Raw genomic sequence first — 72,089 nt, 5'->3', positions numbered from 1 at the left:
GCAGTATAATATTCAATAATGTGCCTTACCATGGTATGATGCAGCTATCAGCACCAGATCTATAATATAGAGTTCCTGTCTCACTTAAATCTTATCATGGCTGGGTGTCTTCCGTCATCCTCTCCATGGAATACTAGTGAGACAAGCTTTATTTAAAGGTCCCTTGGGAGGAGGATGTTCATTCTTAAGTGGAACAAAGCTGCGTTAATTTGCACAGATTAGCCTTCTCCAACCCATGCTCTCCACATGTTTGGACCACAGCTCCCAGCAGCCACTGCCAGATTCAGAGCGACCCAAATTCAATCTCCAGGTTAGGAGCTGATGATTATTCCAGTCTTTCCCAGGCCTATCTGAAATTGGTAGCAATTGAACCCAGGACTTTCTGTGTGGAAATCAGGTGCTCTGCCACTCAGCCCTCCCTGCCCCCCACAGTGGAATGTGTTGCACCCATAACTAAGGACAGAAAACAATTGGCCAAGTGCAGGAAGTCCCCGATTGTTATTTATATATATATATATATATATAACATACACACTGGACCTGTCAGCATGTTGAGCAAAGCAAGAAAATGACTATAATGAGTGGTTATATATGTTGCCCAAGGACCCTTTTAGAAGATGGCAAAAATGTATCTTTGGATCTCTGTACATCAGTGGTGGTTAACTTTGGTAGGACCACAGGTTAGCTACCCTTGCTCTGTCTATAGGCAGCACCCCTCTCCTTTGCCTGTTTCAGTGATGGTCTGCAGTGATTAAAAATGGGTCCATTTTCACAATAGGGTATTCCAACCAGAAGGCCCAGTTTTCACAAGAGCGGAGGTCGCATGAGGGTTGCTAGTCAAACCTTTGCAGAGCTGCAATTCCCAGCACCCTCAGTAAACTGCAGTTCCCAGAAATCTTTGGGGAAAGCCATGGTTTTTAAAGTGGTGTAAGAGTGCATTAAATGTATGGTATGCACTCTTATACCACTTTTTAAAAAAAGGGGTGTGACCCCCCTTCATGGATCACTGCCTTGCCGTGGCGAAGGGGCTTGAAGAACTCAGAGAAGCTATGAACTATGCCGAGCAGGGCACCCAAGATGAACAGGTCATAGTGGAGAGTTTTGACCAAACGTGATCCACCTGGAGGAGGAACCGGCAAGCCACTCCAGTATCCCTGCCAAGAAAACTCCATGGACAAAGACAACAGGCATATAAAAGTTATGACGCCAGAAGATGAGCCCCTCAGGTCGGAAGGCGTCCAACATGCTACTGGGGAAGAGCGGAGGGCAAGTACAAGTAGATCCAGAGCTGATGAAGCGGCTGGGCCAAAGCCGAAAGGACGCTCAGTTGCGGATATGCCTGGAAGCGAAAGGAAAGTCCAATGCTGTAAAGAAAAATATTGCATAGGAACCTGGAATGTAAGAACCATGAACATGGGTAAGTTGGAGGTGGTCAAAAATGAGATGGCAAGAATAAATATTGACATCCTGGGCATCAGTGAACTAAAATGGACGGGAATGGGTGAATTCAGTTCGGATGACCATCATATCTACTACTGTGGGCAAGAAACCCGTAAAAGAAATGGAGTGGCCCTCATAGTCAACAAAAGAGTGGCAAAAGCTGTACTGGGATGCAATCTCAAAAATGATAGAATGATCTCGATACGAATCCAAGGCAGACCTTTTAACATCACAGTAATCCAAGTTTATGCACCAACTACTGGTGCTGAAGAAACTGAAATTGACCAATTCTATGAAGACTTACAACACCTTATAGAAGTGACACCAAAGAAGGATGTTCTTCTCATTATAGGGGATTGGAATGCTAAAGTAGGGAGTCAAGAGATAAAAGGAACAACTGGCAAGTTTGGCCTTGGAGATCAAAACGAAGCAGGTCAAAGGCTAATAGAGTTCTGTCAAGAGAACAAGCTGGTCATCACAAACACGCTTTTCCAACAACACAAGAGACGACTCTACACATGGACATCACCAGATGGGCAGCATCGAAATCAGATTGATTATATTCTCTGCAGCCAAAGATGGAGAAGCTCTATACAGTCAGCAAAAACAAGACCTGGAGCTGACTGTGGCTCAGATCATCAGCTTCTTATAGCAAAATTCAAGCTTAAACTGAAGAAAGTAGGAAAAACCACTGGGCCGGTAAGATACAATCTAAGTCAAATCCCTTATGAATATACAGTGGAAGTGAGGAACAGGTTTAAGGATTTAGATTTGGTGGACAGAGTGCCTGAAGAACTATGGATGGAGGCTCGTAACATTATACAGGAGGCAGCAACGAAAACCATCCCAATGAAAAGGAAATGCAAGAAAGCAAAGTGGCTGTCCAATGAGGCCTTACAAATAGCGGGGGAGAGAAGGCAAGCAAAATGCAAGGGAGATCGTGAAACATACAGGAAATTGAATGCAGATTTCCAAAGAATAGCAAGGAGAGACAAGAAGACCTTCTTAAACAAGCAATGCAAAGAAATAGAGGAAAGCAATAGAATGGGAAGAACCAGAGATCTGTTCAAGAAAATTGGAGATATGAAAGGAACATTTCGTACAAAGATTTCCATAATAAAGGACAAAAGTGGAAAGAACCTAACAGAAGCAGAAGACATCAAGAAGAGGTGGCAAGAATACACAGAGGAATTATACCAGAAAGAAACGGATGTCTCATATACCCCAGGTAGTGTGGTTGCTGACCTTGAGCCAGACATCCTGGAGAGTGAAGTCAAATGGGCCTTAGAAAGCACTGCAAATAACAAGGCCAGTGGAAGTGATGGTATTCCAGCTGAACTATTTAAAATTTTAAAAGATGATGCTGTTAAGGTGCTACACTCAATATGCCAGCAAGTTTGGAAAACTCAGCAGTGGCCAGAAGATTGGAGAAGATCAGTCTACATCCCAATCCCAAAGAAGGGCAGTGCCAAAGAATGCTCCAACTATCGCACAATTGCACTAATTTCTCACGCTAGCAAGGTTATGCTTAAAATTCTACAAGGAAGGCTCAAGCAGTATGTGGACCGAGAACTCCCAGAAGTGCAAGCTGGATTTAGAAGAGGCAGAGGAACCAGAGACCAAATTGCAAACATGTGCTGGATTATGGAGAAAGCTAGAGAGTTCCAGAAAGACATTTACTTCTGCTTCATTGACTATGCAAAAGCCTTTGACTGTGTCGACCATGGCAAACTATGGCAAGTTCTTAAAGAAATGGGAGTGCCTGATCACCTCATCTGTCTCCTGAGAAATCTCTATGTGGGACAAGAAGCTACAGTTAGAACTGGATATGGAACAACTGACTGGTTCAAAATTGGGAAAGGAGTACGACAAGGCTGCATTTTGTCTCCCTGCTTATTTAACTTATATGCAGAATTCATCATGCGAAAGGCTGGGCTGGATGAATCCCTAGCCGGAATTAAGATTGCCGGAAGAAATATCAACAACCTCAGATATGCAGATGACACAACCTTGATGGCAGAAAGTGAGGAGGAATTAAAGAACCTTTTATTGAGGGTGAAAGAGGAGAGTGCAAAATATGGTCTGAAGCTCAACATCAAAAAAACGAAGATCATGGCTACTGGTCCCATCACCTCCTGGCAAATAGAAGGGGAAGAAATGGAGGCAGTGAGAGATTTTACTTTCTTGGGCTCCATGATCACTGCAGATGGTGACAGCAGCCACGAAATTAAAAGACGCCTGCTTCTTGGGAGAAGGGCAATGTCAGGCCTAGACAGCATCTTGAGAAGTAGAGACATCACCTTGCCAACAAAGGTCCGTATAGTTAAAGCTATGGTTTTCCCAGTAGTGATGTATGGAAGTGAGAGCTGGACCATAAAGAAGGCTGATCGCCGAAGAATTGATGCTTTTGAATTATGGTGCTGGAGGAGACTCTTGAGAGTCCCATGGACTGCAAGAAGATCAAACCTCTCCATTCTGAAGGAAATCAGCCCTGAGTGCTCACTGGAAGGACAGATTGTGAAGCTGAGGCTCCAGTACTTTGGCCACCTCATGAGAAGAGAAGACTCCCTGGAAAAGACCCTGATGTTGGGAAAGATGGAGGGCACAAGGAGAAGGGGACGACAGAGGACGAGATGGTTGGATAGTGTTTTCGAGGTTACCAGCATGAGTCTGACCAAGCTGCGGGGGGCAGTGGAGGACAGGAGTGCCTGGCGTTCTCTGGTCCATGGGGTCACGAAGAGTCGGACACGACTAAACGACTAAACAACAACAACATAGGTGTGACCAGTGACTTGGAACCACCCTGGCAGAATATATGAACAGGGGCACAGGCTTCCTGCCTCAGACGGTTGTTGTGCTGACAAAACTGCACAGCATTTCGTTATATTTGCTGCCCCCTAAAGGTAAAGGTAAAGGTACCCCTGCCCGTACGGGCCAGTCTTGCCAGACTCTGGGGTTGGTGCGCCCATCTCACTCAAGAGGCCGGGGGCCATCGCTGTCCGGAGACACTTCCGGGTCACGTGGCCAGCGTGACATCGCTGCTCTGGCCAGAGCCAGAGCCAGAGCCGCACACGGAAACGCCGTTTACCTTCCCGCTAGTAAGCGGTCCCTATTTATCTACTTGCACCCAGGGGTGCTTTCGAACTGCTAGGTTGGCAGGCGCTGGGACCGAACGACAGGAGCGCACCCCGCCGCAGGGATTCGAACCGCCGACCTTTCGATCGGCAAGCCCTAGGCGCTGAGGCTTTTACCCACAGCGCCACCTGCTGCCCCCTAGTGGCACTTAAAGGGTTATTTAATCTTCTACAGTAAAGAGTTCTTCCTTGAAAAAGATACAAAGATACAATGATGTGTGAAAGAAATAAAAACACAATGTCCACAAAAAGCTTAAGTTTTCTTAAAAAAAACCATACTGGGAGTAAGACTGATTACCAGTATCCAGTTATGTAGAACAGAGTTTTCTGTTGCTTGAAATTCAAGCGGCACACATGAAATGCCAAGTTCATTGACTTTTGGAAACCAATGATTATTTTAAAAGAAATTGGTTTATTTGGGCTTCAGATATACCACAAAATGTTTCATGAGCCTATTTTAGTCACTTCACATTTCCCCTTCCTCCCGTTGTTTCAAACTCCATGACGTCCGTCTTCTCTTTTATAGAAAAATAACACTGCCTAAAACTATGATTCTATGATCTTCCGAATATGAAATAAGGATCTGGTGATAATTCAGAGGTTTTCCACACCAGTGAAGGCTTTTGTTTTAACGAGAAAACTATTTATTTGGACTTCTGAAACTCCATAAGAAGTATCATGGGTCTATTTCAACCAGTTCATAACTCCCTCTTCCTTCCATCATTTCAAACTGCATGTGTTTCTCTGCATTTTATTAAATACATGCTTGCAGGCAAACGCATTTTTCAAAGCATCTTGGACCTGCCTGTTCCTCAGGCTGTACACAAAGGGGGTCATTAGAGGACAAACCACATTGTTAAGAATGGCCACAACCTTGTTGAAGTTTTGCCCACCATCTTGTTCAGGTATGATGTACATAGAGATGCAGCTTCCATAGGCGACAGTGACAATGGTGACGTGGGAAGCACAGGTGGAAAAGGCCTTCTGCCTCCCTGCAGCACTTGGGATGTGGAGAACAGTTGAGATTATATTCACATAGGACACAACGGTGATAGCAAAAGTCCCCAGTACTGTAAACACTGAAATAATAAAGTCGGAGAGCTCCAAGAAATGTGTGTCACCACAGAGAAGATGGAGTAATGGTTTGCTGTCGCAGAAGAAATGGTCAATGATGTTTGAACCACAAATAGGAAATTGAATATATAGCAAAGTTTGAGCCAAAATCACAGCAAGTGACCCAATCCAAGAGAAGAGCACCAAAAGTGTGCAGAATTTCTCATTCATGATGGTGGTATATCTTAGGGGGTTGCAGATGGCCATATATCGGTCAAAGGACATCACAGTCAGCAGGAAGAAATCTGTGGTGCCCAGGAAGAAATAGAAAAACGATTGGCTTAAACATCCAGCATACGAGATTGTTTTCCTGCCAGATGCAAGGTTGAACAATGCTTTTGGGATGGCAGCAGTGGTATATCCAATCTCCAAGATGGCATAATTCCGGAGGAAGAAATACATGGGTGTCCTGAGGCGGAAATCCATGAGAGTGATAGTGATAATGATCATGTTTCCCGTTACTGCCATCAGGTACATGATTAAGAAAAGGACAAAGAAAAATATCTCTAGTTTGCCATTCTCAGTGAATCCCAGCAGTAAAAACTCATTGATCTTTGTTTGGTTCTCCATAAAGTCTTGACTTTCATGAGTTATCTGCTGGCAAAAGATGAGTATAGATAAGTAGCATCATCCTCATCCTCATCATTATGAAGTTAAGCCAAGCCTCCCTGGATCAGACCAGGTAAGCATATAGTTCAGCCTCCTGTTTCATACATTGACTCAGAATCGGAGTCATAGAATCATGAAGTTAAAGGGACCACAACGGTCATCTAGTCAAAACACCTGCAATGCAAAAATCTTTTTGCCCAGTGTGGGACCTGAAGCCAAGACCATAAGATTAAGAGTCTCATGCTCTTCCAGCTGAGCTAAATAATCTGTGGAAATTCACACAACTGGATTCAACTGACCATACCTGCAAAGATAGAGGGAAAATGTCCATTTACAAGTGCCATTTTTATCCAAAGCACACATGCAAAGAGTCAAGCACACATGCAAACACTGAACTGATCACCTGCAAAGTCCTTGTCTGACAACTTATCTGCAAAGAAATTCATTGGGACCACCAATATTTATTGGTTATTGACATTCACACAAATGGTTAGTACTTCCACTTAATGAAGACTTAATAACAGTGTTTGTGAGATAGTGCATGAGGAAGACAGTTAGTGAATTTGCACATCACCATGGTCAGTCCTAACTTAGGCTGAGTGAGGCAGTTACCTTATGGAACAGATGCTGAACGGTATCAGTGCAATGTTGAGGATAGAGTTGTGGATACCACAAGCCCTGCCATATATTCCTTCAGCTAAAGTTTGGCAGAGGACTTCACTGTGTCACCAGTGTTGATGTAAGAGTCAGCTGCCACAGTATAGACAGTTTCTGTAGCTGGAGGGAAGGTGACATCATGCCCTTTGCCTCAGGCTCCATAATACCTCATCACACCATGTCCATTGTATTGTGACTGCCTCTGCCCTGAAAGAGAGTCTGACTTCACTGTGACAATGGTTGGATTACCAAAATCACAAGCTGAGCAAATGGGATTGTGGCAGGAAATTGCTACAACAACTTTGCTAACTGTCATGGAGCTCAGGTCAGAAAATTACCATGTACGGCATCTGTGGCCTGAAGTCAGAGTACATAGAAACCTTCCTGCCCAAAATGGTTGTGAGAGAGCTCTAAGATTTCAAAAAGTGTGTAATTGGAGTCCAGCCACAGTGCCTAAAGAAACACAGGTGGAAGGGAGGGAATACTATGAATATAATGGCAAAAGTGGTCAAATTCTGCTGTAAATAGTAATAGTAATAGTAATAACAACAACAACAACTATATATATATATATATATATATATATATATATATATATATATACACCCCACCCATCTGGCTGGGTTTCCCCAGCCACTCTGGGCCACTTACAGCATATATAAAAAATTGTAAAACATCAGACATTAAAAATTTCCTGATACAGGGCTGCCTTCAGCTGTCTTCCTTCAAAAGAGCATAGCTGGCATTCACCCCTCAGGTCTTTCCCCTTCAATCTGAGGGTGTTTTTTCGGGAGAGGGAGAGGGGAGTATTATAGATGTACTATATGTAATCAAAATAGGATTTTGGCTCACATCTCATTCACATGCCTTAATTCTGTTTCTACATCAATTTGATCCTTTAAAAATAATAGTCCTGCCAAACAGATAAACACATATATATAGATATGCTCTCACACACTGATAAATCCCTTATTATGCAGTGAAATGAGTGCTTTCCTGACATTTATACAGGGCTGGACACATACCTGTTCATGAGATCAGTTGTGCCCCAGAAAAGGCAGGATTTATGAGGGACATTTTAGGGTAGGTAAAGGCATGTTGGGTGGATGGCAGGTTTACCATTCCATTCCAAATTGCTAAGGATTTCTGCCATAAAATGTTTTTTTTTTTTTTTGGGGGGGGGGGGGTTGTAAAAGGAATAAGTTGAAAGGGGAGCGAGGGAATTTTTAGCCACCACTCTGCTTTCTGGGTGCTGCTGCACTCAGGTCCTACATACAGCTTTCCTGTAGGCATATAACAGGTTGTAGGTTGCCTTGATATTGCCAGTTGGAAGATGGGATCTGTATCTTTGTACCAAAGGAAAGGGCCTCAACCTACTACAAACATGTTGTTGTTGTTGTTGTTTAGTCGTTTAGTCGTGTCCGATTCTTCGTGACCCCATGGACCAGAGCACGCCAGGCACTCCTGTCTTCCACTGCCTCCCGCAGTTTGGTCAGACTCATGTTTGTAGCTTCGAGAACACTGTCCAACCATCTCGTCCTCTGTCGTCCCCTTCTCCTTGTGCCCTCCATCTTTCCCAACATCAGGGTCTTTTCCAGGGAGTCTTTTCTTCTCATGAGGTGGCCAAAGTATTGGAGCCTCAGCTTCATGATCTGTCCTTCCAGTGAGCACTCAGGGCTGATTTCCTTAAGAATGGAGAGGTTTGATCTTCTTGCAGTCCATGGGACTCTCAAGAGTCTCCTCCAGCACCATAATTCAAAAGCATCAATTCTTCGGTGATCAGCCTTTTTGATGGTCCAGCTACAAACTACAAACATTGCTGCCACAAACAACAGACATTGCTGCCACTAATTCACCACCCTAGAGCCTCCCTAATTTGCCAGCCACTTTGTAAAAAAGGACCACACGTGTTCAGATTTCCTCCTTTTCAGATAGTCTTTGAAGGCTTCATTGACCTTCTCATTCCTTAGACTATAAATAAAAGGGTTCAAAAATGGTGTAAACGCTCCAGTAAGGACTGCAACTCCCTTCTGGACATCCCCAGATCATCCCTGGCTGGGCAAGGAGTACATGAATATTGCACTGCCATAAAAGATGGATGTGGCTCTGCTGTGAGAAGCGCAGGTTGGAAACGTCTTTTGCTGACCTTTTATGGAGTACATGTGCAAGATGGTTGCAATGATGTAGACATCGGAGAGACCCATGACAGAAAAGGAGGTGACTAACACCGGTCCAGACAGAAAGTCCTCCAGAGCCAGAAGGAGCTGCACCTGATTTCAAGGAAGTTTTATCATTGGACCATAGTCACAGAAAAAATGGTCTATGACATTATCGCCACAGAAGGACAACCGACTCAGCAAAAGCGTGGGAGCAAAGTTGTTACGGAAAGCATCAACATTCTTCACATTACATTGTTGTTAAATGTGTGTTGTTGAAGGCTTTCAAAACAACTAATAACACATAAACGGGGGGGGGGGGTGTCCTTTTCAAAAATTTCAGTTCTCGAAATTTTGGAATGCTGTTCTCCAGCCAAGTAGTGGGTGCAGATGTGCATATACTAGGGTAGAAAGTCCATAAAAATGCACACATTGGTGACAATAACATGCCAAAGTTAATTATATTATAATAAATTGCTTTAAAAAAACATGTAGATTAGGAAGAAATGTGCACATTAAGAGAATATTTTTCATGAAGACTTAAAAAAATATGTAAATTCAAGCTGATTTGCCCAAATTTTGTACTAGTTAACTATTTAATCATATAGCTTGGCACTGATACTACCCTAGATATGTCTCTCTCAGAAAAAGGAATAATTGATGTGTTTGCCCATAATGAAAATAAGAAAACGCTGAATACCTTCATAAAGCAAAGCAGTATAATATGCAATAATATGCTTTACCATGGTATGATGCAGCTATCAGCACCAGATCTATAATATAGAGTTCCTGTCTCACTTAAATCTTATCATGGCTGGGTGTCTTCCATCATCCTCTCCATGGAATACTAGTGAGACAAGCTTTATTTAAAGGTCCCTTGGGAGGAGGATGTTCATTCTTAAGTGGAACAAAGCTGCGTTAATTTGCACAGATTAGCCTTCTCCAACCCATGTTCTCCACATGTTTGGACCACAGCTCCCAGCAGCCACTGCCAGATTCAGAGCGACCCAAATTCAATCTCCAGGTTAGGAGCTGATGATTATTCCAGTCTTTCCCAGGCCTATCTGAAATTGGTAGCAATTGAACCCAGGACTTTCTGTGTGGAAATCAGGTGCTCTGCCACTCAGCCCTCCCTGCCCCCCACAGTGGAATGTGTTGCACCCATAACTAAGGACAGAAAACAATTGGCCAAGTGCAGGAAGTCCCCGATTGTTTTATATATATATATATATATATATATATATATATATATATATATATAACATACACACTGGACCTGTCAGCATGTTGAGCAAAGCAAGAAAACGACTATAATGAGTGGTTATATATGTTGCCCAAGGACCCTTTTAGAAGATGGCAAAAATGTATCTTTGGATCTCTGTACATCAGTGGTGGTTAACTTTGGTAGGACCACAGGTTAGCTACCCTTGCTCTGTCTATAGGCAGCACCCCTCTCCTTTGCCTGTTTCAGTGATGGTCTGCAGTGATTAAAAATGGGTCCATTTTCACAATAGGGTATTCCAACCAGAAGGCCCAGTTTTCACAAGAGCGGAGGTCGCATGAGGGTTGCTAGTCAAACCTTTGCAGAGCTGCAATTCCCAGCACCCTCAGTAAACTGCAGTTCCCAGAAATCTTTGGGGAAAGCCATGGTTTTTAAAGTGGTATAAGAGTGCATTAAATGTATGGTATAGGTGTGACCAGTGACTTGGAACCACCCTGGCAGAATATATGAACAGGGGCACAGGCTTCCTGCCTCAGACGGTTGTTGTGCTGACAAAACTGCACAGCATTTCGTTATATTTGCTGCCCCCTAAAGGTAAAGGTAAAGGTACCCCTGCCCGTACGGGCCAGTCTTGCCAGACTCTGGGGTTGGTGCGCCCATCTCACTCAAGAGGCCGGGGGCCAGCGCTGTCCGGAGACACTTCCGGGTCACGTGGCCAGCGTGACATCGCTGCTCTGGCCAGAGCCAGAGCCAGAGCCAGAGCCGCACACGGAAACGCCGTTTACCTTCCCGCTAGTAAGCGGTCCCTATTTATCTACTTGCACCCAGGGGTGCTTTCGAACTGCTAGGTTGGCAGGCGCTGGGACCGAACGACGGGAGCGCACCCCGCCGCAGGGATTCGAACCGCCGACCTTTCGATCGGCAAGCCCTAGGCGCTGAGGCTTTTACCCACAGCGCCACCTGCTGCCCCTAGTGGCACTTAAAGGGTTACTTAATCTTCTACAGTAAAGAGTTCTTCCTTGAAAAAGATACAGTGATTGGTATGTGTGAAAGAAATAAAAACACAATGTCCACAAAAAGCTTAAGTTTTCTTAAAACAACCATACTGGGAGTAAGACTGATTACCAGTATCCAGTTATGTAGAACAGAGTTTTCTGTTGCTTGAAATTCAAGCGGCACACATGAAATGCCAAGTTCATTGACTTTTGGAAACCAATGCTTATTTTAAAAGAAATTGGTTTATTTGGGCTTCAGATATACCACAAAATGTTTCATGAGCCTATTTTAGTCACTTCACATTTCCCCTTCCTCCCATTGTTTCAAACTCCATGACGTCCGTCTTCTCTTTTATAGAAAAATAACACTGCCTAAAACTATGATTCTATGATCTTCCGAATATGAAATAAGGATCTGGTGATAATTCAGAGGTTTTCCACACCAGTGAAGGCTTTTGTTTTAACGAGAAAACTATTTATTTGGACTTCTGAAACTCCATAAGAAGTATCATGGGTCTATTTCAACCAGTTCATAACTCCCTCTTCCTTCCATCATTTCAAACTGCATGAGTTTCTCTGCATTTTATTAAATACATGCTTGCAGGCAAACGCATTTTTCAAAGCATCTTGGACCTGCCTGTTCCTCAGGCTGTACACAAAGGGGGTCATTAGAGGACAAACCACATTGTTAAGAATGGCCACAACCTTGTTGAAGTTTTGCCCACCATCTTGTTCAGGTATGATGTACATAGAGATGCAGCTTCCATAGGCGACAGTGACAATGGTGATGTGGGAAGCACAGGTGGAAAAGGCCTTCTGCCTCCCTGCAGCACTTGGGATGTGGAGAACAGTTGAGATTATATTCACATAGGACACAACGGTAATAACAAAAGTCCCCAGTACTGTAAACACCGAAATAATAAAGTCGGAGAGCTCCAAGAAATGTGTGTCACCACAGAGAAGATGGAGTAATGGTTTGCTGTCGCAGAAGAAATGGTCAATGATGTTTGAACCACAAATAGGAAATTGAATATATAGCAAAGTTTGAGCCAAAATCACAGCAAGTGATCCAATCCAGGAGAAGAGCACCAAAAGTGTGCAGAATTTCTCATTCATAATGGTGGTATATCTTAGGGGGTTGCAGATGGCCATATATCGGTCAAAGGACATCACAGTCAGCAGGAAGAAATCTGTGGTGCCCAGGAAGAAATAGAAAAACGATTGGCTTAAACATCCAGCATACGAGATTGTTTTCCTGCCAGATGCAAGGTTGAACAATGCTTTTGGGATGGCAGCAGTGGTATATCCAATCTCCAAGATGGCATAATTCCGGAGGAAGAAATACATGGGTGTCCTGAGGCGGAAATCCATGAGAGTGATAGTGATAATGATCATGTTTCCCGTTACTGCCATCAGGTACATGATTAAGAAAAGGACAAAGAAAAATATCTCTAGTTTGCCATTCTCAGTGAATCCCAGCAGTAAAAACTCATTGATCTTTGTTTGGTTCTCCATAAAGTCTTGACTTTCATGAGTTATCTGCTGGCAAAAGATGAGTATAGATAAGTAGCATCATCCTCATCCTCATCATTATGAAGTTAAGCCAAGCCTCCCTGGATCAGACCAGGTAAGCATATAGTTCAGCCTCCTGTTTCATACATTGACTCAGAATCGGAGTCATAGAATCATGAAGTTAAAGGGACCACAACGGTCATCTAGTCAAAACACCTGCAATGCAAAAATCTTTTTGCCCAGTGTGGGACCTGAAGCCAAGACCATAAGATTAAGAGTCTCATGCTCTTCCAGCTGAGCTAAATAATCTGTGGAAATTCACACAACTGGATTCAACTGACCATACCTGCAAAGATAGAGGGAAAATGTCCATTTACAAGTGCCATTTTTATCCAAAGCACACATGCAAAGAGTCAAGCACACATGCAAACACTGAACTGATCACCTGCAAAGTCCTTGTCTGACAACTTATCTGCAAAGAAATTCATTGGGACCACCAATATTTATTGGTTATTGACATTCACACAAATGGTTAGTACTTCCACTTAATGAAGACTTAATAACAGTGTTTGTGAGATAGTGCATGAGGAAGACAGTTAGTGAATTTGCACATCACCATGGTCAGTCCTAACTTAGGCTGAGTGAGGCAGTTACCTTATGGAACAGATGCTGAACGGTATCAGTGCAATGTTGAGGATAGAGTTGTGGATACCACAAGCCCTGCCATATATTCCTTCAGCTAAAGTTTGGCAGAGGACTTCACTGTGTCACCAGTGTTGATGTAAGAGTCAGCTGCCACAGTATAGACAGTTTCTGTAGCTGGAGGGAAGGTGACATCATGCCCTTTGCCTCAGGCTCCATAATACCTCATCACACCATGTCCATTGTATTGTGACTGCCTCTGCCCTGAAAGAGAGTCTGACTTCACTGTGACAATGGTTGGATTACCAAAATCACAAGCTGAGCAAATGGGATTGTGGCAGGAAATTGCTACAACAACTTTGCTAACTGTCATGGAGCTCAGGTCAGAAAATTACCATGTACGGCATCTGTGGCCTGAAGTCAGAGTACATAGAAACCTTCCTGCCCAAAATGGTTGTGAGAGAGCTCTAAGATTTCAAAAAGTGTGTAATTGGAGTCCAGCCACAGTGCCTAAAGAAACACAGGTGGAAGGGAGGGAATACTATGAATATAATGGCAAAAGTGGTCAAATTCTGCTGTAAATAGTAATAGTAATAGTAATAACAACAACAACAACTATATATATATATATATATATATATATATATATATATATATATACACCCCACCCATCTGGCTGGGTTTCCCCAGCCACTCTGGGCCACTTACAGCATATATAAAAAATTGTAAAACATCAGACATTAAAAATTTCCTGATACAGGGCTGCCTTCAGCTGTCTTCCTTCAAAAGAGCATAGCTGGCATTCACCCCTCAGGTCTTTCCCCTTCAATCTGAGGGTGTTTTTTCGGGAGAGGGAGAGGGGAGTATTATAGATGTACTATATGTAATCAAAATAGGATTTTGGCTCACATCTCATTCACATGCCTTAATTCTGTTTCTACATCAATTTGATCCTTTAAAAATAATAGTCCTGCCAAACAGATAAACACATATATATAGATATGCTCTCACACACTGATAAATCCCTTATTATGCAGTGAAATGAGTGCTTTCCTGACATTTATACAGGGCTGGACACATACCTGTTCATGAGATCAGTTGTGCCCCAGAAAAGGCAGGATTTATGAGGGACATTTTAGGGTAGGTAAAGGCATGTTGGGTGGATGGCAGGTTTACCATTCCATTCCAAATTGCTAAGGATTTCTGCCATAAAATGTTTTTTTTTTTTTTGGGGGGGGGGGGGGTTGTAAAAGGAATAAGTTGAAAGGGGAGCGAGGGAATTTTTAGCCACCACTCTGCTTTCTGGGTGCTGCTGCACTCAGGTCCTACATACAGCTTTCCTGTAGGCATATAACAGGTTGTAGGTTGCCTTGATATTGCCAGTTGGAAGATGGGATCTGTATCTTTGTACCAAAGGAAAGGGCCTCAACCTACTACAAACATGTTGTTGTTGTTGTTGTTTAGTCGTTTAGTCGTGTCCGATTCTTCGTGACCCCATGGACCAGAGCACGCCAGGCACTCCTGTCTTCCACTGCCTCCCGCAGTTTGGTCAGACTCATGTTTGTAGCTTCGAGAACACTGTCCAACCATCTCGTCCTCTGTCGTCCCCTTCTCCTTGTGCCCTCCATCTTTCCCAACATCAGGGTCTTTTCCAGGGAGTCTTTTCTTCTCATGAGGTGGCCAAAGTATTGGAGCCTCAGCTTCATGATCTGTCCTTCCAGTGAGCACTCAGGGCTGATTTCCTTAAGAATGGAGAGGTTTGATCTTCTTGCAGTCCATGGGACTCTCAAGAGTCTCCTCCAGCACCATAATTCAAAAGCATCAATTCTTCGGTGATCAGCCTTTTTGATGGTCCAGCTACAAACTACAAACATTGCTGCCACAAACAACAGACATTGCTGCCACTAATTCACCACCCTAGAGCCTCCCTAATTTGCCAGCCACTTTGTAAAAAAGGACCACACGTGTTCAGATTTCCTCCTTTTCAGATAGTCTTTGAAGGCTTCATTGACCTTCTCATTCCTTAGACTATAAATAAAAGGGTTCAAAAATGGTGTAAACGCTCCAGTAAGGACTGCAACTCCCTTCTGGACATCCCCAGATCATCCCTGGCTGGGCAAGGAGTACATGAATATTGCACTGCCATAAAAGATGGATGTGGCTCTGCTGTGAGAAGCGCAGGTTGGAAACGTCTTTTGCTGACCTTTTATGGAGTACATGTGCAAGATGGTTGCAATGATGTAGACATCGGAGAGACCCATGACAGAAAAGGAGGTGACTAACACCGGTCCAGACAGAAAGTCCTCCAGAGCCAGAAGGAGCTGCACCTGATTTCAAGGAAGTTTTATCATTGGACCATAGTCACAGAAAAAATGGTCTATGACATTATCGCCACAGAAGGACAACCGACTCAGCAAAAGCGTGGGAGCAAAGTTGTTACGGAAAGCATCAACATTCTTCACATTACATTGTTGTTAAATGTGTGTTGTTGAAGGCTTTCAAAACAACTAATAACACATAAACGGGGGGGGGGGGGTGTCCTTTTCAAAAATTTCAGTTCTCGAAATTTTGGAATGCTGTTCTCCAGCCAAGTAGTGGGTGCAGATGTGCATATACTAGGGTAGAAAGTCCATAAAAATGCACACATTGGTGACAATAACATGCCAAAGTTAATTATATTATAATAAATTGCTTTAAAAAAACATGTAGATTAGGAAGAAATGTGCACATTAAGAGAATATTTTTCATGAAGACTTAAAAAAATATGTAAATTCAAGCTGATTTGCCCAAATTTTGTACTAGTTAACTATTTAATCATATAGCTTGGCACTGATACTACCCTAGATATGTCTCTCTCAGAAAAAGGAATAATTGATGTGTTTGCCCATAATGAAAATAAGAAAACGCTGAATACCTTCATAAAGCAAAGCAGTATAATATGCAATAATATGCTTTACCATGGTATGATGCAGCTATCAGCACCAGATCTATAATATAGAGTTCCTGTCTCACTTAAATCTTATCATGGCTGGGTGTCTTCCATCATCCTCTCCATGGAATACTAGTGAGACAAGCTTTATTTAAAGGTCCCTTGGGAGGAGGATGTTCATTCTTAAGTGGAACAAAGCTGCGTTAATTTGCACAGATTAGCCTTCTCCAACCCATGTTCTCCACATGTTTGGACCACAGCTCCCAGCAGCCACTGCCAGATTCAGAGCGACCCAAATTCAATCTCCAGGTTAGGAGCTGATGATTATTCCAGTCTTTCCCAGGCCTATCTGAAATTGGTAGCAATTGAACCCAGGACTTTCTGTGTGGAAATCAGGTGCTCTGCCACTCAGCCCTCCCTGCCCCCCACAGTGGAATGTGTTGCACCCATAACTAAGGACAGAAAACAATTGGCCAAGTGCAGGAAGTCCCCGATTGTTTTATATATATATATATATATATATATATATATATATATATATATATAACATACACACTGGACCTGTCAGCATGTTGAGCAAAGCAAGAAAACGACTATAATGAGTGGTTATATATGTTGCCCAAGGACCCTTTTAGAAGATGGCAAAAATGTATCTTTGGATCTCTGTACATCAGTGGTGGTTAACTTTGGTAGGACCACAGGTTAGCTACCCTTGCTCTGTCTATAGGCAGCACCCCTCTCCTTTGCCTGTTTCAGTGATGGTCTGCAGTGATTAAAAATGGGTCCATTTTCACAATAGGGTATTCCAACCAGAAGGCCCAGTTTTCACAAGAGCGGAGGTCGCATGAGGGTTGCTAGTCAAACCTTTGCAGAGCTGCAATTCCCAGCACCCTCAGTAAACTGCAGTTCCCAGAAATCTTTGGGGAAAGCCATGGTTTTTAAAGTGGTATAAGAGTGCATTAAATGTATGGTATAGGTGTGACCAGTGACTTGGAACCACCCTGGCAGAATATATGAACAGGGGCACAGGCTTCCTGCCTCAGACGGTTGTTGTGCTGACAAAACTGCACAGCATTTCGTTATATTTGCTGCCCCCTAAAGGTAAAGGTAAAGGTACCCCTGCCCGTACGGGCCAGTCTTGCCAGACTCTGGGGTTGGTGCGCCCATCTCACTCAAGAGGCCGGGGGCCAGCGCTGTCCGGAGACACTTCCGGGTCACGTGGCCAGCGTGACATCGCTGCTCTGGCCAGAGCCAGAGCCAGAGCCAGAGCCGCACACGGAAACGCCGTTTACCTTCCCGCTAGTAAGCGGTCCCTATTTATCTACTTGCACCCAGGGGTGCTTTCGAACTGCTAGGTTGGCAGGCGCTGGGACCGAACGACGGGAGCGCACCCCGCCGCAGGGATTCGAACCGCCGACCTTTCGATCGGCAAGCCCTAGGCGCTGAGGCTTTTACCCACAGCGCCACCTGCTGCCCCTAGTGGCACTTAAAGGGTTACTTAATCTTCTACAGTAAAGAGTTCTTCCTTGAAAAAGATACAGTGATTGGTATGTGTGAAAGAAATAAAAACACAATGTCCACAAAAAGCTTAAGTTTTCTTAAAACAACCATACTGGGAGTAAGACTGATTACCAGTATCCAGTTATGTAGAACAGAGTTTTCTGTTGCTTGAAATTCAAGCGGCACACATGAAATGCCAAGTTCATTGACTTTTGGAAACCAATGCTTATTTTAAAAGAAATTGGTTTATTTGGGCTTCAGATATACCACAAAATGTTTCATGAGCCTATTTTAGTCACTTCACATTTCCCCTTCCTCCCATTGTTTCAAACTCCATGACGTCCGTCTTCTCTTTTATAGAAAAATAACACTGCCTAAAACTATGATTCTATGATCTTCCGAATATGAAATAAGGATCTGGTGATAATTCAGAGGTTTTCCACACCAGTGAAGGCTTTTGTTTTAACGAGAAAACTATTTATTTGGACTTCTGAAACTCCATAAGAAGTATCATGGGTCTATTTCAACCAGTTCATAACTCCCTCTTCCTTCCATCATTTCAAACTGCATGAGTTTCTCTGCATTTTATTAAATACATGCTTGCAGGCAAACGCATTTTTCAAAGCATCTTGGACCTGCCTGTTCCTCAGGCTGTACACAAAGGGGGTCATTAGAGGACAAACCACATTGTTAAGAATGGCCACAACCTTGTTGAAGTTTTGCCCACCATCTTGTTCAGGTATGATGTACATAGAGATGCAGCTTCCATAGGCGACAGTGACAATGGTGATGTGGGAAGCACAGGTGGAAAAGGCCTTCTGCCTCCCTGCAGCACTTGGGATGTGGAGAACAGTTGAGATTATATTCACATAGGACACAACGGTAATAACAAAAGTCCCCAGTACTGTAAACACCGAAATAATAAAGTCGGAGAGCTCCAAGAAATGTGTGTCACCACAGAGAAGATGGAGTAATGGTTTGCTGTCGCAGAAGAAATGGTCAATGATGTTTGAACCACAAATAGGAAATTGAATATATAGCAAAGTTTGAGCCAAAATCACAGCAAGTGATCCAATCCAGGAGAAGAGCACCAAAAGTGTGCAGAATTTCTCATTCATAATGGTGGTATATCTTAGGGGGTTGCAGATGGCCATATATCGGTCAAAGGACATCACAGTCAGCAGGAAGAAATCTGTGGTGCCCAGGAAGAAATAGAAAAACGATTGGCTTAAACATCCAGCATACGAGATTGTTTTCCTGCCAGATGCAAGGTTGAACAATGCTTTTGGGATGGCAGCAGTGGTATATCCAATCTCCAAGATGGCATAATTCCGGAGGAAGAAATACATGGGTGTCCTGAGGCGGAAATCCATGAGAGTGATAGTGATAATGATCATGTTTCCCGTTACTGCCATCAGGTACATGATTAAGAAAAGGACAAAGAAAAATATCTCTAGTTTGGCGTTCTCAGTGAATCCCAGCAGTAAAAACTCATTGATCTTTGTTTGGTTCTCCATAAAGTCTTGACTTTCATGAGTTATCTGCTGGCAAAAGATTAGTATAGATAATTAGCATTATTATCATTATCATTATGAAATTAAGCCAAACCTGCCTGGATCAGACCACAGAATCATACAGTTCAGCCTCCTGTTTCATACATTGACTCAGAATCGGAGTCATAGAATCATAAAGTTAAAGGAACCACAAGGGTCATCTAGTCAAAACACCTGCAATGCAAAAATCCTTTTGCCCAGTGTTTGACCTGAACCCAAGACCCTAAGATTAAGAGTCTCATGCTCTTCCAGCTGAGCTAAATAATCTGTGGAAATTCACACAACTGGATTCAACTAACCATACTTGCAAAGATAGAGGGAAAATGTCCATTTACAAGTGCCATTTTTATCCAAAGCACACATGCAAAGAGTCAAGCACACATGCAAACACTGAACTGATCACCTGCAAAGTCCTTGTCTGACAACTTATCTGCAAAGAAATTCATTGGGACCACCAATATTTATTGGTTATTACATTAACACAAATGGTTAGTACTTCCACTTAATAAAGACTTAATAACAGTGTTTGTGAGATAGTGCGTGAGGAAGACAGTTAGTGAATTTGCACATCACCATGGTCGGTCCTAACTTAGGCTTAGTGAGACAGTTACCTTATGGAACAGAAGCTGAACGGTATCAGTGCAATGTTGAGGATAGAGTTGTGGATACCACAAACCCTGCCATATATTCCTTCAGCTAAAGTTTGGCAGAGGACTTTACTGTTTCACCAGTGTTGATGTAAGAGTCAGCTGCCACAGTATAGGCAGTTTCTGTAGCTGGAGGGAAGGTGGCATCCTGCCCTTTGCCTCATGCTCCGTAATACCTCATCTCACCATGTCCATTGTATTGTGACTGCCTCTGCCCTGAAAGAGAGTCTGACTTCACTGTGACAATGGTTGGATTACCAAAATCACAAGCTGAGCCAATGGGATTGTGGCAGGAAATTGCTACAACAGCTTTGCTAACTGTCATGGAGCTCAGGCCAGAAAATTACCATGTACGGCGTCTGTGGCTTGAAGTCAGAGTACACAGAAGCCTTCCTGCCCAAAATGGTTGTAAGAGAGCTCTAAGATTTCAAAAAGTGTGTAATTGGAGTCCAGCCACAGTGCCTAAAGGAACACAGGTGGAAGGGAGGGAATACTATGAATATAATGGCAAAAGTGGTCAAATTCTGCTATAAATAGTAATAGTAATAATAATAATGAGAAGCGTAGGTTGGAAACATCTTTTGCTGACCTTTTATGGAGTACATGTTCAAGATGGTTGCAATGATGTAGACATTAGAGACACCCATGACAGAAAAGGAGATGACTAACACCGGTCCATACAGAATGCCCTCCAGAGCCAGAAGGAGCTGAACCTGATTTCAAGGAAGTTTTATCATTGGAGCATAGTTGTAGATTTGACCAAACTGCGGGAGGCAGTGGAAGACAGAAGTGCCTGGCGTTCTCTGGTCCATGGGGTCACGTAGAGTCGGACACGACTAAACGACTAAACAACAACAACAACAACATAGTTGCAGAAAAAATGGTCTATGACATTATCACCACAGAAAGAGAACCAAGTCAGCAAAATGGTGGGAGCAAAGTTGTTAAAGAAAGCGTCAACATTCTTCACATTACATTGTTGTTAAATGTGTGTTGTTGAAGGCTTTCAAAACAACTAATAACACATAAACGGGGTGTGTGTGTGTGTCATTTTTCAAAAAATTTAGTTCTCGAAATTTTGGAATGCTGTTCTCCAGCCAAGTAGTGGGTGCAAATGTACATATACTAGGATAAAAAGTCCATATAAATGCACACATTGGTGACAATAACATGTCAAAGTTCATTATATTATAATAAATTGCTTTAAAAAACCATGTAGATTAGGAAGAAATGTGCACATTAGGGGAATTTTTTTCATGAAGACTTAAAAAAATATGTAAATACAAGCTGATTTGCCAAAATTTTGTACTAGTTAACTATTTAATCATATAGCTTGGCACTGATACTACCCTAGATATGTCTCTCTCAGAAAAAGGAATAATTGATGTGTTTGCCCATAATGAAAATAAGAAAACGCTGAATACCTTTATAAAGCAAAGCAGTATAATATGCAATAATGTGCCTTACCATGGTATGATGCAGCTATCAGCACCAGATCTATAATATAGAGTTCCTGTGTCACTTAAATCTTATCATGGCTGGGTGTCTTCCATTATCCTCTCCATAGAATACTAGTGAGACAAGCTTTATTCAAAGGTCCCTTGGGAGGAGGATGTTCATTCTTAAGTGGAGCAAAGAAGTTTTGATTTGCACAGATTAGCCTTCTCCAACCCGTGCTCTCCACATGTTTGGACCACAGCTGCCAGCAGCCACTGCCAGACTCAGAGGGTCCCAAATTCAATCTCCAGGTTAGGAGCTGATGATTATTCCAGTCTTTCCCAGGCCTATCTGAAGTTGGTAGCAATTGAACCCAGGACTTTCTGTGTGCAAATCAGACACTTTACCACTCAGCCCTCCCTGCCCCCCACAGTGGAATGTGTTGCACCCATAACTAAGGAGAGGAAACAATTGGCCGAGTGCAGGAAGTCCCCAATTGTTATTTATACATATAAAAACATACACACTAGACCTGTCAGCATGCTGAGCAAAGCAAGAAAACAACTAGAAGATGGCAAAAATGTATCTTTGGATCTCTGTACATCACTGGTGGTTAACTTTGGTAGGACCACAGGTTAGCTAACCTTGCTCTGTCTATAGGCATCACCCCTCTCCTTTGCCTGTTTAAGTGACGGTCTGCAGTGATTAAAATGGGTCCGTTTTCTACACACCTTCCTCCCAATGAAATGCTTTGCAGACATTTAATTTATTTAAATGAACTGTACACTCCCTTACAGTGGAGTTTACAGTTTTATGTTGAGTGTTTCAGTCTCCTGAAATAGCTGTTTGCCAGTTCTTCATGCTTGCAGTGGCCTGACCGCCATCAATGAATGCTAACTTTTCCTTGTAGCCCATCTCTCCTCTCATTCATTGAATGCTTTCCAAAAGTACTTTATAAGTATCTAAATGTGAACTCCCCCAGATATGGCTAGCTGGTATCACTGAGAGCAATAGTAGGGAACTGAGGGTGCTGACAAGTGGTGTTTAATTTTAATTTTACTTTTCTCCAGAATACTGAAAAGGTTGCCATAAAAGTGATTTTGTCAAAGTGGAAAGTGTTTGTTCATTTCTAAAGAGAGCTGATTTTTTCAGAAATGAATACAAATGACAACAGTTTTGCAAAGGAGTGCTGATTTAAAAGGTATATCATTTTACATTGATGTTTAAGTTAGGGGACTTGGTTTGTTAAAAAACCAACCATCCCAGTATTCATAGACTATCTAAAAGTACTGCAGGAAACTTTGCTATATAATAAACTTTAAACTTTATTATATATTTTCCTAAGCTCCAAGTCTACTCATTAACTTCTTAATAATAATAGTAGTAGTATCTATGCTGAAATACCTCTATGAATCAAGGTGTGCTTCTTATTCATTTTCTGGGTGGTAATTAATTCTCTAGGGATACGAATACAAGGAACAAATTTATTAAACTGTGACAGAATAATTTCTGACCTCCAGCAACCTTAGTTGATTCTAGCAGATCAGAGTCCCTTACAGCCACCCAGATTTGACTGGTTGGCATAACTGAGGGCAATTGTGAGGAACTGAGAGTGTGGGCAAGTGGTGGAAATTTAAACAAAAAAAAATTTTTTTTTAATTTTTTGTGCACAGAAAAAGTTGCCGTAAGAGTGATTTTGACAGAGCTGGAAGTGGTTGTGAAATGCCATGAGTAGTTTCACCTCAACTCTAATCATGACATTCTACCTGTCAGAAGGAGGACCTTTGTCAAAAGCATGTTGATTTTAAATATACAGTATGTCTTTTTACACTGATGTTAAATTACACTTTTACACAGGACTTTTAAAAATCTAGTTTTCATAGGCATTTTCATAGAGCATTCCTAGAAACTTGGCAGATAATTAATTTCAAAACTTTTTTAAACAGCTGATTAGTTCCCAAGCTCCAGTATACTTATTAACTTCTTAATAATTAAACCATCTAAGTTGAGATGCCTCCAAGGATCAAAACTTGCCTCTCACTTTAGGGTAATTAATTCTCTAGGGAATGATTTCTAGGAACAAACTTCTTAAACTTTTTAAAAAATAATGATGATGATGATGTTGACCTCTAGTAACCTTGGTTGATACCAGGAAATCAGAAAACAACTGAATGAATACCAGATCTCCTTCTCATAGACCAGCATGTAGACAGTGGTGAAGTGGTCAGTTCTAAAGTGCAGGAACCTATCAGGACAGCCCCCCCCCAACACGGGAGTCCACAAAAGTGGGCAGGTGTGGACTATATATATCAGTGGTAGCCAAAATGGTGCCCTCCACATGAAGTTGGACTGTTGATACTGCTGTCCCTGACCAATAGCTATACATGCTGAGGCTGATGGGATTTGTAGTCCAACAACTTCTGAGGGGCATCTTATTGGTAATCCATGATCTGCATACAGGCACATACACATGAGGCAAAGGACACAGAATATATTATCCAATGTATGAGGGTCAGAAAGACTGCAATTCAATGAGAGCCAGTGTGGTGTAGTGGTTAAGAGTAGTCTTGTAATCTGGGGAACCGGGTTCGCGTCTCCGCTCCTCCACATGCAGCTGCTGGGTGACCTTGGGCCAGTCACACTTCATTGAAGTCTCTCAGCCCCACTCACCTCACAGAGTGTTTGTTGTGGGGGAGGAAGGGAAAGGAGATTGTTAACCGCTTTGAGACTCCTTAAAGGGAGTGAAAGGTGGGATATCAAATCCAAATCCAATGCACGGTTTCCTGGAAAGGAGCCAGGAGTGGTTCATTCAGTGGGGCAGATTGCAACAGTGATATCACTGCCACATACCAGGAGGGAGGGCAGGTGATGATGGTGGGGCTGTGTGGCCCCACCATCAGGGTCAATACAGCTCTCCTGCCATTGCACACATGCAGCCTTGACCTGACTGCCACCTTGCTCTTCCTCTTCTGGTAAATGACAGAAAGGCTATGCTCAGCTCCACCTTACCAGGTCAGATGTTTGAGGAGTTAGCTCCATAGGAATAAGCAGTGCTTACTTCTGACAGCTGTGATTCAATGGTTCTGAAATGAAGGGAAAGAGGGGTAAGCAGCTAGGCCTTGGCCCACCAATGCCACAGAGGACCGTACTGTATGCTTCCATTGGTTCCGGGCTCTGATATGACTCCTAGAAACATGCCAGTTGACCCAATAAAGAAGGAAGCTGTTTATTGGACAGTAAACTAGTGTGATTTCATCTTCCTTCAGACTTATAAGTATGCAATGTACTTTTCATTTTTCTTTGACATTTTTTGGACTAGGATCTGGGAGATGAGGGCTCAAATCCTTGCTCAGTCTCGAGGCTCACTGGATGAAATTGAGCCATTCAAAATGTATCAGCTTTACCTACATCAGAGAATGGTTGTATGGATAAAATAGAGAAGGCAGAACTATATATGGCATCTTGGTTGGAGGACAAGTGGGATAGCCATTAAAGTAAAAATAAAATAAACCCAATGACATTCACAGGTATTCTGCCAATGCCTTCAGAATTGTGCCATCTTGGAAATTGGACACACCACTGCTGCCATCCCAAAAGTGTTGTTCAACTTTCCAACTGGCAGGAAAACAATCTCGTATGCTGGATGTATAAGTCAATTGTTTTTCTATTTCTTCCTGGGAACCACAGATTTCTTCCTGCTGACTGTGATGTCCTTTGACTGATATGTGGCCCTCTGCAATCCCCTAAGGTACACCACCATCATGAACGAGAAGTTCTGCAACTTTTGGTGCTGTTCTCTTGGATTGGGTCACTTGCTGTGATTTGGCCCCAACTATGCTATTCATTCAATTTCCTTTTTGCGACTCAAACATCATTGACTATTTCTTCTGCGACAGCAAACCATTACTCCATCTTCTCTGTGGTGACACACATTTTCTGGAGCTCTCTGCCTTTATTCTTTCAGTGTTTACACTACTGGGGACTTTACCTATCACTGTTGTGTCCTATGTGAATATAATCTCAACTGTTCTCCACATCCCAACTGCTGCAGGGAGGCAGAAGGCCTTTTCCACCTGTGCTTCCCACATCACCATTGTCACTGTCACCTATGGAAACTGCATCTCTATGTACATCATACCAGATCAGGGTGATAGGCATAATTTCAACAAAGTAGTGTCATTTCTTAACTATGTGTTGTGTCCTCTTATGATGCCCTTTGTGTACAGCCTGAGGAACAGGCAAGTTAAAGATGCTTTGAAAGGTGCTTTTTGACTGCAGACATTTATTTAATAAAGGACAAATAAACTGGTGTAGTTCAAAAGAAAGAGAGGAGGGATAAGTGTGAACCAACTCAAGTAGGCCTGTGATACTTCTTGTGGCATGTCAAAAGCTGTAACAAAAAGTTTTTAAAAAGGAAAAAGGGGAAAAAGAAAACCTTCCTTTGTTCGCAAAACCTCTCTTTATACCTTTTAGGCCAAATAATCCAAATCCTTGTTCAATTCAGGAAGTCCAGAGCAAGAGCATCTGAACCAACTCATGATGGGTGGCTTTCACAACACCTGTTTCCTTACCAAATTTGCAAATGAGAATAGGTATGTTCAAAACCATCAGCTTTGGGGTTGGTGGCAGGGAACAAGCACGTCAATTGGCATTGGCAGGTGTGGGAAATGTTACTTTCCTCAATCTCAAATTATGGAATTGCATGAAAAACCATCTCAACTACAGGATGCTGGAAAAGCCTAATTCAAAGTAGAGCTTGTGCTATATAACATAATATATAATACGTCTTCCAGAACAGTATGTAGGATATGGATATGTTTGTCTGTTTAATGAAATTAAATTAAATAATACATTTATTTAACAGAATTAAAGAACAATAATAGTAGCGATCAGTGTTTTTTTGTTCCTAAAAATGTTTAGGGGTACTCTTGTTTTGACTCAAGAAAATCACCATTTTATAGTTCAAATTGGGAAAAATAAATACAGCAAAAGTACAGTGGTACCTCAGGTTAAGTACTTAATTTGTTCTGGAGATCTGTTCTTAACCTGAAACTGCTCTTAACCTGAAGCACCACTTTAGCTAATGGGGCCTCCTGCTGCTGCTGCACTGCCGCTGCACAATTTCTGTTCTCATCCTGAAGCAAAGTCTTTAACCCAAGGTAATATTTCTGGGTTAGTGGAATCTGTAACCTGAAGTGTATGTAACCTGAAGCATATGTAACCCGAGGTACCACAGTACAAAGATTCACAAAATGATTACGGTTATGCGTAACCTTGTGTCCCCCCAGAAAAAAGAACTGGTAATGATGATGTTTCAAGATGGAGTGTAACACTAATTTTTCTAGGCAGAGCTTCTGCAAAGATGGATACTTCTGAAGAATACCACAATGCCCATTTCCTTTCCTTTTCAGATTATCTATTTTCACAGTTCCTTTTCAGATGGTCCCTGGTCCCTTAGCAATGGTTTTGAGTTGCCCAAACAAATTTATCAAGGCCTCCTGAACCTGTTTGTTCCTCAAGCTGTAGATGAAAGGGTTGAGCAAAGGGGACACAACAGTATTGAGGACGGCCACCATTTTGCCAAACTCCACTTTGCTGCTCTGTGTTGGTTTGATATAAAGGAAGATGCAGCTCCCGTAGGTGATGGACACCACAATGAAGTGAGAGGCACAAGTAGAAAAGGCCTTCTGTCTCCCTGTGGCAGTGGGGAAATGTAAGATGGTTTGGATTATCTTGACATATGACATTATTGTAATTGTCAAGCTTCCCAGCACAGAGAGCACAGCAGTGATGAACCCAAAGAATTCCAAAAGTGATGTGTCCCCACAAACGAGTTTGATCAACGGTGTATTGTCACAGAAGAAGTGGTCAAGGACGTTGGACTTGCATATTGGAAACTGTAGGAAAAGCACCCATGGACCAATGATCAGGAGAAAACTGCCAACCCAACAAAACACAACCAGCGTGATGCATAAATAATGGTTCATGATGGCTGGATATCGCAAGGGATTGCAGATGGCTACATATCGATCATAGGACATGACAGCTAAGAGGAAGAACTCGGTAGTTCCCAGTTGGAAATATAAGAAGGACTGTATCATGCAACCAATGTAAGTGATGTGTTTATTGCCGCTTGAAAGATGGACCAAGGTTTGGGGAATTATTGCTGTGGTGAAGCCAATTTCTAAGAAAGAGAAATTCTGGAGGAAGAAATACATAGGAGTGTGTAGCCGGTGATCTATTTGAGCAACCGTGATAATCACAGCATTGCCTAGGATGGCCAGAAGGTAGGAAAAGAGAAGAGTGGTGAATAACAGGAGCTGCAGTTTCCGGATGTCGGTGAAGCCCAGAAGGATAAACTCACTGACTGTTGTTTGGTTGTACTTCATGCCTTCTTTAGAACTGGAGATAGGGTGGGAGAAGAAAGTGATGGACAGAAATAAATAACATTGAAATAAATAAATAATGTTGTGAACCACCCTGTGATCTTTGGATGAATGGCGTGATAAATATAAGCAAACACATAAATGAATAAATGTCCATAATCATTTTAGTCACTACAGAGCTGTCGACAATTGCATGTGCAACCCCCAAGTTAAAATATGCCAATCGAAATTACTTAATGGTGTTGATGTTGAGGATTGAGTTCAGTCAAGATAACCATTATCTCTGCTGCTGGGCTATGGCCCCTACAAAACATGAGGAAAACACACAAAGTAGGAAAATTGATGCCGACCTTTACTATATTTAGATAGACAGACGGACAGACAAACAGACACACACACACACACACACACACACACACATGGCTAGAAGAGTAAAGCATAAGAAAGCCAGAGGTGGATGGAAGAGGAGAAAGGGAGGAATCTAAGCCTGTGTGTGCTTTTTATCTTGGTGGATAGGTATAAAATTCTAAGCTACTGAAAATCTTTTCTCCGCATCCTTGCAGTAACTCTAAAGTGTGTCACCTTTGGAAAAGAACCAGCATGGTGCAGTGTTTAGGGCCTGGGAAGCTTGAGTTCAAATCCTGACACAGTCATGAACCTTGGCCTAATCAACTTCTCAGGTTTGTTGTGATGAAGAATGGGAACGAGAGAACCATGTGCACCATTTTAAGCTCTTTGCAGGAACTATGAAGTCAGGCTGTCAGGTTCCAAATGGCATTCCTGCTATCAGGGAAAACTGCAGAAGCATTACAATGTGCATTGTATATCCAGATAATCGTGGGTAGAAAGATAGGGGTCCATTTTAAATTAAGATGGCTGGTGGACGTAAGTTTTTCCAGAGGTTGTTGGATTCCAGCTCCCACCAGCCCCAGCCAGCATGGCCAATGGTCAGGCAGTGTGGGAGTTGAAGTCCAAAAGGATCTCTTTTTTTTAAATAATTTTTATTCGTTTTTCAAACACATAATAAAAACAGAACAAAACAAACAAAAGAAAAACAAGAGAATCAAAACACAAACGAAAACATACAAAACAATTAAACCAATATAACTTCAAGATTATAATTTCATGCCCTTCTTTCTTTTGACTTCCCCATACCTCCCCATCCCTGCATCCTTGTTTAGTGATTCTTTAGCAACCCTTTAGTCAATTGTCTTAATTCCCTTTCATTAAATTTCCTTTAGTTTTTTAGTTACAGCTGCAATTCTCTGCTTCTTACCCCCTGACATCTTAACATTCCTCAATTTTACAATAGTTTTTGAGATATATTTTAAATTTCTTCCAGTCCTCTTCCACTGTCTCCTTCCCCTGGTCGCGGATTCTGCCCGTCATCTCAGCCAGTCCCATAAAGTCCATCACCTTTGTTTGCCATTCTTCCCGAGTAGGTAGTTCTTGCCTCTTCCAATACTTTGCCAGTAGAATTCTTGCTGCTGTGGTGGCATACATAAAGAAAATCCTATCCTTCTTTAACACCAATTGGCCAACCATGCCCAAGAGAAAAGCCTCTGGTTTCTTAGGAAAAGTCCACCTAAGGACCTTCTTAATTTCATTATAGATCATTTCCCAGAAAGCTTTAACCTTTGGGCAGGTCCACCAAAGGTGGTAAAAAGTGCCTTCAGTCTCATTACATTTCCAACACTTATTGTTAGGCAAGTGATAAATTTTTGCGAGCTTGACTGGGGTCATGTACCACCGATAGATCATTTTCATAATGTTTTCTTTTAAAGCATTACATGCAGTAAATTTAATACCGGTAGTCCATAACTGTTCCCAGTCAGCAAACATAATATCATGACCGATATCTTGTGCCCATTTAATCATAGCTGATTTCACCGTTTCATCCTGTGTATTCCATTTCAACAGCAAGTTATACATTTTTGATAAGTTCTTAGTATTGGGTTCCAACAATTCTGTTTCTAGTTTTGACCTCTCTTTCTGGAATCCTATTTTCCTGTCCTGTTTGAATGTCTCATTTATCTGATGATAATGCAACCAATCTCGAACCTTGGGCTTTAGTTTCTCATAACTCTGAAGTTTAACCCTTTCACCATCATATTCTAAAATTTCATAATATTTTGGCCATTTAGAGTCCATATTAAGCTTTTTTACTTCCCTCGCTTCCATTGGTGACACCCACCTGGGGGTTTTACTTTCCAACAGATCTTTATATCGAATCCAAACATTATACAATGCTTTCCTTACAATATGGTTTTTAAATCCTTTATACACCTTTACCTTGTCGTACCATAAATATGCATGCCAACCAAAACTATTGTCATACCCTTCCAGATCCAAAATGTCCGTGTTCTCAAGAAGTAGCCAGTGTTTCAACCAGCAAAAAGCTGCCGATTCATAATAAAGTCTTAAGTCCGGCAGGGCAAACCCCCCTCTATCTTTTGCATCAGTTAAAATCTTAAATTTAATTCTGGGCTTTTTGCCCTGCCAGACAAATTTTGATATGTCTTTCTGCCACTTCTTGAAACAGTCCATCTTGTCCAAAATCTGCAGCGTCTGAAATAAAAACAGCATTCTAGGCAATACATTCATCTTAATAGTAGCAATTCGGCCTAACAAGGAAAGTTTCAGCCTGAAGTCCAAAAGGATCTGCAGAGCCACAGCCTCCTCATTCCTGACAAAGGATATGAGCCACCTCTCCTTCCTAAAGCTTACCTTGCAAATTATTTCATGCCTTCAATATTGTGGCTGTGCCAACTGCAGTGTAAAGGACCATGGACAACATTTGTGAATGATTAGCCCCCTAATATCTCCTTTCTTTTTTATATTTGAAAGCTGTATAGAAATATTGATGAACGGAGATCTAGTTTTGTCAGATTTGTGGCTCATTATAGGTTCCCACAACATTATAGGTTCCCAGAAGATCTATGTATTCTGAGTAACAGATGACTAATTTAATCCTCTCTTGTTTTGATTCTACAGACTCCGTGCTTGAAATGAGGGAGTGAAATAAAGAGGCCATGTTGCATCTAGGGCAGGGCATGGTGAGCTTAAACCCAGGAGGGCAAGGTTCATATCCCCAGAGAACTCGGAAACTTTCCTTGGGCCAGGTACTCTCTCTCAGCTTAACATCCTTCACTGTTGTGAAGATAAAATGGGGGCAGGAACCATTCATGGAATGGTGAGATAAGAATGTAAGAATTAAATAGTAATGCTATAAAATTCATAACTGAGGTCTAAGTGATATACTTTTGATTACAATACTAAGAATTTATCAAGAATGTATAACTTGCTGTTGAAGTGGAATACATTAGAGGAGACAGTGAAGTCTGCTATGGTTAAATGGGCACAGGACATAGGTCATGACATTATGTTTGCTGACTGGGAGCAGTTATGGACCACAGGTATTAAATTCACGGCATGCAATGCCTTACGAGAAAACATTATGAAAATGATTTACAGGTGGTACATGACCCCAGTCAAGCTTGCGAAGATTTATCATTTGCCCAATAATGAATGTTGGAAATGTAAAGAGACTGAAGGTACCTTTTTCCACCTTTGGTGGACCTGCCCAAAGATTAAGGCCTTCTGGGAAATGATTTATAATGAAATTAAGAAAGTGCTTAAGTGCACCTTTAACAAGAAACCAGAGGCATTTCTCTTGGGTATGGTCGGCCAGTTGGTGCCGAAGAAGGATAAGAATTTCTTTTTGTATGCTACTACGGCAGCAAGGATTCTTCTAGCAAAGTATTGGAAGACACAAGAGCTACCCACGCTGGAGGAATGGCAGGCGAAAGTGATTGACTTTATGGGATTGGCAGAAATGACCGGCAGAATCCGCGACCAAGAGAAAGAGACTGTGGAAGAAGATTGGAAGAAATTTAAGATGTATCTTAAGAACTATTATAAAATTGAGGAGTGCTAAAATGCTGAGGGAAAAGAAGACGTAGAATTGCAGCGGGAAATTGTGTTTAATTTTAGGGTGGAATTGAAAAAGAGAATGAATTTATATTTAATTGGTTAAGAAGGGTTGCTGAATAATGGCTTATAATTAAGGATGCAAAAAGGGAAAGGTATGGGGAAGTCCGGGAAAAGAGGGCTATGGAAATAAGGTTAAGAAAATATGATTTTTTATGTTTGTTTTTATGTTGTTTTTGTTTATGTTAAAAAATTTGGAAATTAATAAAAATTTTATTTAAAAAAAAAAGATATACTTTTGATTAAAAAAAAATCAGGGTTAACATTGTTAATATTTTAAAAATATTAAAATACTTGCATCATAATGTGATGATGATGATTCAGCTCACAACTATGGTGGGAATGGAAGGTTTTTAACCATTTCCCTCCCAGCTATTTACCCAAATCTCTCTCCAGCCCCTTTCTTTGACTCAAATGGGAGCTTTCTTCTAAATGCCAATAGAGGCTGGCAGGTAGGGAAGAGGATTTTCATAGAATCATAGAATCATGGAATGGACCCTGAGTCATTGTGACCAAAGCCAGAAGGGAAAGGTTAGCACCCCACACCCCAACCTGATGTTTCCCTGACCTGTGGCTATCATTTCTGTTTTAAATGATTCCTGTAAACCTAGAGAGATACATTTAACTTCACATTTTGGATGACCTGTGTTGGTTTCTGAAATATACTCAGAGTCCTGTAGTGATTTCATGCTCTTTATTGCAGCTTGTAAAACAGTGATTGAATTGCCCCCCCCAAACCCTCAGGCTTTTATATACATTATTTACTCAATGAGTCCCGTCTGATTGGCTGATTCTGCTTCCCTCCTGGAGCCTGACTGGTCTTTTTCTGCAGACCAATCAGTTGTTGCATTCTACAATCCTATCAGCCTAATAGGCTGATTAACTTCCACCTGGAGCCTGATTGGTCTTTTCCTGCAAGCCAATCAGTTGTTGCATTCTAGGATCCTATTTGCCTATTGTTCTAGGATCCAAGCTTAGTACATAACAGTTTCTAAATAGCCCTTGAGAGACACCTATTGTCTGTAGCTAAGGTCTGAAAGTGAGTGTTGTGGGGGTGGACATAAATGAAAGCAGAGGAGGATGCTTTTGTGGCAGTTGAAGTGTGGAGATGTCAATGAGTTGGCCATGCCCTTTTCGCAAGATAGGTCATTCCATTACCCCTCCCATCGCATTTCCACCACTATCACCCTCAACAGTGAGTTAGCAGCATTTCATGGCTACGGAGCATGCTCACTGTACTTTTGGCTCTCTGGGCAATGAAAGTGAGATGAGAAGGACTTTACTTGAGACTTGGGTTCCCCTGACATTAGGTATGCAGCTGGGAACTTTTAGGACTCGGTAATAATCATCCCCAGGTAACTTCATATAAACTCTGTCTCAATGACAGCACATTCTGTAGAAAGAATGAAGACACGACACTAAGTCATGGTAAGATTAGGGGGCCAGTGAACCAACACTTTATTTCTTTATTATCTTGATTTGGCCGCTAGCTACATAAGAAAATTCAGAGGATGTAATAAATTTTGTCTGTGACTTTCTAATTCTTTGGAGTCTTACGGTACTGGAGTAGGAGAAGATACAGGTTTTTTGCCAATTTCCCCTTCCATCAGCACCACTTTCCATACTGCTCTGACCCCACCCCAGCAGCACCTTCTGAGTAAGATTTTAGGGTGCATATGAGTCTGCAATGTGGAAAGGGAATATGCCCCTTTCTCCAATCTACTGACTCAATGCTCTCCTGAAAAGAAGAGGGCTCAGTGGGAGCCACTGGATAAAACCAAATAATGTTGGCTGTTTATTTTAGATTATTCACTATACACATACATTGGGTTTTAAGAATAATGGGGATTCTTTAAAGAGGTATGTGAATTAAGTTAATAGAAGAACAATTGGTTCATCTTCCTCCTCACATCAGACAGCTCTAAACTGAATCATTCAAACATGCCTATTATACTACTGTTGCACACATTTGTTTCATGCATGGGGTGGTGATTTTTTCCAGTACAGATACAGTATTTTTCCATGTATAAGATGCCCCCTAATTTTAGGGACTCCAAATTGAGAAAACACCCCACAGCACTACCCATGTATAAGACAAGCCCCAATTTTATTTTATTTTTTTATTTTTTGTAAAAAAAACCCTAGTCTTATACACAGAAAAATACAGTAATTGACTTTTCTATCACCCACTTGTTAGGCATTGATCTGAGAAAAAGCCAACCTAGGACAATCTTATGGAACCTCTCATTGTTAGGACGAGAGGAATAATAAGAATAAGAATAATGTTCTGAATGTATGAAAAGGGAAGTATCGTAAAATTAAGAAGTAACTGGAATACAAGAGAAGACTTTTTAGGGTGGAGATAATGGTTATTTGTATATCTGAAATCTCAGAAGAGGGGGAAAGTGGCAACCTTGAATCACACAAACTCCAACGTGTGTAATTTGCATGTGTCTTCACTTGCCGATTTTGCAGCTCAAACTGTGGTTGAGGAATCAGAGCAGCGTGGAGCAGGTGTCTGAGTTCATCTTAATTGGTTTCCATCTTCCTAGGCCATTGGAGGTATTCTTTTCTGTGGTGTTGCTTCTTGTTTTCCTGTTAACGGTAGCTGGGAATTTCACCATCATCACACTGGTATGTCTGGACCAGCGCCTCCAAACCCCCATGTACTTTTTCCTTTGCAACCTCTCCCTCCTGGAGATCCTCTTTGTCTTGTCAATCACCCCCAAGATGCTGGTGAACCTCCTTTCCATGAACAAAGCCATCTCTTTCTTGGGCTGTGTGTCTCAGTGCTACTTCTACTTCTTTCTTGGAACCACGGAAACCATCCTTATTGCCGTGATGGCCTTTGATCGCTATGCTGCCATCTGCAAACCTCTTCGCTATACCATCATCATGAATGGTTGGGTCTGCATCAATTTGGTCTTGGGTTGCTGGATTGGTGGTTTCCTCTCTACACTTGGCCCCATCATTTTGCTCTTCAACCTATCCTTCTGTGGCTCTAACACTATAGACCATTTCTTCTGTGACTACGCCCCAATGATAAAGCTTTCTTGCAATGATGTCCATTTCCAATTGGCTCTGGAGAATGTCTTGTCCTCAGTGGTGCTCCTGAGCTCTTTGTTTGTCACAGTCGTCTCTTACATCTACGTCATTGTCACCATCTTGCGCATGCACTCTGCCAAAGGTCGACAAAAGACCTTTTCCACCTGTGCTGCTCACATCACTGTTGCCTCTATCTTTTTTGGCAGTGCAATTTTCATGTACTCTTTACCTAGGCAAGGATTTTCTCAGCAGGTACAGAAAGTAGTTGCAGTTTTTACTGCCATTGTAACACCATTACTAAACCCTTTTATTTATAGTCTAAGGAATGAGAAGGTCAAGGAGGCTTTCAAAGACTGTCTGAGGAAGTGGGCATTCTCACAATGAGTGGGAATCATCTGAGACATTTCTCCTATCTTTTCAGAGGGAAGTCAAAATGGCATCACCATTTATCAATCCCTAAATAAAATGGTGAAAGGAGGAGGCCCTTCCAGACCTTTTACAGTATAAGACTAGGTTGGTTGTTCTTTTTTTACCAAAAAATTAGGTTTAAAATTGGGACTCATCTTATACACACGTATTGCTGAGGGGTGTTTTCTTAATTTGGAGTCCCCCCAAATAGGTCTTATACATGGGGGCGTCTTATACACAGAAAAATACAGTAACTGTTAGGATCCATGATGGCCATTGCTTGCATTAAAAAAGGTATGGCAATTGTCATTAATCTTGGATTGTTTTGTAGACAGAACAGGATATGGGGAGAAATTTAATGAATAGGAAAATGGGGTAGGGGAAGGTTTTTATTGGTTTGTGCTTTTTAGTTCTTGCTTTTATTATGTATTTTGTGCTTTCATATTGCATACTTATGTTGTGAACTGCCCGGAGACATGCAGATGAAGGGCGGTATACAAATTTAATTGCTAAATAAAAATAGTCAACGACAATAAAGAAAGACTTTGAGAAATGATTTATGTAAAGATATGATATTATGAGGATGGCTGATCTGAAGACCCAAATGATCTCGATTGGTTCAGGCTGATGACATTGGGATGCAGCTATTAAGATTGCCTTGATCCTTTGAGTGGTGGGTAGAAATCGCGTGTAATCTGGAAGTGTATCAGAAACATTGATTTGGATGTGGTTCTTTGCAGCCTGTTTATTTTTGAGGGTGTCCCTATGCTCATTTGTATTTCAATAAAGGACTATATTTTCACCTGGAGCCTGCATCTTTTCTTTTGGGGATTCTGGGAGGGATACCACCAGTCTAGAAACCTCTTTTAAATTTATCCAAAATAAAAATATAGGAACTTGTCTTATACTGAGACAGGCCATTGGTCCAACCAGCTCGGTATAGGCTATATTGAGAGATATATAATCTCAACCATTTATTCCATGACAATAAACCATTGATCAAGTTCCTTTGTGATGACATGTGGCTTTTGGGATTTCTTGGGTTCATTATTACCATGCTTTCTTTGCATGGCAGCTTGAGCATTACCGTAGTGCCCTGCACCAATATAAACTGAAATGTCTTGCATATGCCTTCTGCCACTGGAAGACAGAGGGCCTATTCCACTGTAATTTCCATTGTGACCACAGCCAGGAAGGAAAGGGTTTGAAATATCTCTTATGTACTGAAGTTCTCACCCTGGGCCAGCAGGGGGATACTGTAGATAGTTATGCAAATGAAGGATCGAAAGTGACATTCAGTGATTGGATAGTTTTAGAAAGTTGTTACAGTAACGTGGTACTGGAGCTCTGTATAAGCAGGCTAACTGAGCCCTTCAGATCAGTTCTGTCCTGGCCTGTGAATAAACAAGAGCTGTTTATTCACTGTGTCGTCTGATATGTTCACCCACAACTTAACAATATCACTGTGTCCTACACTCCAAAATTTGATGCTCTCCTGTGGCTACTATTTCTTTTTAAAACAATTCCTGTAAGACTAAAGGTGTGTGTGCATTTTACTTCACATGTACTGTAGTCTCACCACTGATGATTAGAAACTGGCTTTTGAGAGACACCTACTGTCTGTAGCTAAAGTCCGATGGTGTGGGTCATCAGATGATAGTGGACATAAGTATATGCAGGGTGCAAATAGTCCCACGAAGTGTGGAAATGCCATGCCCTTTCTTCAAGAGGCACCATTCCACTGCTGCCGCCACGCAAACTGGTTTTCCTTCGACACTCACAACAGTTGGCAGCATTCTGTGGCCACTGAGGATGTTCATTGTATTTTTGGTTATCTGGGTAATGGCAGTGAGATCAGAAGGTCTTGGTATGAGACTTGGGTTCCCCTGGCATTAGGTATGAAGCTGAATCTTCTAGGCACTCGGTAATGATCATCCCCAAGTGCCTTCATATAAGCTTCATCTTACTGATAATTCATACTGTGTAAAGGAGAAAGACACTATACCAAGCCAAGGCAAGAACTGAAAGAACCAATTGCATTTCATTACCTTGATATGGCCAATAAATGTTAACACTGACTGCAGGAGAGAAAGCAGAGGCTGTAACGAATTGTGTTCATCAACCTACAGAAGGCTTTCTGAATCACTGGAGTATCTACACCTGACAAATATTTCAGGGATCCACATGTGGATGACAAGTGGAAGGGGAATTGAAAATATCTGTCCCTTTGTCCAGTCTGCTGTTTGAATGCTCTTCCAGATAAAATGGGGTTCTGTGAGTATAAACAAAGGAGATTGGTACAACCCAGCATGTTGTATGTTCAATTTGTTGTAGAGCATTCAGTACACATGGACATTTGATATGAAGACTAATGGGGATTCTTTAAAGGGGGATATTCAATTAAAATTAAAAGAAGAAAAATCCCCCCACATACACATCAGGTAGTTCTAAATTTAATCATTCATGTATACCTCTTATATTCCTGTAACGCATAGTGTGATGGTTCAATGCAATTAAACAATGTCTCCACCACCATGGGTGCCAAGTTGAAGAAAATATTGAGGGGGGTGGCAGGTCAGCCCCACCCCACATAATTGATCACATGACATGGTGCACACACACCATTTGAATGGCAATGTCCATCTTGGGGGGGTGCCCCCTCAATTATTTTATTGGGTGAGGCTCCTATGTCTGTGTCATGGGTCAGGAGTCAGCTTCACCTGCCTGAAGGAGCAGAAGGTGAAGTGACTCCACCTGCTGCTCATCTGCCTTCTTGCTCCTGAAGAGAACCAGCTGGCTCCAGCTTTCTTTAGGGTTTCCAGCCTCAATCAAGTGCTGGAAACAACAGACCTTGCTGCTTCTTGCAGCCTTGGACCCTCGGCTTTCTTGACCCCCTGGATCGTCTGGCTACATGAACTGAGATACTCCTGACCTTAGGACTGAATTGGACCTTCTATATGGACTCTGCCTCCAGGCACGTACCCCTCTGAGACTTGGCTGGTTGGCTGACTTCTCCCTCCATTGAACTCTGTCATGGCTGGCAGCACAGGACTACAAAAGTCCACAACTGATTTCTTAGGCAGTCTTCAGAGAAAGAGCTGAACTGGGACAATCTGCCTAGAATCTTTCAGTGCAAAAAGAGTGGGACCAACAAAAAATGTTTTATGAGAAGTGAAGTATTCTCATAATTGGGGGGGGGGGGGAATCACTGGCTTGCAGAAGATGACTTTATATGAATGTTTAAGGTGAAAATGAGAGGTGTTTGTATCCTTTTAACCCCAGGAAAGGGGGGAAGTGGCCTGCCTTGAATGCTACAAACTCTACCATTTTTTTAATTTGTGTGTGTGCCCACTTGATCATTTTGTAGCTCAATCTGGAGCCAAGAAATCATAGCAAACCGGAGCAGGTGACAGAGTTCATCTTGATTGGCTTCCAACTTCTTAGATGCTTGGAGCTCTTCATTTTTGTGGTGCTTCTTCTCAGTTTTCTGCTAACATTAGCTGGGAATATCGCCATCATCACACTGGTATGTCTGGACCAGCGTCTCCAAACCCCCATGTACTTTTTCCTCTGTAACCTCTCACTTACGGAGGTCTTCTTTGTCATATCTATCATCCCCAAGATGCTGGTGAACATGGTTTCTCTGAACAAAGCCATCTCTTTATTGGGCTGTGTGGCCCAGTGCTATTTCTACTTCTCCTTTGCTACCAGTGAAACCATCCTTATTGCCGTAATGGCCTTTTATCACTATGTTGTCATCTGCAGACCACTTCGCTATGCCATCATCATGAATTGATGGGTCTGCACCTGTTTGGTCCTGGGTTGCTGGATGGGTGGCTTCCTTTCTATCCTTGCCCCAATCATTTTGCTCTCTTACCTTTCCTACTGTGGCTCTAATATTATAGACCACTTCTTCTGTGACTATGCCCCAATGATAAAACTTTCCTGCAATGACGTGTATGCTCTCCTGGCTGTGGAGACTGCCCTGTCCTCAGTGGTGCTCCTTGGCTCTTTAACGGTCACTGTTGTCTCTTATGTCTACATCATCGCAACCATCTTATGCATGCATTCCACCAAAGGTTGGCAGAAGACATTTTCTACCTGTGCGTCTCACATCACTGTTGCCTCCATCTTTTATGGCAGTTCAATCTTTATGTACTCTTTGCCCAATCAGGGACGTTCTCAGTCTGTCCAGATGGCACTTGCTGTCCTTACCTCAGTGGTGACACCATTACTAAACCCATTTATTTATACTGTAATGAATCAGAAGGTCAAAGAGGCCTTAAAAGACTGTTTAAGGAGGTGGAATGAGTGGAAATAATTTGAGGCTCTTCTCCCCTCTGTGGCAGGGGGCAACTGCAGGGTCAATATAAAACAAGCAAAGTGAATGAGGTAGAAAATGAATGGGATGATGCAATATATATATATATATATATATATATATATATCTTTGTAAAGCCTTATGACATTGAAGTTCTTGATATTTCCCATTAGCAGAGAAAGCTACGATGAGATATGATCAGTGGCTGAAATCAGTTTGAAAAATGTGTGTGTGTAGAGAAAAATCTGTGAATGACATTTGGTTAATTTTGTTTGTCATTGAATGTATACCCCATCATTCCTTCAAGGAGCTCATTGTGGTGTACAGTGGTACCTTGGGTTACAAACAATTCAAGTTAAAAACACTTCAGTTTACAGACGCTGCTAACCCAGAAATAGTATCTCGGGTTAAGAACTTTGTCCCAGGATGAGAATAGAAATTGCGCTGCAGCAGCAGGAGGGCCCATGAGCTAAAGTGGTACCTCAGGTTAAGAAGGGTTTAAGGTTAAGAACGGACCTCCAGAACAAATTAAGTTCATAACCAGTGGCACCACTGTATATTGTTCTCTCCATTTTATCCTCACAGCAACCAGTGGCAGACCTTGGGGTCTCAAATATCAGTGGCTCTCTGCATAGCTGTCAGCTTTCAGATTTGAAAATAAGGGATCAGCAGTCTCACCTGTCCCAGGGACAGTCTACGGGATATCTAACAATCTGCGATAGCAGCAGGAAGCAGTGGGAAACGGCGCTGGAATAAGGGAATTTCCCACACAAAAAAGGGAAGGTTGACAGCTATGGCTCCCAGTGCGATGCCAGAATTCAGCGGCCCCTGTCTCTTGCCCTCCATTCTAAATCATAGTTGTGTTGCCTGCAGCAAAACTGAGTGAGGATTTGAGCCTTCGTCTCCCAGATCATAATACAGGGGATAAAAAAGTGCATTACACACAAATAAGTGTAAAAGGAAGAGGAAATCAAACCACTTTACTATTCAGCAAAGTGGGTACTGTCCTGTTTTCTTTGGGTAACTGACATGTTTCTAGGAGTCTTATCAGGGTCCAGAACCAATGGAAGGAACCAGCTTTGTAACTTCTTCACACTATGATCCTGTGTGGCATAGCCAGATCATGATCTAGTCCAGGCATAGACAAACTTGGCCCTCAAGATGTTTTGAGACTACAACTCCCATCATCCCTAGCTAAGAGGACCAGTGGTCAGGGATGGTCAGAACTGACCATCATACCACTGACTATGTGTTAGTCTATGAGGAGAAGCTCTAGAATTCATTATCTTGGACTCTGATCTTCTAGAATCAACTAAGATTACTAGAGGTCAAAATTATTTTGTCACAGTTTAATAAATTTGTTCCTTGAATTCATTCCCTAGAGAATTAATTACTTCCTGGAAAATGAATAAGAAGCACACCTTACTTCATAGAGGTACTTCAGCATAGATACTATTATTATTATTATTATTATTATTATTATTATTAGTTAATGAGTAGACTTGGAGCTTAGGAAAATATATAATAAAGTTTAAAGTCTATTATATAGCAACGTTTCCTGCAGTACTGTTAGATAGTGTATGAAAACTGTGGTGGTGTTTTTTTTTAAACAACAAGTCCCCTAACTTAAAAATCAGTGTAAAACAAGATACCTTTTAAATCAACACCCCTTCGCAAATCTGTTGTCCTTTGTATTCATTTCTGAAAAAAGCAGCTCTTTAGAAATGAAGTGAAGCTGCTCTCTGTATTTCACAAACACTTTCTACTCTGTCAAAATCACTTTTATGGCAACCTTTTCAGTATTCTGGGGAAAATTAAAATTAAAATTAAACACCACTTGTCAGTTCCCTACTTTTGCTCTCAGTGATACCAGCTAGCCATATCTGGGGGAGTGCACATTTAGATACTTATAAAGTACTTTTGGAAAGCATTCAAGGAATGAGAGGAGAGGAGAGATGGGCTACAAATAAAAGTTAGCATCCATTGATGGTGGTCAGGCCACTGCAAGCATGAAGAACTGGCAAACAGCTATTTCAGGAGACTGAAACACTCAACATAAAACTGTAAACTCCACTGTAAGGGAGTGTACAGTTCATTAAATAAATTAAATGTCTGCAAAGCATTTCTTTAGGAGGAAGGTGTGTAGAAAATGGACCCATTTTTAATCACTGCAGATCGTCACTGAAACAGGCAAAGGAGAGGGGTGATGCCTATAGACAGAGCAAGGGTAGCTAACCTGTGGTCCTACCAAAGTTAACCACCACTGATGTACAGAGATCCAAAGATACATTTTTGCCATCTTCTAGTTGTTTTCTTGCTTTGCTCAGCATGCTGACAGGTCTAGTGTGTATGTTTTTATATGTATAAATAACAATTGGGGGCTTCCTGCACTTGGCCAATTGCCTCCTGTGCTTTGTTATGGATGCAACACATTCCACTGTGGGGGGCAGGGAGGGCTGAGTGGTAAAGCATCTGATTTGCACACAGAAAGTCCTGGGTTCAATTGCTACCAATTTCAGATAGGCCTGGGAAAGACTGGAATAATCATCAGCTCCTAACATGGAGATTGAATTTGGGACCCTCTGAATCTGGCAGTGGCTGCTGGGAGCTGTGGTCCAAACATGTGGAGAGCATGGGTTGGAGAAGGCAAATTAAAACAGCTGTACAAATTAACACAGCTTTGTTCCACTTAAGAATGAACATCCTCCTCCCAAGGGACCTTTAAATAAAGCTTGTCTCACTAGTATTCTATGGAGAGGATGATGGAAGACACCCAGCCATGATAAGATTTAAGTGACACAGAAAATCTATATTATAGATCTGGTGCTGATAGCTGCATCATACCAAGGTAAGGCATATTATAGCATATTATACTGCTTTGCTTTATAAAGGTATTCAGAGTTTTCTTATTTTCATTATGGGCAAACACGTCAATTATTCCTGTTTCTGAGAGAGATATCTAGGGTAGTATCAGTGCCAAGCTATATGATTAAATAGTTAACTAGTACAAAATTTTGCCACCATCTTTCACATGTACTCCGTAAAAGGTCGGAAAAGACATTTCCAACCTGCACTTCTCACAGCAGAGCCATATTCATCTTTTATGGCAGTGCAATATTCATGTAGTCCTTGCCCAGCCAGGGATGATCTTGGGATGTCCAGAAGGGAGTTGCAGTCCTTACTGGAGCGGGTACACCATTTTTGAACCCTTTTATTTATAGTTTGAGGAATGAGAAGGTCAATGAAGTCTTCAAACACTATCTGAAGAGGAGGAAATCTGAACACGTGTGGTCCTTTTTTACAAAGTGGCTGGCAAATTAGGGAGGCTATGATCAATAGATCTGCTTGTTCATATGTCAATTACATACAGTTCATCTATAATACTCCCCCCTCCCCCCCCAAAAAAACCACCCTCAGATTGAAGAGGAAATACTCTTTTGAAGGAAGACAGCTGAAGGCAGCCCTGAATCAGGAAATTTTAAATGTCTGATGTTTTACAATTTTTATATATGCTGTAAGTGGCCCAGAGTGGCTGGGGAAACGCAGCCAGATGGGTGTTGTATAAATATATTTATCATCATCATCATTATTATCATTAATATTAATATTATTAATATTACTACTACTACTACTATACTATTATTTATAGCAGAATTTGACCACTTTTGCTATAATATTCATAATATTCCCTCCCTTTCACCTGTGGTCCTTTAGGCACTGTGGCTGGACTCCAATTACACACTTTTGGAAATCTTAGAGCTCTCTCACAGCTATTTTGGGCAGGAAGGCTTCTATGTACTCTGACTTCAAGCCACAGACGCCGTACATGGTAATTTTCTGACCTGAGCTCCATGACAGTTAGCAAAGCTGTTGTAGCAATTTTCTGCCACAATCCCATTTGCTCAGCTTGTGATTTTGATAATCCAACTATTGTCACAGTGAAGTCAGACTCTCTTTCAGGGCAGAAGCAGTCACAATACAATGGACATGGTGAGATGAGGTATTATGGAGCATGAGGCAAAGGGCAGGATGTCACCTTCCCTCCAGCTACAGAAACTGCCTATACTTAATCTTGGGGTCCTGGGGTTCAAGCCCCACACTGGGCAAAAATATTTTTGCATTGCATGTGTTTTGACTAGATGACCCTTGTGGTCCCTTTCAACTCTGTGATTCTATGATTCCGATTCTGTGTCAATGTATAAAACAGGAAGCTGAACTATATGCTTCCCTGGTCTGATCCAGGCAGGCTTGGCTTAACTTCATAATGATGATGATGAGGATGATGATACTTATCTATACTCATCTTTTGCCAGCAGATAACACATGAAAGTCAAAACTTTATGGAGAACAAAACAAAAATCAGTGAGTTTCTACTGCTGGGATTCACTGTGAACGGCAAACTAGAGATATTTTTCTTTGTCCTTTTCTTAATCATGTACCTGATGGCTGTAACAGGAAACATGATCATTATTACCATCACTCTCATGGATTTCCGCCTCAGGACACCCATGTATTTCTTCCTCCGGAATTATGCCAACTTGGAGATTGGATACACCACTGCTGCCATCCCAAAGGCGTTTTTCAACCTTGCATCTGGCAGGAAAACAATCTCGTATGCTGGATGTTTAAGCCAATCATTTTTCTATTTCTTCCTGGGCACCACAGATTTCTTCCTGCTGACTGTGATGTCCTTTGACCGATATGTGGCCATCTGCAACCCCCTAAGGTACGCCACCATCATGAACGAGAAGTTCTGCACACTTTTGGTGCTCTTTTCTTGGATTGGGTCGCTTGCTGTGATTTTGGCCCAAAGTATACTGTTCATTCAATTTCCTTTTTGTGGCTCAAACATCATTGACCATTTCTTCTGTGACAGCAAACCATTAACCCATCTTCTCTGTGGTGACACACATTTCCTGGAGCTCTCCGCCTTTATTCTTTCGGTGTTTACACTACTGGGGACTTTAGCTATCACTGTTGTGTCCTATGTGAATATAATCTCAACTGTTCTCCATATCCCAAGTGCTGCAGGGAGGCAGAAGGCCTTTTCCACCTGTACTTCCCACATCACCATTGTCACTGTCACCTATGGAAGCTGCATCTCTATGTACATCATACCTGAGCGGGAGGGTGGGCAAAACTTCAACAAGGTTGTGGCCATTCTTAACAATGTGGTTTGTCCTCTAATGACCCCCTTTGTATACAGCCTGAGGAACAGGCAGGTCCAAGATGCTTTGAAAAATGCTTTTGCCTGCAAGCATGTATTTAATAAAATGCAGAGAAACTCATGCAGTTTGAAATGATGGAAGGAAGAGGTAGTTATGAATTGGTTAAAATAGACCCATGATACTTCTTATGTAGTTTCAGAAGCCCAAATAAATAGTTTTCTCGTTAAAACAAAAGCCTTCACTGGTGTAGAAAACCTCTGAATTATCACCAGACCCTTATTTCATAGTCAGAAGATCATAGAATCATAATTTTAGGCAGTGTTATTTTTCTATAAAAAGAGATGGCAGAGCTCACCATGAACCTCTCCCTTGCTCTCTTATAATGGCAATGGTGGCCACCTGAGAGGTGCCAGAACTGAGTTTTGTTTGTTTTTTCCCCCCCTGTAAAATTAGAATTTATTTACAGATATATACAGCGGCTGAGCATAAGAGGGGTGCACATCATTAACACTCCAACATATCCTACTTCTCTATTCAGAACTGAGTTTTGATGACAAGGACCCTCGTACCTATGGGACCACCTCTCCTGGTATGTCCCACAGAGGACCTTTCAATCTGCAAATAAAAGCATCTTGGAGATCCCAGGCCACAGGGAGGTTAGGCTGGCCTTGCCCAGAGCCAGGACTTTTTCGGCCATGGCCCATATCTAGTGGAGACTAGGGACCTGCCGGACTTGACATCTTTCTGTAGGGCCTGCAAGACGGAGCTGTACCGTCAGGCCTTTGGCCAAGGCACAGACTACTCCCTCTCTCCTTCTGTAATCCTCATAGAACTCTAACCCAATGGTTGCCATTAATTTGATTCTGAACTCATTTAAAAATGTATTTTATTTAATTGACTGTGTGCTTTTATGTACACTGTAATATTTTTACCTGTTGTTAGCCACTCTGAGTCCAGCTTTGGCCGGGGAGGGCGGGATATAAATAAAAATTTATTATTATTATTTATATGTATAAAAAAACCTGGTTTGAGGCCTTGTAGGCCAAATCTGCATCCAGGGCTGGAAATCTAGCGCAAGCCAATCTGGAACATATGTGGCCATTCATGGTAGGAAGCATTCACCATAACACTTTAACACCTTGCTCCGATGGAAGCTGCATCTCTATGTACATGAAACCAGAGCAGTACAGCCTTTCAGTAAGGCTGTGGCCGTTCTAAACAATGTGGTTTGTCCTCTTATGACCACTTCTGTGTACAGCTTTGTGGAACAAGCAGGTGAAATATGCTTTGAAATATGCTTTTGACTGAAAACATGTTTTTAAGTTCTTGGAGTTTGAAACAACGAGAGGAAGGGGAAAAGTGAACTGACTAAAATAGGCTCATGAAACATTTTGTGGTATATTTGAAGCCCAAATAAACCAATTTATTTTAAAATAATCAGTGGTTTCCAAAAGTCAGTGAACTTGGCATTTCATGTGTGCCGCTTGAATTTCAAGCAACAGAAAACTCTGTTCTACATAACTGGATACTGGTAATCACTCTTACTCCCAGTATGGTTGTTTTAAGAAAACTTAAGCTTTTTGTGGAAATTGTGTTTTTATTTCTTTCACACATACCAATCATTGAATCTTTTTCAAGGAAGAACTCTTTACTGTAGAAGATTAAATAACCCTTTAAGTGCCACTAGGGGGCAGCAAATATAAGGAAACGCTATGCAGTTTTGTCAGCACAACAACCACCTGAGGCAGGAAGCCTGTGCCCCTGTTCATATATTCTGCCAGGGTGGTTCCAAGTCCCTAGCCACACCTATACCATACATTTAATGCACTCCTATACCACTTAAAAAACCATGGCTTTCCCCAAAGATTTCTGGGAACTGCAGTTTACTGAGGGTGCTGGGAATTGCAGCTCTGCAAAGGTTTGACTAGCAACCCTCATGCAACCTCCGTTCTTGTGAAAACTGGGCCTTCTGGTTGGAATACCCTATTGTGAAAATGGACCCATTTTTAATCACTGCAGACCATCACTGAAACAGGCAAAGGAGAGGGGTGATGCCTATAGACAGAGCAAGGGTAGCTAACCTGTGGTCCTACCAAAGTTAACCACCACTGATATACAGAGATCCAAAGATACATTTTTGCCATCTTCTAAAAGGGTCCTTGGTCAACATATATAACCACTCTTTCTAGTCGTTTTCTTGCTTTGCTTAACATGCTGACAGGTCCAGTATGTATGCTTTTATATATATATAAATAATATATATATATATATATATATATATATATCAATTGGGGACTTCCTGCACTTGGCCAATTGTCTCCTGTCCTTAGTTATGGGTGCAACACATTCCACTGTGGGGGGCGACGAAGGCTGAGTGGTAAAGCATCTGATTTGCACACAGAAAGTCCTGGGTTCAATTGCTACCAATTTCAGATAGGCCTGGGAAAGACTGGAATAATCATCAGCTCCTAACCTGGACATTGAATTTGGGACCATCTGAATCTGGCAGTGGCTGCTGGGAGCTGTGGTCCAAACATGTGGAGAGCACGGGTTGGAGAAGGCAAATTAAAACAGCTGTGCAAATTAAAACTGCTTTGTTCCACTTAAGAATGAACATCCTCCTCCCAAGGGACCTTTAAATAAAGCTTGTCTCACTAGTATTCCATGGAGAGGATGATGGAAGACACCCAGCCATGATAAGATTTAAGTGACACAGAAAATCTATATTATGGATCTGGTGCTGAAAGCTGCATCATACCAAGGTAAGGCATATTATAGCATATTATACTGCTTTGCTTTATAAAGGTATTCAGAATTTTCTTATTTTCATTATGGGCAAACATGTCAATTATTCCTATTTCTGAGAGAGATATCTAGGGTAGTATCAGTGCCAAGCTATATGATTAAATAGTTAACTAGTACAAAATTTTGGCAAATCAGCTTGTATTTACATATATTTTTAAGTCTTCATGAAAAAAATTTCCCCAATGTGCACATTTCTTCCTAATCTACATTTTTTTAAAGCAATTTATCATAATATAATAAACTTTGACATGTTATTGTCACCAATGTGTGCATTTTTATGGACTTTTTATCCTAGTATATGTACATTTGCACCCACTACTTGGCTGGAGAACAGCATTCCAAAATTTTGAGAACTGGATTTTTTGAAAAGGATCCCCCCCCCCCCCCGTTTATGTGTTATTAGCGTTATTAGGAAGTTTTGAGAGCCTTCAACAACACACATTTAACAACAATGTAATGTGAAGAATGTTGATGCTTTCCTTAACAACTTTGCTCCCACGCTTTTGCTGACTCGGTAATCCTTCTGTGGCAATAATGTCATAGACCATTTTTTCTGCAACTATGCTCCAGTGATAAAAGTTCCTTGAAATCAGGTGCAGCTCCTTGTGGCTCTGGAGGACATTCTGTCTGGACCAGTGTTAGTCATCCCCTTGTCTGTCATGGGTGTCTCTGATGTCTAAATCATTGCCACCATTTTGCACCTGTACACCATAAAAGGTCAGCAAAAGACGTTTCCAACCTGCGCTTCTCACAGCAGAGCCACATCCATCTTTTATGGCAGTGCAATATTCATGTACTCCTTGCCCAGCCAGGGATAATCTTGGTATGTCCAGAAGGGAGTTGCAGTACTTACTGGAGTGGTTATACCATTTCTGAACCCTTTTATAGTCTAAGGAATGGGAAGGTCAATGACGCCTTCAAAGACTATCTGAAGAGGAGAAGAAGAAGAAAAGGAAGAAGAGGAAGAGTTTGGATTTGATATCCCGCCTTTCACTCCCTTTAAGGAGTCTCAAAGTGGCTAACAATCTCCTTTGCCTTCCTCCCCCACAACAAACACTCTGTGAGGTAAGTGGGGCTGAGAGACTTCAAAGAAGTGTGACTGGCCCAGCAGCTGCATGTGGAGGAGCGGAGACGCGAACCCGGTTCCCCAGATTACGAGACTACCGCTCTCAACCTCTACACCACACTGGCTCTGAATACATGTGGTCCTTTTTTACAAAGGGCTGGCAAATTAGGGAGGCTATAGGGTGGTGAATTAGTGGCAGCAATGTCTGCTGTTTGTGGCAGCAATGTTTGTAGTTTGTAGCTGGACCATCAAGAAGGCTGATCACCGAAGAATTGATGCTTTTGAATTATGGTGCTGGAGGAGACTCTTGAGAGTCCCATGGACTGCAAGAAGATCAAACGTATCCATTCTTAAGGAAATCAGCCCTGAGTGCTCACTGGAAGGACAGATCGTGAAGCTGAGGCTCCAATACTTTGGCCACCTCATGAGAAGAAAAGACTCCCTGGAAAAGACCCTGATGTTGGGAAAGATGGAGGGCACAAGGAGAAGGGGACGACAGAGGACGAGATGGTTGGACAGTGTTCTCGAAGCTACAAACATGAGTCTGACCAAACTGCGGGAGGCAGTGGAAGACAGGAGTGCCTGGTGTGCTCTGGTCCATGGGGTCACGAAGAATCGGACATGACTAAACGACTAAACAACAACAACAACAACAACAACAACAACAACAACAACAACATGTTTGTAGTAGGTTGATGGCCCTTTCCTTTGGTACAAAGATACAGATCCCATCTTCCAACTGGCAATATCAAGGCAACCTACAACCTGTTATATACCTACTGGAAAGCTGTATGTAGGACCTGAGTGCAGCAGCACCCAGAAAGCAGAGTGGTGGCTAAAAATTCCCTCGCTCCCCTTTCAACTTATTTCTTTTACACCCCCCCCAAAAAAACCCCACATTTTTATTGCAGAAATCCTTAGCAATTTGGAATGGAATGGTAAACCTGCCATCCACCCAACATGCCTTTACCTACCCTAAAAAGTTACTCATAAATCCTGCCTTTTCTGGGGGACAACGGATCTCATGGACAGGTATGTGTCCAGCCCTGTATAAATATCAGGAAAGCACTCGTTTAACTGCATAATAAGGGATTTATCAGTGTGTGAGAGCATATCTATATATCTGTGTTTATCTGTTTGGCAGGACTATTATTTTTAAAGGATCAAATTGATGTAGAAACAGAATTAAGGCATGTGAATGAGATGTGAGCCCAAATCCTATTTTGATTACATATAGTACATCTATAATACTCCCCCCTCCCTCTCTCAGATTGAAGGTGAAAGACCTGAGGGGTGAATGCCAGCTATGCTCTTTTGAAGGAAGACAGCTGAAGGCTGCCCTGTATCAGGAAATGTTTAATGTCTGATGTTTTACAATTTTTATATATGCTGTAAGTGGCCCAGAGTGGCTGGGGAAACCCAGCCAGATGGATAGGGTATAAATATATATTTTTTTGTTATTAGTATTGTTACTATTACTATTTATAGCAGAATTTGACCACTTTTGCCATTATATTTATAGTATTCCTTCCCTTCCACCTGTGTTCCTTTAGGCACTGTGGCTGGACTCCAATTACACACTTTTTGAAATCTTAGAGCTCTCTCACAACCATTTTGGACAGGAAGGCTTCTATGTACTCTGACTTCAAGCCACAAACGCCGTACATGTTAATTTTCTGACCTAAGCTCCATGACAGTTAGCAAAGCTGTTGTAGCAATTTCCTGCCACAATCCCATTGGCTCAGCTTGTGATTTTGGTAATCTAACCATTGTCACAGTGAAGTCAGACTCTCTTTCAGGGCAGAGGCAGTCACAATACAATGGACATGGTGTGATGAGGTATTATGGAGCCTGAGGCAAAGGGCATGATGTCACCTTCCCTCCAGGTACAGAAACTGCCTATACGGTGGCATCTGACACTTATATCAACACTGGTGACACAGTGAAGTCCTCTACCAAACTTTAGCTGAAGGAATATATGGCAGGGCTTGTGGTATCCACAACTCTATCCTCAGCATTGCACTGATACCGTTCAGCTTCTGTTCCATAAGGTAACTGCCTCACTCAGCCTAAGTTAGGACCGACCATGGCGATGTGCAAATTCAGTAACTGTCTTCCTCACACACTATCTCACAAACACTGTTATTAAGACTTCATTAAGTGGAAGTACTAACCAATGGTGTTAATGTCAATTACCAATAAATATTGACGGTCCCAATGAAATTCTTTGCAGATATGTTGTCAGAGAAGGACTATACAAGTGATCAGCTGATTGTTCAGTGTTTGCAAAGCCCTTGACTCTTCGCATGTGTGCTTTGGATAAAAATGGCACTTGTAAATGGGCCTTTTGCCTCTCTCTTTGCAGGTGTGGTCAATTGAATCCAGTTGTGTGAATTTCCACTGATTATTTAGCTCAGCTGGAAAAGCATGAGACTCTTAATCTTAGGGTCTTGGGTTCAAGTCCCACACTGGGCAAAAAAGACTGGCATACAAAAGATGAAGAAGTTAAATCGGTGATGATACATTGGGCCAGAGATTTTGGATATAACATACAATTTGATGATTGGACAAAACTATGGAAGGAAAGAGTAAAATTTACGGCATGTACTGCGTTAAAGGAAAATGTTATGAAAATGGTATACAGATGGTATATTACACCAGTAAAACTTGCAAAAATGTATAAAACATGTAATAAGTGTTGGAAATGTAAAGAAAAAGAACGGACATTTTATCATATGTGGTGGGAATGTAAGAAAGTAAAAGGCTTCTGGGAAATGATATTTAATGAATTGAAAAAGATGTTGAAATATACTTTTGTTAAGAAACCGGAGGCTTTTCTATTAGGAATAGTAGGAAATGAAATAAATAAAAAAGATTGTAAACTTTTTCAATACGCAGTAACAGCGGCGAGAATACTTCTGGCTCAAAAATGGAAACAGGAAGAACTATCAACGGTCGAAGAATGGAGAATGAAATTGATGGATTTTGCAGAACTGGATAAACTAACAGGGAAGATTCGATATTTACGAGACCATAAGTTCATCGAAGACTGGGGAAATTGACAGATTATCTGAAAAGTATATGTGATGAACAGATAATGCTTGTAGGTTTTCAAGATGTTTTGTGAAAATATGAGGAATATTTTAAAAAAGGGATTAAGATTGGGAAGGGTATAATTAAAGGCAATACTAAAATTAGGAAATGTTCAAATAAAACAAAATTAAAACAAAAGATTGGCAGAGAAACTGAGGGATGTCCGAAAATGAAAGAATTTGTGATAAATTGTGATATGATTGTATAAATTTGTGTTTGAAAATGAATAAAAAATATTATTTAAAAAAAAATCAAGTCCCACAATGGGCAAAAAGATTCTTGCATTGCAGGTGTTTTGACTAAATGACCCTTGTGGTCCCTTTCAACCATGATTCTATGATTCCGATTCTGTGTCAATGTATGAAACAGGAGGCTGAACTATATGCTTCCCTGGTCTGATCCAGGCAGGGCAGGCTTGGCTTAACTTCATAATGATGATGAGGAGGATGATGCTACTTATCTATACTCATCTTTTGCCAGCAGATAACACATGAAAATCAAGACTTTATGGAGAACCAAACAAAGATCAATGAGTTTTTACTGCTGGGATTCACTGAGAACGGCAAACTAGAGATATTTTTCTTTGTCCTTTTCTTAATCATGTACCTGATGGCTGTAACGGGAAACATGATCATTATCACTATCACTCTCATGGATTTCCGCCTCAGGACACCCATGTATTTCTTCCTCCGGAATTATGCCATCTTGGAAATTGGATACACCACTGCTGCCATCCCAAAGGCGTTGTTCAACCTTGCATCTGGCAGGAAAACAATCTCGTATGCTGGATGTATAAGTCAATTCTTTTTCTATTTCTTCCTGGGCACTACGGACTTCTTTCTGCTAACTGTGATGTCCTTTGACCGATATGTGGCCATCTGCAACCCCCTAAGGTACACCACCATCATGAATGAGAAGTTCTGCACACTTTTGGTGCTCTTCTCTTGGATTGGGTCGCTTGCTGGGATATTGGCCCAAACCCTGCTATTAGTTCAATTTCCTGTTTGTGGCTCAAACATCATTGACCATTTCTTCTGCGACAGCAAACCATTAACCCATCTTCTCTGTGGTGACACACATTTCCTGGAGCTCTCCGCCTTTATTCTTTCGGTGTTTACGCTACTGGGGACTTTAGCTATCACTGTTGTGTCCTATGTGAATATAATCTCAACTGTTCTCCACATCCCAACTGCTGCAGGGAGGCAGAAGGCCTTTTCCACCTGTGCTTCCCACATCACCGTTGTCACTGTCACCTATGGAAGCTGCATCTCTATGTACATCATACCAGATCAGGGTGATGGGCATAATTTCAACAAAGTAGTGTCTGTACTTAACAATGTGGTTTGTCCTCTAATGACCCCCTTTGTGTACAGCCTGAGGAACAGGCAGGTCCAAGATGCTTTGAAAAATGCTTTTGCCTGCAAGCATGTATTTAATAAAATTCAGACAAACTCATGCAGTTTGAAATGATGGAAGGAAGGGGAGTTATGAACTGGTTAAAGTAGACCCATTAAACCCAAAAATAGTTTTCTCATTAAAACAAAAGCCTTCATTCGTGTGAAAAACCTCTGAATTACCACCAGACCCTTATTTCATAGTCCGAAGATCGTAGAATCATACAGGTATCTTGTCATCAGCCAGACATCTCATTTGTACAGCCCTACATATGCAGTTTGGTCAGCAAAACAACCCTCTGAGGCAGGAAGCCTGTGCCCCTGTTCATATATTCTGCAAGGGTGGTTACAATTCTCTGGTCACACCTATACCATACATTTAAAGCACTTTTATACCACTTTAAAAATAATGGATTTCCCCAAAGATTTCTGGGAAATGTAGCTCTACAAAGATTTGACTATCAACCTTCATGCGACCTCTGTTCTCGTGAAAACTGGGGCTTCTGGTTGGAATACCCTGTTGTGAGAAGCTCAATTTGTGAGAGAAACAGTTCACATAAAACAGGCTGTTTTGTGCTTTTAAAGCACAAACATTTTTGCCACTATCTACACAACATGGTTGGCATCAGAACCCCCCACCCCCATTTAATCTGGATTTATCCTTTCAGGGGGAATTCTAATAAACCACACACACACACACACACACACATACACACACTCTTGCAATATGTGAACAACTCCTTTTGCAATACTAAGAGTTGTCTTCAATGCTAGTCCTACTCAGAATAGACCCATTGAAATTAATATAGCTGCCAATTTAGGCCAATAAATTTCAGTGGGTAGAACTTAGTTGGCTACAGTCCTAAATTCAAATCCAGAAGTTCCCAAAGGAGGCTCCTATCAGGTATCCTGGTGAAAAAATAGTAGAAATGGCTGATCTGTTGCTAGATATGGTTGCTTTTTACAATCTGCTTCATTGGGTCAACGGTGACAAACTTGATGAGCCTTTCTCCCTCTAATAGTTTTCTCATGAAATCTTCTAGTCATAGCTACTGTGTGAAAAATCAGCTTTGGACGGGGAAAAGGCACTGGGATGATGTAAGAAAACCACTCTGATGTCATACCCTCCAAATTCTGGAGATCTGATACCAGGATGTGTATCTTCTGGGATGCACACCCAGGCAAGTCATGTGACCCACGCCTCACTGTACCCTGATAAAAGTGCTTTTCCGGGGTGAGACGGCAAGAGTTTGCAGCACGCCAAGTGGCTGTTGTGATCATGCACCAAGAAAAAAGTATGTCCCATTTTTTTCTGGGACACACAACAAGTATGTCATGTTTTGAAAGTAAATCTTAGTGTGGAAAACCAGCTCCACAACCAAAATCTGATGAGCCTAATTCAACCTGAACCTTGTGCTAGAAACAACTTTGAGAGCAGCTATCTGTATTGAGTATGGGACGCAGGTGGCGCTGTGGGTTAAAGCCTCAGCGCCTAGGGCTTGCAGATCGAAAGGTCGGCGGTTCAAATCCCTGCGGCGGGGTGCGCTCCTGCTGCTCGGTCCCAGCACCTGCCAACCTAGCAGTTCGAAAGCACCTCCGGGTGCAAGTAGATAAATAGGGACCGCTTACCAGCGGGAAGGTAAACGACGTTTCCGTGTGCGGCTCTGGCTCTGGCTCTGGCCAGAGCAGCGATGTCACGCTGGCCACGTGACCCGGAAGTGTCTCCGGACAGCGCTGGCCCCTGGCCTCTTAAGTGAGATGGGCGCACAACCCCAGAGTCTGTCAAGACTGGCCCGTACGGGCAGGGGTACCTTTACCTTTACCTTTATCTGTATTGAGTGCCTCAGCTTGTGCAGTCCTAACTTTGAACATAGGATGGAGCTGTGCCATTATGAAGATTGGGGGCAATTCAGAATTACTCCTTCCTTTATGTTGTCCCCTTTCCCATCTTGAAATGTATGTGTGTGTGTGTGTGGGAGAGAGAGAGGGAGGGAGGGAGGGAGATATGAACTGGATTGGACTTTACTTTTGAATGTTTGGCCCAATTCTTCTTGTTACCCGGTGCAGTGGAGACCAAAGGCTTGAAGAGGCTCTTAAGAGATGTAGCTCCTGGGAAGAGGGATTGATTGTTAAGCCACTCTGAGAACTGTAGCCCAGAAAAGGGGAATAGGAGTCACCTAACAACTCTCCTTGCCCTTAACAAACTACAGTTCCCAGGATGCTTTTGGGGAAGCCATGGCTGCTTAAAGTGGTATGATACTGTTTGAAATGCATAGCGCAGATGGGGTCTAAGTTAGGATGAGCACCTGAAATCAAACATCCTAAAGCTCCTGATATGTACACACACACACACACACACAAACAAACATTATATATGTATAATTTTATAGCAGGAGAAAAACCTGTTACTGCATTTACAGTAGGAGAAAAAATAGCAAAATCTTTTTGATCATCTCCCTTGGCAGAAGTTTCAGACTGTAGAACACTTTAATTAATTCAATAAGTTTTGTAGGCCTTTGGGGGTATCCTGCAGAAATGTGAACAAAATTAATCTATAGGCATGGGACTTAATCAGGCAACAAAGTTTTGAAGAGTTAGTAGCAAATTTTTTGTTCTCTTGGTACATCAGGGGAAGGAGATAATGAGGTTGGTTTGGAAGGGGAAATCAATTAGCATTTGTTTATCCTCACAAGAATCCTGCAAGGTGGGTTCGAGGAAAAGAGAGCGCCTGATCCAAAGTCACCTAGTGATTTCGTCTTCCGGGTCCTAGTCTGGCCCTCTGACCACTGCGCCACCCATTGGCCACTAGCCCATGACTACTAGCCAATGATAGCACTCACCATAATGACTGTATGCTATTTCCAGAACCAGAAGCATCATGCTTCTGAATACAGTTGTACCTCTAATTATGAACGTAATTCGCTCCGGAGTTCTGTTCTTAACCTGAAACTGTTCTTAACTAGAGATGTGCTTTCACTAATGGGGCCTCTTGCTGACGCTGCGCCGCCAGCACACGATTTCCATTCTCATCCTGGGACAAAGTTCTCAACTCGAGGTAACTCTTCCAGGTTATTTAAGGCAGTGCCATTTTTCTCCAACATTTCTCTGTTGAAAATAGGGACATCCCATTCCAGAAAGATAATTTTACTATTTATACCCCACACATCTTACTGGGATGCTCCAGCCACTCTAGGCAGCTTCCAACATATATAAAAATATAATAAAACATTAAACATTTTTTTTAAAAAAACCTACCTATACCAGATTGCTTTAAAATGGCCTAGGGGTCGGATAACTCCCTACCCTCCAACATTTCTCTAATGAAAATAGGGACATCCTAAGGAAAAGTGGGACATTCCGGGATCAAATCAGAAACCAGGATGGATTCTCCAAATCAGGGATGTCCCTGGAAAATAGGGACACTTGGAGGGTCTGTGATGGTTGATGTTTGGACGGTTTGAACTGAGCAGGACCTATTGGGAATTGTAATCCAAACATAACAAGAGCACAGATTGTAGAAGGCTGATTTAAGCATTGTGACCATCCTCCCAAGGCATCTTTAAATAAAGCTTGCTCAACTGATATTATGTCAACAGAATGAAGGCAAGACAATCAGCTGTGGTAAGATCATAGGATTTAGAAATCTACATGAAATATAATTTCACCATGGCTATGCCAGCCATATTACAGATTATTCTACTGATTTGCTGTCTTTATAAATGTATTTATAGATTTTTTATTATGGGCTGAACATGACTATCTTTTGTGTGAGAGACATCTAGTGCAGTATAAATGCATTATTTTGTGTTTTGTGCATTCTGTTTTCTTCTTACCTACTCTACAAGTCATTGTCGAAAATAAATATACTATGCTTCTACATAATTATATCATTAAATAGGCAATAAAGTTAGAATAAAACCCAAAAGCATAATCTACAAAGCAGTTTGAAATGGAACCACAAATCTATTGCTGTCAGTATTAGGTATCTATCTATCAAAGTCTTTATTTGATTATACATATGAGGTTGGGTGTATTTCTTCAGGAATGGATATACCATGAAATCGTATAAAGTCTTCTTAGAAGTTTGTCTCCTAGAGTTCAACAAGGTTTAATCCTAGGAAAATGGGAATAGGATTGCAGCCTTAATGCTATATGTGCAAATGCTGAATTTTTGTATTTGGTTGAATATAAGGATGAGTGGTTGTGTGAATTTTGGTTTCTCTCTGTTCCTCACTTTTCACCTTCTGAAGTTTGGTTCTCCACATTTTCAAATCAGATTGTGGTTGTTGTTGTTGTTTAAGTCATCCTGAAAAATTGTCAGTATCTCATTGCAAATTTCTCCTATTTCTTCCCCATCCCTAGTTGGAAGATTGAGGATGCTGTGGTTTGTTTGTTTGTTGTTTTTTAAAAAAGAGAAGAAGGTATAGATGAGAAATAAGGCTCTTTGTGATCAACAACTTTATCTTGTAAATGATATTATAAAGAAGCAATAGAAATAAAACAAACACATAATTAGAGGTAAGGTAAAGCAGCTATCTTTCTTTTAATAAGGTCCAGTGAAGTTCTGACCGTCTTGAACAACACATGTTTACATGCAATGTACAGTGAAGAATGCTGGTCATTTTCCAAGTGCAGAGTACCGCAAAATCAATGTCAATTTTACAGAATCATGATCTGGAGGAAAACCTACTTTGAGCTATCTGTTCTAAACTTCTACTGCTTGCAAGAAAAGAAATCATTCTGTATTTTTTTTATGAGCAACAGAACAAAAGGAACAAAGAATTAGTTGTGGTGTCAATAGAAAACACCTTGATAATTCTTGCCAGCGAGGAAGCTCCTGTTAGTGCCCAGAACAGTAGAAGAGCGGGAAAAGAGTCTGCCTTGAATCACACAAACTCTAAAGCATACATGTTTCAACTGCTTGGTTGTTCTATACTTCCACATTGGCCATGGGATTGAAGAATCAGAGCAGCATGGAGCAGGTGACCGAGTTCTTCTTAACTAGCTTCCAACTTCCTAGGCACTTGGAGCTCCTCCTTTTTGTGGTGCTTCTTGTTGTTTTCCTGATAACAATATCTGGGAATATCACCATCATCACACTGGTATGTTTGGACCAGCGCCTCCAAACCCCCATGTACTTTTTCCTCTGCAACCTCTCACTCATGGAGATCTTCTTTGTCATGTCTATTATCCCCAAGATGCTGGTGGACATGGTTTCCCTGAACAAAGCCATCTCTTTTTGGGGCTGTGTGGCTCAATGCTACTTCTACTTTGTCTTTGGCACGTGTGAAACCATCCTTCTTGCTGTGATGGCCTTTGATCGCTATGTTGCCATCTGCAAGCCACTGCGCTATGCCATCATCATGAATGCATGGGTCTGCATTGATTTGGTCCTGGGCTGCTGGATCGGTGGCTTCCTGGCTCCTGTTGCCCCAATCATTTTACTCTACCCACTATCCTTCTGTGGCTCTAATATTATAGACCATTTCTTCTGTGACTACACCCCAGTTGTAAAGCTTTCTTGCAGTGATGTGCAGGCCCTCCTGGCTCTGGAGAATGTCTTGTGCTCAGTTATGCTCCTGGGCTCTTTCTTTGTCACTCTTCTCTCTTACGTCTACATCATTGGCACCATCTTGCGCATGCATTCCACCAAAGGTCGACAAAAGACATTTTCCACCTGTGCATCTCACATCACTGTTGCCTCCATTTTTTATGGCAGCTCAATTTTCATGTATGCTTTACCCAGCCAGGGATATGCCCAAGATGTCCAGATGGGCCTTGCTGTCCTTACTGGGGTAGTTACTCCTTTACTGAACCCTTTTATTTATAGTCTAAGGAATGAGAAGGTCAAAGAGGCCTTCAAAGACTGTCTAAAGAAGAGAAAATTCACACTCTGAGAATGAAGCAAATTGTTGATCCATCCTGCTCTTCCTTTGTCGAACTGTCATTGGTTTGATTTGTTCTTCTACAAATTGCCTGGCGAATGAGGGCAAGTTGTAGGGTGATGTGGTCAGTGCTTTTTTCTAAAAAAAAATAAATGTTTAGGGGTACTCTCATTTTCCTACTCATATTGAAATACTGCCCCTCAACGAGGCCAAATTTAGATTCACAAAATGTTTAGCAGTATGCATACCACTGTATACTCCCAGAAAAAAAAGCACTGGATGGGTTAAATTCCACCTTACCTTCAAGGAGCACAAGGTACTGTGCATGGTTCTCCCCACTACCCATTCCACCCTCACAACAACTATGTGAGGTAGGTTAAAGAAACAGAAATACAAAATTGGGTCATATGACAAGAAGGTTATTAAAAAACCAAAAACAGTGCACCTTTTCTCTCACACACATGCCCAGAAAATGGAGAACATTGAGCAAACTTTTCTCCAGGTATTTCCCATGCTGTTAGGGTGCATGTGGAGTAGTAGTCACCTTTTCCCTTTAGAACACGGATGGGGAATCTCTGACATATGGGCTAAATGTGGTGTTCCACGTGCTCCCATTGGGATCTTCAAACCATTTCGGCTGTGTGGTTTCAAAGGAACTATTACGAGATTAAAGCAGGCTCCTGATTATTCCTTTGCTGAAGGAAGGTTTGCATTCCAATGTCCAGCAGCTGATCAGATGTTGGCACACACCTTGCTCAAGGAAGGTGAAGTAGTCCCCATTCAGTGAAAACCACTTCTTTCTCTCAGTGATGTTCCTTGAAATTGTCCCATGCTGGGGACTTAGGCACATTGGCAGAACTACCAATCGTGTGACTTCATAATGGTGCCACGTGATTGCCAAGTGAGGTGTCCCACCCAACAGTCAATCATTGCCCTATAGCAGACATGTCCAACAGGTAGATCGTGACCTACCGGTAGATTATTGGATGTCTGTGGTAGATCACTGGTAGATCACTGGCTCCCCCCAAAGAAGCTGAACAACTGTGGCTCCCCTAAAAAAGCTCAACATTTTACCTTCTCCCTGAAAAAGCTCAATAACTTTGACCTGAACCTGGGGGGTAGATCACTGTCAGTTTTTCACTCTGTGAGTAGATCGCAGTCTCTTGGGAGTTGGCCACCTGTGCTCTACAGGGTGGAGCCAAATGTTCCCCTGCCTTCCCTCTAATGTCACTAAGTCTGGGATCCTGGGAAGGATGAAAACTCCTGGCCAGAATTTCAACACACTTGCTGCTGCTGTGCCCGACTCCACTTGCAACCTTGGGGTGGAGGAGAGAAAGAAGAAGATAAGCTAATGTATTGCAATCATTATTATTTATTTATTATACCGCCCTTCATCTGAGGATCACAGGGCAGTTTGCAGTACAGGCATCCCCTCCACATACACACGATCAATATAATCAACTGCGTATACACGCAGTGCTGGGAAATAATCAAATAATTCAATTCAAATCTGGAAATGGTGGGAGAGAGCTGGAGAGTCCTTGTGGCTCATGGGTAGACCATCCCCAGAGAGGAAGCCTCTTAGAGACCAGAAGTGCAGTGGGGCTTTGTTTAGGCTGCTCAGCCTCCCTGCCTAACAGATGATGTGTGGGGCAGCGCAGCAGCAGCAGTCACTTTTCCACACGTCCTCCAGCCTCCTGCCTACCCCAGAGCTTCATTTCTAGTTGTGGATATTTTTGGACACAGTGTTTTTGGTATGGGTTGAAGAGAGAGTGGCAGAGGGGGAGTTTAAAGGGTCTTTAAGGGGTGCTCCCCACATTATGTGATTTCACTTAAGCGTGAGGGGACCCGGAATGTAACCCCAAGATAAGTGGGGAGTCATCTGTATAAAAACACAACAATGCATAACATAATTACAAATGAAACCCTCCCCCAAACCACATACACAGTTTCAAAGGCCATAGATTATTTAATTAGCCAAAGGTACAGAGAGGATGAATGTTTTTTTTTCCTGGCACCTAAATATATGAAAGGAAGGCACCAGATGAGCCTCTCTGGGGAGAGCATTCCACAAACAGTAAGAAGAAAAGGGCTTACTGTTTCTAAAGGTGAGCCCCGCTCTAAATGAACTGTTGGAAAATAACTCCTCCCTCTGGAAAATAATTGATGAAATAGTATTATGTTTCTCCTTTTGAATGGAACTTGTCAATATCATGCCAGCACACATGTTTCAGAGTAGGAGAATATAGTAGCTGAGTCATAGATCGTCTGCTTAGCCTGAAGAAGGTCCCAGGTGCGACCTCTACCATGTCCAGGCAGAGAAATTGCTGGAGAAATTGCCAACCCAACTGGGATATAGGATTGAACATGGGACTGTTTGAACCTGGAAGGGGCTGCTGGGAATTGTAATCCAAACACATTGATAGCACAAGGTTGGAGAAGACTGATTCATGCATGCAGCAGAAACCTGGTCTGTTCCACCTCAGTATAATTGTCATCTTCCCAAGGTACCTTTAAATAAAGTGTGCCTTGCTGGTATTCTATAGAGAGGATTAGGAAAGGCACCCAGCCATGGTAAGACTAATGGACTTGGAAAACTTACATCATTTCTGTTTGAGACTTTCAGCTGATAAGTGTATCATACTTAGGCAACACTTTACAAATTTACTCTACACACAAACACTTATCTCTTATTTAACTTATGGATCAAGATGGGTAACTTTGCTTTTTGTGTAATGTTTACTTTTCTCTCTTTTTTTCTTTTTTCTTTTTTCTTTTTGGTTTTAATGTCTCTGTTCTTTTGTTTATATATTGTAAGTCACTTAAAATTACTTTAGTAAAACAGTGACCAGTAAATTTAATGATGTAAATAATAGACACACTATTATCTATGCTATACTACACAATCCAATCATTACATAGCAAAAAGTTAGCGTTTTAATTGTTTTAGCGCTTGATCTGAAAATGCATATGAGGCTCTCCTCTCCAGGAAGGTATTTAAAGGGCAAATTTTTGATGTCTAGGAGCCAATAAAACTGCTTAGAGGTTTTAATGCAACCAAGCAGTACATAAACGTTGCAAAATAAATTGGGTTTTTTTAAGTACAGTAAGAAGTCAGTCCCACAGGATTCAATGGAAATTTGAACACTAATAATGTATGAGGAAATGTTGATTTCATTATTATTATTATTTGTATTCCTTAAGAAGATTGGGATGCTCACAACCAGAGCCTTTTTGCAACTGTAAGGGAGGGGGAATCCTGTTAGTGCCCAGATTACTGGAAGAGATGAAAAACAGCTTTCCTTAAATCATATAAACCCTAAAGTGTATATGTGTGTGTTTCATCTACTTGATCATCCCACAACTCCACTTTGGCCATGGGAATGAGGAATCACAGCAGCATGGAACAGGTGACCGAGTTCATCTTAATTGGCTTCCAACTTCCTAGGCAATGGGAACTCTTCCTTTTGTGGTGCTGCTTCTTGTTTTCCTGTTAACGGTAGCTGGGAATATCACCATCATCACACTGGTATGCTTGGACCAGCGCCTCCAAACCCCCATGTACTTTTTTCTCTGCAACCTCTCACTCATTGAGGTCTTCTTTGTCACATCTATCATCCCCAAGATGCTGGTGAACATGGTTTCCCTGAACAAAGCCATCTCTTACTCTGGCTGTGTGGCCCAATGCTATTTCTACTTCTCCTTTGGTGGCAGTGAAGCCATCCTTATTGCCGTGATGGCCTTTGATCGCTATGTTGCCATCTGCAAACCTCTTCGCTATACCATCATCATGAATGGATGGGTCTGCACCGATCTGGTCTTGGGCTGCTGGGTTTGTGGTTCCGTCACTACACTTGTCCCCATCATCCTGCTCTTGGACCTATCCTTCTGTGGCTCCAACCCCATTGACCATTTCTTCTGAGACTATGCCCCAATGATAAAGCTTTCTTGTAATGATGTACATTTCAACCTGGCTCTGGAGAATGTCGTGTCTTCGGTGGTGCTCCTGGGCTCTTTGTTTGCCACTCTTCTCTCTTACGTCTACATCATTGCCACCATCTTGCGCATGCAGTCCACCACAGGTCGACTAAAGACATTTTCCACCTGTGCATCTCACATCACTGTTGCTTCCATCTTTTACCTCTGTTCAATCTTCATGTACTCTTTACCCAGCCAAGGATACTCCCAGGATGTCCAGATGGGCATTGCTGTCCTTACAGCAACTGTTACACCTTTACTGAACCCTTTTATTTATAGTCTAAGGAATGAGAAGGTCAAGGAGGTATTCAAAGACTTTCTGAAGAAAAGGAGATTCACACTGTGAGAATGAAGTAACTCTTTGATTCATCTTGCTCTTTCGTCATAGCATCCTGCTGATCCAGTTTGTATTGGTTGATTGGAATGCGAACAAGGGTGTTGAACTGCTGGTTGTGTTGTTTCTTCTGCATTGATGTCATTTGATAGGAAGAAGCGACCCCTTCTTTCAACTTCATTGAAGGTAATTAAACAATTGCACTATCCAATCACTGCAAGAATGTTGGAAGTGCAATTCAGTCACCACGTGTAAAATGACCGTAGATAGAAAACTGGGTAACTGGGGTTTGACCGTCACTCTGTGTGTTCCAGTCCATGTTTTCTGGCAATTAAAGCTGCTGGAATAAAGGGTGAAAAGTAGGATTAAATATCCTGTAGATCCCTTGCTAGTATTCTTGGGGATGCAGTCTCAAATTTAATTTTCCCCCTCCTCCTGAATAACTCCCAAACCAGGGAAAGTATATATTGGCACTGCTACTGACATCTTCATGAGTTTTCCCACTGCCTGAAACTACTGGAGTGTTCTATCCTTCTCATACTTCTATAGAAACTGAGCTCCATCTGATTTGTTGTTGTTTTGTCATTTAGTCATGTCCAAATCTTTGTGACCCCATGGACCAGAGCAAGCCAAACAGAGCACACTCCATTTGATACAGACAGACAACTGTCATAACTGTGTATATGATTGTTATCTGCATGACTTTGGAGTTTAACTTATTGTGACTTATATTGCAATTTGATATTCTTTGAGAAATTTATTGGGATTGAGTATGGCAGAGGGTTTTTAGGGGATAGTGTAGAGAGTTTTCATTAGAACTGAGCTGAAATATCAAATAATTGTCACTGTGAGAAAGTTCTTCCTGATGCTTAGCCAAAATCTCCTTTCTTGTAACTTGATTGCATTGATTCAGGTCCTACTCTCTGGAGCAGGAGAAAACAAGCTTGCTCTATATTCCCCAAGTGGTAGCCCTTTAGATATTTGAAGACGCAAAGGCAAATCTAGGGGAACAAAACTGGTTTGGTTGCACTGGCCACGGAACTTCTGGGGCACTGCAATAATATGAGACACAAAAGTCTGCAAGTAGAATAAGGCTAGCATATTTCTTCTCAGTCTCTTCTTTCCCAGAGTAAACATACCCAACTCCCTCATCTGTTCCTCATAAGGCTTGGTTACCAGACCCTTGCTAATCTTGGTTGCCCTCCTCTGCGAATGCTCCGCCTTGTCAATAACCTTAAATTATTCTTTATCACAAACTTTTTCCTAGAGACACATTTTTGTACACATTATGTGGCTTATAGACAGCTGAGTTTCAGTATGCATACTATTTCAGAAAGTGTGACTTAGGTAGGTTTGTGTTTAAATGCAAGCTGAATTGAATCTTTCCCACCATCCCTGCAATGAGTCCAGATCCACTTTGTCTCTAAGTTTAATGAGCAGAAGGAATATACCATCTGTGTTTCATACGTCATCTAGGAGATGGTTACCACAATCCCTTGGACATTAATTTCACAACAAGGGAAGCAAAGAAATAGGGGCGTATTTTGATTTGTGTTGTATGTCATGCAGTGTCTTTAACAGACGTGTTTATATGATACTATTTACATGAAAGTCCTACTTGCACATTCAGTGTGATATCATATCCATCGTTCACACACATTAAAGCTTTGTTTTCAGTGTTTGTGGAATGGGTCCTATTCATATACAGCTGTATGCATGAAGAACTCTATATGCATTAGAACTCTGAGGCAAAATTTAGTTACTCAAATGGATATCTGTCTTTAAGTTTCCTTTCATTAATGCTGAATGTGTGGCTAATAGAAATGAGGGGAAACCTACCTATTTCTGGCTTCCAAAAGAAAATAGGTGAACCAAAAAACCAACCATTTCCCCAAAAGTATGCTTCTCAAATTTTGCAATAATGTCATTCCACCAAGTAATATGTACAAAAATGCACGTACTAGAGTGAAGTGTGCGTATAAATGTGTATATTAGTGACATTTGCTTTGCAAAAATGTTTGTATTTGAGAAATGTGCAATAAAATGATGCTGATGAATTTTAAGTAGAATTTTTTAAAAATGAAAACCAATATGGGAATGTAGAGAACTGAATTTATGCTTATGAAAAATGGGAAATTGAGAGAAACCAAAGTTGACAGGTAAGAAAAATTAACAATTCACAAATATTACGTATCAGGGGCTTTCTCCCATGCTTGCTTCATTCAGCAACCCCCCTGCTCTGTTGGAGAATTTTAAGTTCAGCTGATGGATGTTGTACATATATGGGTGTTTGCTTGTTAATAAAATATCTCTTCTAAATTCATACATTGAACCTGGAGCTTCAAAGATCACACATGTTACTAGGATTGAATACTGTGTACAACCTGCCTTCATTTTTTTCTCTCCTTCCCTGCCCTGACTTCATGCAAATTCAGGATTGTGATGTGTGACTAGAAAACCTCCAGTGGAGACTACGTGATGATAACCTTACATTTTTATGCATATAGGAAGAAATACACTCCATTTGTGTTCTGGAACAGTTGACAGGTATGCATGAATACTTCCTTTCCCCTTAATTTTTCTTTTCCCTTCTAACTCCTACAAAGCAGATAAATGATGCCAACTATCACTTCATTATCTAAGTTTATCATGGTCCCTTGAGGCCTCCTCCAAAGCAAACACTTCTAGCTGTGAATATATCAAGGGGAGACAATTGGTGGAAACTAGTCCCCAACACACACGTAAGGCAAACTTTAAATTGAAGAATATGTGTATGGAAGCACCCATTCAAATAGCAAAGGCACATGTTGAGTCAGGCCCAGAAATGGGGTCCACCACCTACCTTTACACCAGCCAGCTCTCTTTGCAAGCCTCCCTGTCTCTGAAGCAATGTGAAGAAACAACAAAACAAATATTTTGAGTTCTATCCAATATTAAACCTACTTAGAGTGGACCTGTTGAAGGGAAGGTGAGCCTCATACTGAAGTACCAAATTTGTGGCCCACTAAGCCTCTCTATCTGGTGTCCATAACTCTCCTCAGGCCACAGCCTTCATTTGCTCTGCTTCACACCCACACATGTTATTCCACATTTGGAATGTGTCCTTGAACTCTGCTTCTTGCTTGTCTGGATGGAAGAGAGGGGAGTATGAGTGTAAACGTGGCCCAGATAAGAGTCCTGCCCTCGGATCAATAAAGTTTCTCAACCCAGGCAATAGAAGGAGGATGTCAGCAGGCTTATATCAGAGGACCTGCCCAAGGGACCCATTCCTGAGCAAATGTCATGTCAGGATTTACGATCTCGCTATCACACCAAAGAGACAGCAAGCTGGTGGTTTTATAACGTTCAGATTTATCAGTATTTACACAGTAGTTCAGTCCAAGCACACAGCTCAATCTTCCTCACTCGATGGGTCAGTTGAGCCCACTAGAGGGTGGGCTCTTTTCCAACAGGATATCTACCATCTGCTCCTCCTCCTGTTGGCATGACACCAAGCCTGGACTCTTCTCATCCTCCTAGTATGAGGAGACTCAGGAGCAGATTGTCCAGTTTTCCCCTCCTCCCCTGAGAACATGTCTGAAAGCTGCGGCCCCTCTGCCTGCCTTACGCTGTCCTGGAAATTTACGACCTGCATTCCAGGATGGGAGTGGCTTGCCTCACTTTTGAAGAAAGCAAGCCTCTGTTTCTTTCTGCCTGTCACCCCCCTTGGTCCTCAGAGCCCTCGCTGTCACTCTGGGAAATAATGTTCCTGACATGTTGCAAGCAGCCTCCTCTCTCTATTTTCCCCTTTCTTTTTCTTTTAAAGAAAGCCAGTCAGTGCCTGTCGGTCTCAGACCCCTGGAAGTGATTAGGGGATCAAAGCAATGCTTTGGTCGAAGGAACCACTGGGCTGAGCTGATTCTGCAAGCAGCCTCCTCTTGACTGAGCTGGGATAGCTCAGTCAGTACAGCATGAGACTCTTAATCCCAGGGTTATGAGTTCAAGCCTCATGTTTTTGTGATTTGTCCCCACAAAACACTTCATTACACTTTCTTCCTATCTATTCAAAGGGCCTCTGCTGCACAATACCAAATGTAACAATTCACTGATAATTGTATCTATGTACTGGCTCACTGGGAAAACTTCAGAAATACATATAGACATGTGAGCTCAGCTACTCAGCAGCCCCTCTGCCTGAGTGATAATCCCTAGCATCCTGATACCTGAGTGCCAGACAGGTAGCCGTTCCAGAAATAACAAACCCAGATGAAGACAAAAGGGTGTGATTAACCTGGCTGGGAAACAGGGAAATGTAAATATCTCTTTTGTTACACTTAATGGGTGTTTGGTGGAGGGCAAGGGGAACCATGGGGCAGGGTCCAAGATGCTTTGATTACTGCCTCCAGACCTCCCCTTTCATGATGTAGTTTTTTTTGGGGGGTGTAACATGGGGATTAGCAGCTAATAAAAGTTTGGGTTCTCTTTTGTTTGGGGCTTCCATCTTGTTTCACCTTGTGGCAGGTGGGAGTCCTGTCACGACAGTCTTCAACAAAGACCAAGACTACTGGCTGCTGTTTTGTTCTGGTATTCCTAGCTGGTGTCCTTGTTTTTTGTCCAAGGGAGCCCTCAGATTTCTCCATTAACACTTCCAACTCTACAATTCTGTGTTTCCATGCAGATACTGGTCTGTGCAAAATTAGCCACCTTCCTCCACCCAGTGGGCATCAGTGACTCTCCTGGTGAGAGGTCAAGCAAGCACAGCTGTCCCACCTTGCCACCCATTATTCCAAATGAAATGATCTGGCATTACTGTTGCAATGCTTTGAGTCCATAGTAGGGTGACCTAACAAGAGAGAAGGGTAAGATATCCCATTGGTGGCTCAGTACGGCCAATGCAGTAGTGTCCTAGTGTATTTGTTGGGGCAGCAATAGGATTGAAGGAGCCCCAGGTTCGTGGGAGCCCCACAGGTGCAGATGACCCAACAGGGTTACCACTAACCTGGGGCACTCTTGACCTTACAGACATTGCCTCTCCCTGTTCCACTACTGTCCTGACCAGCACAATGCAGCCAATGACAGGAGGTTATTTACCTCTGTACCCAACCAGGAAACACGTTTCCTACTTAGTAACAGCAATGCACATTAAAATAATAGCATCAGAAAACGGGGTGGGTCCTCAAGGGTAATTTAGCTGTATCGTGGTACCTTGGTTCTCAAACGCCTTGGTACTCAAATACCTTGGTTCCCAAATGCTGAAAACCCAGAAGTAAGTGTTCCGGTTTTTCAACGTTTTTCAGAAGTCGAATGTCCAATGCGGTTGTCAGCTATTGTTTCTGGGGCACCTGCACCAAATAGAAGCCACACCTTGGTTTTCAAACCTTTTCAGAAGTCAAATGGACTTCCAGAATGGATTAAGTTTGAGAACCAAGGTACCACTGTATTTGGCGCTTTTGTTTTTGCTCTTTATTTTGCATTTTTGTTTTTGAGGCTAACGATTGATTATTGTGTGACTGCAGAAATGGATGAAAGCCCCCCATCCAAACAATGACTATTATCAGTGCAGGTAAGAATTTAATTATTTTTTATCATTTACAATATTGTCTTATTTATTTTATAGTACAGTACATTGGTTATTGCTTTCATTTTATGTCTTGTTAGATTGTAAAATTCATGTAAAATTGCTGTTTTAGGGGTTGTTTTTAAAGTCTGGAATGGATTTTGCATTTTGCATTACTTTCAATGGGAAAGCGTGCCTTGGTTTTAGAATGCTTTGGTTTTGGAATGGACTTCCAGAACGGATTAAGTTTAAGAACCAAGGCACCACTGTAGGTCAAACCTTCTCATGCAGGGAATCTGCTCCTACTAGCCCAAGAGAAAACATTCTGAAGTGTGCTTGATTCACCTTGAATCCCCAAGAGTGAATTTTTATGCATGTCTACTCAGAGGAAAGCCACAGAGTTCAATGGGACTTGCTCCCTGGTATGATACAACCGTATATATGTTTAACTGGGAGTAAGTCCTATTGAATTCAGAAGGAGCTCCCTTTGTGTAGATATGCATAGCTAATGCATTGATAGTATCAAAAATAGGAGTGGCCCTACAGATGTTCAACTCCCAGCATCCCTGGTGATTGACCTTGCTGCCCTGGGCTTTTGGGATTTGGGAGTTCTGCAGCATCTGGATGGCCAAAGGTTAACCCCCTGGTTCTAAAGCATCAAACATTTACTTTTCAGCTCTTAATTGTTTGTAACTATTATTCCTTTGGGAACCTCTCCATGAAATGTAGAAAATGAAGACTTCTGGGAATTTGAGTTTACAAGCACCTAAGAAGGCATCTATCTCATCAGGTAGATGATAGATACCCATGACAAAGAGTGCTAAGAACAGCTTCTTTCTCCTGCTATTGCCTTCTTGTGTTTATCTTCCCTTTTTATTTCCAGAAAAAGCAGCACACAAACATTACCAGAACTCTGACAGATATACTTTGAAATCTGTATTGTTGCTCCTAATGCCACATTCTTGCATGCACTTTAATTTCTGTTATTAGTGGGAGGTTTGTTTTGTTTTTTTAAGTATACAATTGCTAGGAGATTCCAGTGTTCCTTGTTGGATGGGAAGAAATTTGAATGCTCTGCTTTTTATCATATATTAAAATAGCTTTTTATTTATTTCTTCACAAGCTGAAGAGAGGAAACACAACAGGTAAGTTCAGCAAACAATAGATTGCAGGCAATAATGGATTGTAGACTATATTAGTTGAAATTAATGAACATGATTGGGGTCCTTTATTTTTCAACAGGTCTACCGTGAGTAAAAATTAGTTGGATACAACATACAGTGGAGAAATAAAGAGTGGCCATAGACATAAAGACCAGTGAAGAATGTTGAGAGAGAAAAGTTTTGCTCCCTCTCTCATAAGATTAAAGCTTGGGGACATCCACTGAAGCAGGACGTTGGAAAACCCAGGAGAGACAAAACAAAGTACTTCACATAGCACATCCTTGACCGATGGATTGCATGTGTGTGACTGTGTTTCTTCTGCTTGATCATTCCACAACTCCACATTCACCATGGGACTGAAGAATCAGAGCAGCATGGAGCAAGTGGCCGAGTTCATCTTAACTAGTTTTCAACTTCCTAGACACCTGGAGCTTATCGTTTTTGTGGTGCTTCTTGTCGTTTTCCTGATAACAGTAGCTGGGAATATCACCATCATCACACTGGTATGTTTGGACCAGCGTCTCCAAACCCCTATGTACTTTTTGCTCTGCAACCTCTCACTCATGGAAGTCTTCTTTGTCACATCTATTATCCCCAAGATGCTGGTGGACATGGTTTCCCTGAGCAAGGCCATCTCTTTTTTGGGCTGTGTGGCTCAATGCTACTTCTACTTTGTCTTTGGCACGTGTGAAACCATCCTTCTTGCTGTGATGGCCTTTGATCGCTATGTTGCCATCTGCAGACCACTTCACTATGGCATCATCATGAATGGATGGGTCTGCACCTATTTGGTCCTTGGCTGCTGGCTTGCTGGATTCCTTTCTCCTGTTGCCCCATTCATTTATTTCTATCCACTATCCTTCTGTGGCTCTAATATTATAGACCATTTCTTCTGTGATTATGCTTCAATGCTAAAGCTTTCTTGTAATGATGTACATTTCAATCTAACTTTGGCTTCAGTCCTGTCCTCAGTGGTGCTCCTCAGTTCTTTGTTTGTCACTCTTCTCTCTTACATCTACATCATCGTCACCATCTTGCGCATGCACTCCACCAAAGGTCAGCAAAAGACATTTTCCACCTGTGCATCTCACATCACTGTTGCCTCCATTTTTTATGGAAGCTCAATTTTCATGTACTCTTTACCCAGCCAGGGACGCTCTCGGGATGTCCAGAAAGCAGTTGCTGTCCTCACTGGAATGGTTACCCCATTGCTGAACCCTTTTATTTATAGTCTAAGGAATGAGAAGGTCAAGGAGGCCTTCAAAGACTGTCTGAAGAAGAGGAAAGCTCTTTGATGTATCCTTTCCTTTCTTCATTGCACCATCATGATTCAGTTTGTACAGGTTGATTAGTATGTTAGCAAGTATGTGATGGACTGCTGGTTGTGGTGTTTCCTCTGGGCTGAAGGTATTTTTTTTTTTGGGGGGGGGGTTGCAAGTCCTGTCTTTCAGCTACTATATCACCAGCAAATGATTGCATGAACATTGAAAATGCAAGATATCACCATGTGTAAAATGGTTATAAATAGAAGACTGGTTAACTGGGAGCCCGTGTGGTGTAGTGGTTAAGAGTGGTAGTCTCGTAATCTGATGAACCTGGTTTGTGTCCCCGCTTCTCCACATGCAGCTGCTGGGTGACCTTGGGCTAGTCACACTTCTTTGAAGTCTCTCAGCCTCAGTCACTTCAGAGATTGTTTGTTGTGGGGGAGGAAGGGAAAGGAGATTGTTAGCCATTTTGAGACTCCTTTGGGTAGTGATAAAGTGGGATATCAAATCCAAATTCCTCCTCCTCTTCTTCTTTTTCTAACTGGGTATGACGGACAGACCCCGGGTTAGCCTCTGTTGCAGGAACCCCCCCACCCCAATCATTCTGTTTGTATAAACTTCACACACACACACACACGCCACATTTCTGTTATAAATTCATAGAAAAATAGAAAATCAATCATACATCGGATTTGCACTGTTTCAT

At 41.8% G+C, this 72,089-nt stretch overlaps 4 protein-coding genes across 4 annotated transcripts; 3 read left to right on the top strand and 1 right to left on the bottom strand.

Annotated features, from left to right (window-relative positions):
• Positions 1–26,981: 26,981 nt before the first annotated feature.
• On the bottom strand, positions 26,982–27,935 carry LOC307200515 (olfactory receptor 6E1-like; the record flags this gene model as incomplete). Its single annotated transcript, XM_079949054.1, has 1 exon — positions 26,982–27,935. The coding sequence occupies one exon, from the start codon at positions 27,933–27,935 to the stop codon at positions 26,982–26,984; it is 954 nt and encodes a 317-aa protein (XP_079805180.1).
• Positions 27,936–44,036: 16,101 nt separating this feature from the next.
• LOC307200514 (olfactory receptor 6E1-like) lies at positions 44,037–44,999 on the top strand (the record flags this gene model as incomplete). Its single annotated transcript, XM_079949053.1, has 1 exon — positions 44,037–44,999. The coding sequence occupies one exon, from the start codon at positions 44,037–44,039 to the stop codon at positions 44,997–44,999; it is 963 nt and encodes a 320-aa protein (XP_079805179.1).
• Positions 45,000–52,335: 7,336 nt separating this feature from the next.
• LOC307200513 (olfactory receptor 6C65-like) lies at positions 52,336–53,298 on the top strand (the record flags this gene model as incomplete). Its single annotated transcript, XM_079949052.1, has 1 exon — positions 52,336–53,298. The coding sequence occupies one exon, from the start codon at positions 52,336–52,338 to the stop codon at positions 53,296–53,298; it is 963 nt and encodes a 320-aa protein (XP_079805178.1).
• Positions 53,299–57,798: 4,500 nt separating this feature from the next.
• LOC307202021 (olfactory receptor 6M1-like) lies at positions 57,799–59,222 on the top strand. Its single transcript, XM_079951641.1, has one exon. It carries the CDS (start codon positions 58,172–58,174, stop codon positions 59,117–59,119), a length of 948 nt encoding a protein of 315 aa, XP_079807767.1. The 5' UTR covers positions 57,799–58,171; the 3' UTR covers positions 59,120–59,222.
• The last annotated feature ends 12,867 nt before the right edge of the window (positions 59,223–72,089 follow it).

This window comes from Podarcis cretensis, assembly GCF_951804945.1.
Source record: "Podarcis cretensis genome assembly, chromosome: 13".
NCBI lineage: Eukaryota > Metazoa > Chordata > Lepidosauria > Squamata > Lacertidae > Podarcis > Podarcis cretensis.
This window is presented reverse-complemented; position numbering and strand designations above follow the sequence as displayed.

Excerpts from the sequence above, each read along its gene's own strand:
- LOC307202021 (XM_079951641.1), top strand. The coding sequence starts at position 58,172 with ATGGGATTGAAGAATCAGAGCAGCATGGAGCAGGTGACCGAGTTCTTC.